Raw genomic sequence first — 72,089 nt, 5'->3', positions numbered from 1 at the left:
CCCAACTTGAAAACGACATGTTTTTTTTTTTTAAAAATCAATACTAGAGCAAAAGTTATTCCAAAAGCTAATAAAGCTCCAGAACATTGTGACATTTAGTGCCCTATAAATATTCTAAACATAGCCATCAAGATCATCTAAAAAAATTACATTGACTATAATCCTAACCGAAATCAAACACAAAGACCAAAAAGTCTTCATAAACATTGCAGCATCTAACACGATCTCTGCAAATTAAAATAACATTCACTCACTAGAACGGACAAAAAAACCCTTATATTAAGCAGTCATTACAGCAAAGTGGAATTTTTTTATTCAAAGAAAAATAACTGGTAGGCATCACAGGAGAATTTATATCGTACATTTAAACTCTGTACAAAATCCCTATTGCAAGATTAAGAATTATGGTTGTCAATCAGTTCAAATTGAGATGAAATGTGGAGTATGTCTAGGATGCCCTCGATCACCTTTATTATTTGAACGAGTAATGAAAATTCTCTCAGAAAAGATGAAGCTGTTGAAGGTATACACATATAAAAATAAAATGATTTGCAAACTAAAACTTTTTGAAGTTGATAAAAGAATATCCATAGCAAAACCTAAAGTCTCCTTAGCAAACCCGCCAGAAACATGTATATATATATATATATATATATATATATATAATCAAACCTTCAACTTAATTAGAAAGCTTTACTTACTGTATACCTAAAATTATTCACTACAATATATCAGTGGTTCCCAAACTTTCTTAAAAGTGCCCTAGAGTATTAGAATTTTGTTCGTGGTGATACTTGGCTAAAAGTTTATTATTGAGAAATTCAGAAAAAAATATTAAATTAAGTAAATTGTGCTTACATGTCATCTTTAGGCTCAGTTATATGGTGGTGTACAGCACTGCGCTTCTGTTTGTCCACAGATTTTATGATTGGCAGCCTGTAGCACTGATTTTGCCTATCACATTGACCATAAATATTTTGATTTTGACCTGGACCCACCCAAACCCATTTACCCAAGTGCAAAAAAAAATGGAAAAATAAATTAATTTTACTTTGGCTGGATAAATATATTAAAAATTTTGGGATAAATATTCCAAGAGATAAATTTTTGCTATATTGCTGTAAATTAATATTCCAAAACTGTTCTCGAAACTAAAATCTTCAATCAGATTATGGGATTTCTTAACATGTGCATATACAGTCAGGTGCATAAATATTGGGACATTGACAGAATTTTCATATTTTGGCCTCTATTCACCACCACAATGGCTTTGAAATAAAACAAACAAGATGTGCTTTAACTGCAGACTTTCAGATTTAATTTGAGGGTAATTACATCCAAATCAGGTGAACGGTGTAGGAATTACAACGGTTTCTATATGTGCCTCCAACTTTTTAAGGGGCCAAAAGTAATGGAACAAACTAAACAATCCTAAATCTAACTTTCACTTTTTAATACTTTTTTGCAAATTCTTTGCAGGCAATTACAGCCTGGAACGCATAGACATCACCAGACGCTGGGTTTCATCCCTGGTGATGCTCTGCCAGGCCTCTACTGCAAATGTCTTCAGTTCCTGCTTGTTCTTGGGGCATTTTCCCTTCAGTTTTGTCTTCATCAAGTGAAATACATGCTCAATCGGATTCAGGTCAGGGGATTGACTTGGCCATTGCATAACATTCCACTTTTAGCCTTAAAAAACTCTTTGGTTGCTTTAGGAGTATGCTGTGGGTCATTGTCCATCTGCACTGTGCAGCACCGTCCAATGAGTTCTGAAGCATTTGATTGAATATGAGCATATAATATTGCCCAAAACACTTCAGAATTCATTCTGCTGCTTTTGTCAGCAGTCACATCATCAATAAATACAAGGGATCCTGTTCCATTGGCAGCCATACATGCCCACGCCATGACACTACCACCACCATGCTTCACTGATGAGGTGTATGTTTTGGATCATGAGCATTTCCTTTTCTTCTCCATACTCTTCTCTTCCCATCACTCTGGTACAAGTTGATCTTTGTCTCATCCGTCCATAGGATGTTGTTCCAGAACTGTAATGGCTTTTTTAGATGTTGTTTGGCAAACTCTAATCTGATCTTCCTTTTTTTGTGGCTCACCAATGGTTTACATCTTGTGGTGAACCCTCTATATTCACTCTTGTAAAGTCTACTCTTGATTGTTGACTTTGACACATATACACCTACCTCCTGGAGAGTGTTCTTGATTTGGCCAACTATTGTGAAGGGGTTTTTCTTCACCAGGGAAATAATTCTTTTGTCAACCACAACAGTTGTTTTCCGTGGTCTTCCGGGTCTTTTGGTGTTGCTGAGCTCTCCGGTGCATTCTTTCTTTTTAAGAATGTTCCAAACAGTTGATTTGGGCACACCTAATGTTTTTGCTTTCTCTCTGATGGGTTTGTTTTGATTTTTCAGCCTAATGATTGCTTGCTTCACTGATAGTGACAGCTCTTTGGATCTCATATTGAGAGTCGACAGCAACTGATTCCAAATGCAAATGTCACATCTAGAATCAACTCCAGAACTTTTACCTGCTTAACTGATAATGAAATAACGAGGGAATAGCCCACACCTGTCCATGAAATAGCTTTTAAGTTGATAGTCCCATTACTTTTGGCCCCTTAAAAAGTGGGAGGCACATATAGAAACCGTTGTAATTCTTACACCATTCACCTGATTTGGATGTAATTACCCTCAAATTATATCTGAAAGTCTGCAGTTAAAGCACATCTTGTTTGTTTCAATTCAAAGCCATTGTGGTGGTGAATAGAGGCCAAAATATGAAAATTCTGTCACTATCCCAATATTTATGCACCTGACTGTATGCAGTAAAGATTTAGTTATTGGCAAAAATATTTATTTTACAATTCAGTCTTTCCTTACCTAATAGCATGACAAAGCCACAACTCCATCTATAATGTAATCTTCTGTTTTATCTAGAAAAACAATCACTCTATAATCTCAAGATTGAAAATGTAAAGTATAAGCACCGAGATTGAAGAGGACTGACTAAGGGTTCCCAAATGTATGTAAGGTTATTAGGCGGCTTGATTTAAACAAATATAATTTTACAGCAAAACAAGTAATCAGCCAATTTAGTGTAAATCCAAATAATCATTTTCAAATCTGAATTCTATATCTGGTTGGTTTTGGTTAAATAGTAACTAAATCCCCCCAAAATTCTCAATTTGTACAACTTTAAATGATTAATTAAAACTATGGGACAGAGTGCTGTAAAAGAATAATTATCTCTAAAACCATCCACAGACTTTTGAAGTCAATGTGTTTCTACCCACTCACAACTAAAGAGGTGAGAAAATCTGATTTGGGAAAAAAATAAGGTAAATATGTACAGTAGTTGTAGATTTTGTTTACATCGACAGTTGAATAAACTGAAATGAAGTAAAAGAAATACTATTATACAATCCTAAATGATTTCATTTTATTCTTATCACTTTATTAAAGCAATCCATTTTATACTCCTTTACTCCATTTGAAAGCTTTACCTTTAAATTTTTTTTACAAAAGTAAATATCATGAATCTACAAAATGTTTAATAATTATAACTATGAAATACCTTCACTAATCTCTAACATAGGACAGCCTTCTAGGCTGCAAGAAAAAGTCCACCTAGGGGAGATGACGTGCAGGGTTATCCCGCTAACCGGATTGCCAGATGCAGGTAATTAGCAGTGGATACTAAAACAAGGAAATAGGACGCGCTGGAATGAGAGCTGCTGGTAAAGGGATTGTCAGTCCCAATATAACAATGAAAGGCACAGATATGGAAATACTAGCGCTATGATGTATTATATAAATTACATATGATGAACAGTAAAAATCAGTTAAATTAATTTAATATTAAAATAAATAAACAGAAAAATTATATATAACATGTATAACACATTGCACGATATAATAGATCACAGAGTGATATATAAAAATGATGAATAAAATCCCAGTATACAACTGTAACAATCCACTTGGAAGCTCGTATAATAGTCAATGGTTGGATTAGGACTCCTTCCACATAGTCCCAGATGGAAAATAATTAGCAGCAATGCAAGTTACCAATGATGGCTGAATTAGCTGTCAAGGCGTCCCTCTGGCATCCAGTAATGGCACTATAAGGCTGGAGCACAAGTCAGGTGGGAACAACCATAGCTGCAGATGAAGAAATACCAAGGGATGGTGGGAGTCCAAATATAAGCTTCTTTTTTTGTAAATTATCTCAATATGAATATTCACAATCTTTATTTTACTTACACTTATGATAGGAATCGTGTCAACTTTTTAGATATCACCCTTGAAATTATGAATGATAAGATTATTACTTCTAATTAGGGATGTGCAGGCTCGGTTCTACTCGGTTCCGTTCGGTTTTTTTTATCGAATCTTATTGGCTATCCAAAACTCGTGACAGCTGAAACCCAATAAGATTCGGGAAAAAAAAACGAACGGAACCGAGTAGAACCGAGCCTGCACATCCCTACTTCTAATTATATGAAACCTGTGAATACGAATGCGTATTTACATTTTGATAGTGCCCATTTTGCCCTCTGGAAATTAAATATACCCAAGGGAAAATTTATGCGCCTACGACACAATTGTTCCACAATTGATATGTTTTCATCTCAGGCCAGAGATATGACTAATACATTTTTGACAAGAGGTTATCCTCAAGATCTCTTAGCAAAAGCTTATATAGAAGTACTACATATGAATAGGGATACACTGTTATGTTCTAGGAAGAAGAAATTAATAGCTAAAAATGGAGATTTAAATGTAGATTCAGACCAAGAAAAAGAACAGGAAAAGGATATGAATTTGGCCTTTATTTGTAAATATAACAACAGTTTTCGTGAGATTAAAGAAATTGTCACCCGTAATTATCGAGTATTAAAACAGGATAATATACTCTGTAAGCTACTGCCCACCAAACCTCGGGTCACTTTTCGCAAAAACAAATCACCTAAATCTATTTTGGCCCCTAGTCATTTGGAACAAATTAAATTACAAACTAAAGAGAATATAACCATGAGTCAAATGCAGATAGGTTAAATTTCATAGATGTGGTAAACCTAGATGCACCATGTGTTCTCACATGGATAGAAAAGCCACGGAAATCAATATTCCTTTTACAGGAGACAAATATATGATAAGTTCCTTTATAAATTGTGATTCAAAATTTATTATCTATGTATTATCCTGTGATTGCAATTTGTTTTATGTGGGTCGCACCACCAGATGTCTAAAAACACGCTTTATGGAACATCGGTGTAATATCCTTAACCAAAGCACTCTGCACAGTGTTCCTAGACATTTTAACATCACACATAATAGTAACCCATCTTGTCTTAGAATTGTAGGATTATAAACAATTGCACTTACATCTAGAGGTGGTAATAGATTCAACAAATTATGTAGTAGAGAAGTCTTCTGGATGCTGAATTTTAACTTGTTACACCCTGATGGTTTAAACGAGTATATAGAACTTAACTCCTTTGTTAGCTAACCTAATATCTGAATATTTTTTCATTTTTGAGATATATACATTTGTTATTACACACATCTGTATATATTTATATCTATAGATGTGTTTTTACTTTGTATATATGTATTTTTTATATTTGCATTTGTTCCTATTATTATTACTATTATTTTAATTATAACTTTATTCCTTATTATTTTTCCCCATTTAATTTTTTTCCCCATTTAATATTTTTACTCATTTAATATGGAACCTTGATTGTTCCTACGATTATTATTAATATAAATGTTTTTATTATTTTTACTTACTTAATATGGATCTCATTGTTTATGTGACCCATTCCTGTTAACACTATTGTAAGTTTCATATGATTCAGTATTATTCATGTATTGCTCTATGTGGCCAATTGTGATTACGTGGTTGATGCCTCTCAGCACTATAGCTATGCGGCTAGCGCCCGACTGCTGCAATACCACTCTATGCCTTTTTTGCCCTTCTGATTTACACGTGATCGGAGTCCATGCAGGCCAATCACGTGACCCGGCCACATCACCTGACATCAATGCCGGGATTAGGGTCTCCACGCAGCCTACAGCTGTAATCACCTTCTGCCTCTTCCGCCCTTGTGACCTACACGTGATCGGAGTTCATGCAAACAGGGATGCATTCCAGTGACGCGTCACTGTCTGCATGCCCTTCACGTGACCTGGCTGTATCACCCGATATTGATGCCAGGATCAGGGTCACCACGCAGCTGATTTAATCAGCAATTTAAGGTATGATATGCCGATTTACACGATTTACTGTGTTATATATGTTCCCCATTATAGGATTTAAATGGGATTGCCTCTCTATATAAGGTTTAAATAGGTTTTAAATGATGGACCTTTTTTTTTGTTTTTTGTTTTGTTCAATTGATCACAAGTGTTTCATATACTCTAATTACATATGGGTATATAAAGCCATTAATTTGATCTACTCCACACACTCCTGAGGAAGCTGAGCGGCTATTGCTCATTGAAACGCGTTGAGAGACATTATATCCACTTGGACCTTTGCTTGCTGAACTTATATTTGGACTCCCACCATCCCTTGGTATTTCTTCATCTGCAGCTATGGTTGTTCCCTCCTGACTTATAGTGCCATTACTGGATGCCAGAGGATGCCTTTACAGCTAATTCAGCCATCATTGGTAAAGTTGCATTGCTGCTAATTATTTTTATGTGGAAGGAGTCCTAATCCAACCATTGACTATTATACGAGCTTCCAAGTGGATTGTTACAGTTGTATACTGGGATTTTATTCATCATTTTTATATATCACTCTGTGATCTATTATATTGTGCAATGTGTTATACATGTTACCGTATATTTAATTTTTCTGTTTATTTATTTTAATATTAAATTCATTTAACTGATTTTTACCATCAATCATATGTAATTTATATAATACATCATGCTGGTATTTCCCTATCTGTGCAGGTAATTAGCCATGGGGTAAAATCCACAGCTAATTTGAATCCTCCTAAATGTAATTTCTGAGAAAATATTAGCTCCCGCGTGCTTTGGATCACCATTTTAGATTGAAGTAGACAGCGCGTGAAGTAAACGGCATATAAATGTAGGATCATAAGTGTTTTGGATGCATACAGTATATGAAGCCCTATAATCATCACTTTAGCTGCCATTTTAGAAAATACATGTATGTAGAGCTTAGTTAGGTGGTTGCTGGTCTTCTAAAGCCATCTAGTGGGTTGGAGAGGGTGCAAAAAAATCTGAGCTGTTTTCCCAGCAGCACCTTCCTACAAAGAAAAAAATATTATTATTTTTTTCTGTCAAAATCTAAGTGTTCTACTGTGAAGAATATTGTCTGTGTCAATATCTGATTAGTGGCAGAATTTGACCAAATCCAATGGCTCAATTTTCATTTCTGCTCTCCAAAAATGAAGACTAAGGGCCATATTCAATTTGAAGTGAAATGTCGGGATGATGTCATTTTCACCTGTTTTAATTATCCCTGTATTTAATTTCAAAAACTTTTCGCAGGTGCGAAAAGTCTTTGAAAAAACAAATGGGGATAACTTTTCACCACTGAAATAGGTGGCAAAAAAAAGTGCAGAATTGGGGTTTAGGGGTGCAGGCTTAAAAAAAGATAGCCTGCACCCCTAGAAATGTTATTTAAAAATTAACTGTCAAAAAAAGTTTTTAAAAAAATAGGGACACCCCAAAAAATTTACTTTAACTTCAGGGTTAAAAAAAATAAATAGGATACACACTTCGAAAATAGCCAAATTAAATTCAGAGGGGTTCCCAAGTATGCGGCAGGTATTTTCTACATTTCAGGGGTGAGCAGCAGGTGCATTTTTGCAGAATTTTTTAAAATCATTTTAGGGACTTCAAAAAATGCTTACAACCATTTTCATGTACCTCAAATTTGATAGGAATAGTTATTTTTACAAAAAAAAAAAATCTGTGTTATTCTTCAACAGTTCTTCACAGGTGCAAATATGCACCTGCCGCAGCTTTCACAAACCCCAACTTCCTTCAGCAGGTAAAATTGGGGGTACCCATAGTGATCCCCATGTCTAGACATCTTTAGGGAGGTCCCTGGAATATTTCCCGAAAATGCCCATTTTTTGGCAATACCTTTCAGCCGGCTCTCGTTTTCAAACCTGCGATGTGGAGTGAAAAGTCCAGCACTGACTTTTCACTCCCATATTGAATATGCCCCTAACAGTACTTTTTATACATTTATGGTAAGGGTAACATACAGCAGAAGCTGGTATCTAATTTGGTTTACTTTAACTGTCTGTGGGCCTGATTCACAGTTGTACACTGTTCACTTTGCTGATGCGTTTTTGGACGCAGCTGATGTGAGGCAATGCCACAGGCATCTGAAAGCAGAAAAAGCCCACTGCTGGCATCGCAGATCCGAGTGCAGTGTCCGAAGACACATCATTGGATCTTCATTGGGCAACCAATCAGAATGTCTGCCTGAACTCTTCTGCTGACGCCAGGAAATCTGCATCGTAAGACACAGACTCTTGCTCACATTTGCTGCTCCAGATCCCAAATGAATGCAGCATGTCAATAATGCTGTGCTTTAAGGGGCACAGGCAACCATTGTCACAGGCAGAGATCGGCACATGTGCAGTACAGATCCTGTGCCAATCCAAACCATTAGGTTTACGTACAACTCAATATCAAATGCTGTGCTATGTATTTATGTATGTATAATTGGGTATATATCATTTGAATGTGAGATAACTGACACATCACCTGTACAAGCATTTGCCTAGCTAATTGCACACAGAAGGGATGGTTTCAAACTACAGTGGTCCCATAATCCTCACTGTAAGAGCCAGCTCTACAGGTTTTCAAGTACCCATAATAATTGTTTTGCCACTATAAGTATCAGGATGCCATTTTGCAGCCATACAGTATCCAGCATCCCAATCATTTTTAAAAGTTAGCTCCTACGATCCTCAATTAAACATTTTTGTATTTGACTTTTTACAGACCTTTCCATAAGGATTTATTATTACAGGACTCTTAATTTGATGTGTGTTAATGTTATTTTATACTATATCAGTGGCAGAGGCATTTTTTAAAAATAAGGTGGTCAATATATATTTTGCATATTCATTTTTAACAATACACAAGTTTATGTTATGAAATCCACAGGGAGTCATTGGGTCTCAGAGCTATCAGGTCGGATTTGGCACTACTCATCCCAGATGAGCATAATGTAACACACTGCAGGTATTCCCCAATCAGCTGCCAACTGGGAACCTGGCCACGCCTGCATCCAACCCAGAACAGCTGGGGGAAGAGGTAGTGACCTGAAGGTATGGGGTAACACTGCTATTTCCATGGCAACCAGCCTCACAGTTGGAAGAACCATGACGTCAGGAACAAGGAAGCTGGTGGTCATTGCTAAGCAATGGCTGGAAGTGAGTCATCTAATACTTCCTTTATTGTTTGATAGAATAGTATGGGATAGGTATGGGATGCTGTCATTCGGGATACTGGTGGTCAGAATACAGACAGGGCTAGAATACTGACACTTTGTGAGTTGGTATGCTAACTCTCCCCCTCTCCCTACTCTAACCCTCCCTCCCCGTTGCCTAATCCTAGCCTCCCCCTTCCCGCACCTTAAACCTAGCTCTCCCCCTTAGTGGCTAACACTAACACTCCCTCTAGTGCCTAACCCTAACCCATAACCCTGGTACTTACCTTCGGGATTCCAGCAGTCAGGATGCCAGCACAAGGATTCTGACAGGTGTCAGGATTCTGGTGCCAGCATTGTGACCCCAGAATCCCCTCAGTTGGTATTTTAACCATATCCCAATACTATATATCAGAAAAACATAGTCAGTTTCTTTTGCTGGGTACACTGAAAGATATCTCTGCAGATAGACTGATCTGCGGATATATCTGCAGACGATGGTTTTTCATAACAACCATCACTGCCATCTGGCTGGGGGTCCCGCTTGCTGGTGGTCGCGTTGCACCCCCTCCCTGGCGGCCTGTGCAGCAAGTGTGCAGATGGTCATCTGATATATCTGCCATCAGCTGTGCTGCACAGACGACGTGATATGTCTTTGAACAATGTCGTTCACAGCAGGGCTTAAAGTGGTTCTAGAGAGGTGGTGGAACTCATCTCCCCGACTGCCTACTCCCCCACCAACTGTGAAAACTGTTCTTTACACGCACACACACACTGTTGTGTATAGGACACTTTAAAGTGAATGACCAGCGGCCAGAATCTTTGGGGGCTTTGACAGTGTGAACTACATTTCAGATGCTTTTTTAGCACTCCAGCCATCAGCTGATCTTACAAGGTTAGGTCAATTAAAAAGAAAAAAAATGTTCTACATCATCAGTGTAACTCCTAATTATTTTGCTGCCGTGCCTCTGAGTTTTTTTAATGGGGTCCCCACAAACAAGTCTATGTCACTTGGGTGTCCCATGTGTTTTTGCAACCACTACGTGTCACCTTCGCTTTCTCTGCAATGAGGGACCTCTGAAGAAATTGAGCCTAGGCAGACAGTGTCTTGAGCCAGTATTCTGTATGCATATAACAGAACATGTGGTATGGTAGCCACCGATTTGGGTAGGAATAATATTTAATCTTCATACAGATTACATAGTAATGTACGTTTTGTAAGGCAAAATGTGAATTTCCCTGAACAAACATCATGGAAAGACATCTTCCTACGTCTCTCCAATGTCATCCCTCTGCCTCTCTACAGATGCTACTCATCAGAAGATTCCCACTGCATATCACCAGCTTCATCCCTCTTGTGTCTAACCAGCTTCATCCCCCCTGTGTCTCACCATCTTCATCCCCCCTGCATCTCTCCAATGCCATCTCACCACTATCTCTTTAGCACCATCTTCCTGTGTTTTACAATCATCAGTCCCCCCTGCATCTAACCAGTGCCATTCTTGTGTTTTCACTCCAACACCACCCCCTTGAGTCCTTCCAGCAGCTCCCTGCCCCTGCATCCCTCACCATCAGCTCCCTGCCCCTGTGTCTCTTCTCCCACCAGCAGTATATATATCCCCCACTTAGGTCCCTCTAGCAGCAGCTCCCTGCCCCTGTGTCCCCTCTCCCACCAGCAGCTTATCCCCCCTCCATGTCCCATTAGCAGCAGCTCCCTGACCCTGTGTCTCCTCTCCCACCAGCAGCTTATCCACCCCCATACCATGTCCCTCTAGCAGCAGCTCTCCTTCATGCCTGCCCTGGCCCCTGCTCCTCTTTGTGGCTCCTCAGTGCACTATGCAGTGGCGGTGATGGAATGACGTCACATACACCATGCTGCAAAAGAAGCCACCGGGACGCATGTCCACAAATTGAGCAGGAGTGGCTGGCTGGCTGGCTGGCAGGCGGAGGAGGAACATGGAGCTGGAAACCGAGGAGGGGGAGGTGGATGCAGCCAGACAGAGTGGCTCTCTGTCTGTGGGACTTCTGTGCAGTGACATGGTGGAGGTGGAACTAGTTCCACCTACCATTAGAGGTGACGGAACCCAGTTCCACCCCATTCCTGCCCTCTTTAACCCCTGGTTCACAGACATATCATCTATACACATTGGCCGACAAGCATACAATAAATTGGCCGTTCAATTGAATGCCCAATATGTCGGCCAGTGTGTACCCAGCATAAGTGTTCACATTTTTGGAAGAGATCTGATGCTAGAGTGTGAAACTGTCATTTTAGCCTATGACCATAGTAGTAGATTTAGGAAGTTAGTGGTAAAGAGAAGACCTCACTGCACTCATCAGAGATTTTCTAGAAAGCTGAAATAAACATTTTGCAACAATCATTCTTTAACATAAAGATGAGGACTAAGCAAAAGCATTGACACAGAATAAGGACATTTGTAATTCAGTTTTTTGGATACAATATTTATGGGAAGATGTTCAAAGTTCATTTACAATTTGGATGATTAAACAACTACATATTTGTGTATCTACAGTACACTATAGCAGTGGCAGTGAAGTATTTGCCTCCGGGTGCACGGTGTGGATGGGGTCCTGAGAAGGGGAAGGGACACCGCATCCTTGTAGTTATGTTCTTTGCCATGCTGCCTCAAAAATGCTGGACATTTACACACTCCAATCCGCCCTCTTGAGACAGGGATGAATTTGCCCTCAGTGAGTCTGAAGACACAACACTGCAAGTGGTGGGCCTACTATGAGTGGGGGGCTTTGAAGCAGAACAATCTTGCTTGTGAGTGGAGGGTGGCCATAGGTGAAGTGGGGGGAAACACTGGGGGGAAATTTGGGTTTAATAATGTAAGCCAGGGGAGAGTTGGGAGGTACCTGGGCCGAACATCTGCCACTGTATATTAGTGAAGAGGTGGAGACTGAAAACGGGCTGTGCATATACCGGAAAGACAGATGCAGTAAAAAAAAAGGGTGATGAAAACTGTATTGTCAGTCACTAGTGAAGCCTAGAGCATGTCCATATGGATTGAAACAGCAACAGAAACAGTATGATTTATGGGCAGATATATCAAACCTTCAAAAGAGATAAAATAAAGAAATGCCCATACCAATTAATCAATTTTATCTGTCGCTTTACAGGTTGTGCTAAATAAATGACAGAAGCTGATTAGTTGCTATGGGAAACTTCACTTTCTCTCTTTTGAAGGTTTGATACATCTCCCCCTTGGTCTTGTTTGATGTCCTGTCTATAATCTTGCTTAGACAGATCCTAAATGGTTACAGAAGAAGTGGTGTATCTGTGTAATTCATGGCCTGGGGGCACATCAATAGGAGCCATATATGTGTACCACATATATACTGTAGCATATAATCTAATTAGCACACCTGTGATGACCAATAAGGCAATATCATTATGTGAGTGATTAAATGAGATGAAAAAAATAGAAATGAGAATTTTTGACACAGATCATGAAAGATGCAATTTTTCCTCATTCTGAGATCCGAATCTAGCGGGAAGATCCTAGCTAAAACTGAACTGCTCATCTCTAGAAAAAAGCATTGAATTTATTTAATGTAGGGAACAAATTAAGAGACCAATATACTGTGGAACTCACATAACTTTGATGATACAGTACAAATCACTTCAATAATTTTTTTTAACTGGGTAAAACAAAGTAATGTTTCTTTTCCACTACATATATGATACGGCAAGTTACAAATCTGGAATTGTGATCGCAGTTGTGTATTTCAGAAGATCATGTATCTGTACAGTATTATGGATACGTTCCCCCAACAGATAAAAAACCAATATAGAGAATATAGGAGTGCTCTAGTAGGCTAAGCATATAGTAATAAAATGTTTTTTTTATGTGTTTAATTTGAGTAAAAATATATTGTTCCACAATCTTGCTATGATTCATACTAACGGCTTATCCGCACATACAGTCAAGCTCTTATATTTTATACACTGTTCTGCATTTCCCTATCTGCATTCATAGGTACTGTAGCACCAATCCTGCAACTGTATTGCAAACAGACTCCCAGACTCACTGAAAATAAATAGTAATGTTCTTTACAAAAAGAGCAATCACACCAGGACCTATTTTTTTTCAACAAGACTTCCCTGTAGGGGTGCTCCTCTAGGGCACAATTGTAGCAAATCTAATGTAAGAAGAAAATACAGTAGTCCCATTTATTAGAGTGCTCTATGACTTGAGTATTAGCATAAAAAAATAACTTTTATTGATATACATTAATAACCACCTTAGAATTAAGCTAAATAAAACTGATCGAGTAAAGAAATTAAATTTAAAATAAAGGCTGTGTCTGGTCACACATTACGTATAATTGGATCCTTAATTCACTCTGGATAATTATTTACATACACACTTGTGTGTTATACAGTATATCCTGGAGATTAATACACTATAGTTAGTTATAAGTGAATTCATTACTCAAATGACAGTATAATCCTCTGAATGTATATTACTTGAGTTATCTTCAAAATTTAGATACATAGCAATGGTGTGTGATATTTAATTGACTATAGGTGATCAAATTAAATTCAGTCATTTTGATTGAATCATTTGGAATGCCCATGCAAAATGTTGGCTACCATGGAGAACTAGTTTATAGAACACTGGATAAATGAATCATTCTGAAACACATTCCACTCAAATAATGATTGAAGTTGGGCTCATTTCAACACCTACTCTCTTATGGGATATTGAGGACTTGACATAGGAGCCCCTTTAATAGATTAACAAGAACTGTTTTACTTTCAGCGCTACTTAAACAGCATAGATACAAGGAGAATATGCTGGACAAGTGACAAAATATTGATAGACTGTAGTTAAAGCCCTGGGGTTTGTGATAATTGAGAGAACATACTGTAGCAGAAGCATAGATTTTTTTTCTCTGTTACATTATATAGATTGCTTGATAATTACTAAAGGAAAGGATACCATTTTAAGGTGGATTTTGTACACTTTATTTTCCATGACTATATACTTTCCAATGTACGTTATTTTCCCATTCAACAATAAACAGCACCCATGTCCTTGATTTGTTTTACTATAAGTAAGTGATATATAATGTGTGTATGTGCGTGTACAAATGTGCGTGTGTTTTTTATAGAGATATGTGCAGAGCCCCATGGTTTGGTTTTGGCAACACCACCCTCATGTGTTTTGGTTTTGGATCTGGATTTCTTAAAAAAATTATAAAAACACCTAAAATCATGTTTTGTCCCTACAGTATTATTAAACTCAATAACACTAATTTACAGACATTTTCAGTCAATCTTCTTGACCACCTCAAAGCTCACAATATTGTTTTTACCTATATTGGCTAAAGGCAGCAGCGAGCTGGCTGGCTGGACATATTATGTGACTGAGCAGCGACACAGTTACATGGCAGTTTAAAAGAATGAAGCACATCTGCAGACATGATTGCAGTTTAATAAACTATATGACCCTATAGAATGTTTTCATTAGTCAAAAACTGATAACCTAAACATAACAGTTTAGTAGAAAAAATATTATATATTACCAACACACATCTCCAAACAGCAAATCACAGGCCTCAAGCTAATACTGGCGACTGCTGCTGGAGTAACATCTAGTAGAAAACTAGATCAACATCAAATGTACTCCAAACAGCAAATCAGAGGCCTCAGGCCAGTACAGGTAAATGGAGTAGGAGTAAAAGGATAGTAGTATTGATACCAATTCAACAAGGTGGGCAAAGCTCACAATGAAAAGTGGTGCATGAGGAAATTTGTCCTTGGGCGCTCCCACCTACCCCATTTTGTACATTAAAAAGAACATGCACAATTTAACAAACCAAGCACTTTAGTGACAGGGACTGATACTTTTATGGCTGAAGTGTTTGGTTTGTTTGGGCTCCTCATCATCACCTCCTCGTCTCTGTTGTTTATATCATCATTACACAATATTAACTCATCCTCACTGGAATCCACCTTTACAGTATCATTTTGTATTTGGCAGCAAAGGTATTGCTCATGGAATTTGTAGTTCACTTTAAAGAAAATCAGTTTTAGTTAAAAAAGGTCAGTTTTTTCCTGGCAGCAGCATTTGCAGGAGAAACTGAAGCAGTACATGTTATGTCATGTGCCACTTGAGTTGACAACTTGCTCACAAGGAGCTCTTTGCATCTTTTAAGATCTATGTCAGTTGTAAAGAAAGACATTAAATAGAACTGTAACCTAGGATCAAGCATGGTTGCCAAAATGCAGAGATCCATTTGTAAGATATTGCAAACTCATTTGTCCTGGTGAAGTGAATAAAGAACTCAATCTACAAGTCCAACATACTTAGCATGATTGGCTTCATTTCATCTCCTCCTTCAGCACCTCTAGCATATTTTCCTGTAGTCTACCTAACTCAGGCTGGCAGTGTCTGAACTCACTTCATCAATTACAATTTAATCTCATGGCTTGATGTGTATGTTTGAATGGCTTGATGCTGTTCCTCCAGTCACTGAAGCATATACAGGGTGGAGTTCTACCTGGTTGCTACCTCTTACTTTATTTGGTAGCAGCACAATGATACTGTTGTTGCAGTCACTGCACTCTTCTACATGCATTTGGTGAATGCAAAAAATGCCAAGAAATTTTACAGACAACAGCCAGTATCTTTTGCACATACGTTTTCATTTTTAAGAAATTCTGAACCACCAAGTTTATTGTGTAAGCAAAACATGGTACATGTTGAAAATCACTCCATTGTAATGCTTGTACAGTGTTTCTTGTGTTATTGTAAATGTTAAATTCTGAAGAGATTCTTGACAAGTTAAGCTATTTTGCTTTCACATGCCTGAGTTTTTCCAGCAAATAGACACTGTTATTGTTCTTAATGAAGCCAGTGATATAGAGAGTAGCCTGCCTGTGAAAGAGGTGGAGTTGTTACTTAGATACAGCTGCTGAAGGCATCACACCAACCCAGTGGGCTGTTACAGTCAAGTAATCTTTAATTTGACTAGTATCGCTTGTCCACATATCTGTAGTTAAGTGGATAGTTTGTACAGTGACATTTACTAGGCAAAGAATAACTTTTTGTTTAAAGTAACGGTACAGGCAAGAATTTGCTGCTCTGGTAAAACAGAATTGAAATGGAATTTGGCAGTATGGATACATGACCTCAACTAATTGGCTAAAACCAGATGCATTGATAGTGAATATTGGATGCAAATCTAATGCTAACATACTCACCAAGGCTTTAGTGATTCGTTGTGCAACAGGATGGTGGTTGTCATTCTTGGATCCTTTTGCAAATGATTGTTTCACAGTTAATTGTTGTTTGAAACTACTAGTCTTCTTGATGAAGAATCACCGCCAGCAGCAATAGCCATAGCATGCAAGAATTCTTCTTAAGAATTGGGTATTGCATTAAGGGAGTCAGTTTGCCTTTGCAAATTGGATGCAGAAGAACTACTATACCTCGGATCACTAATAAGGTGGCTGATTGGCTGAGAAAGGCATCAGAGGATTTCCATTCCAGGAAGTGCAGTCTGAGCCAGGAGACAGGAGATGCCAGCTACACACAGTACACGAGTGCACGCTGGCCTCGTGTTAGCGGCTAAGAGGGCTGACAGATGTCCGGAGCCAGTAGCCAGGAGGCGCCGGCTACACACAGCACACATATGCACGCTGGCCCCGTACTAGCAGCTCAGAGGACAGACAGACGGCCGGAGCATGGCAGCATCGCTCACTAAGCAGCAGGTCAGCTTCACTACAGACTCCACTTGGAGACGGGCTGGCATGGGAGAAGTCACACACTAAGAAGCATCACTGACACTGGCCCTGTCGGGTAATATTGCAGCATAGTAGACCGTTCATCAGGCTACCACCAGTCTATGACCCTCCCGTTTTTTGCTGGCAAATGCCTGGAGTGTTGCAGAACACTGTTAGGTATCATTTAATAAGGGATGCCAATTGTTGGCTTATAACATACATATATTTTTTCAGCTGACCGGGATGCCGGTGACAGTCTATAGACGGTTATGTTATTCCACTAAGGGATTGTGGATTATCAATTGCAATTTAAGAGGTGCTTTACTAACAAGTTGGGTGATTGACTCCAGATTACCATCAGTTCCCTCTGTTTGCTCATCTTTGATCTGCCATGCTCCATTATTAACACTCAACATTAACTGCTATGCTTTGCTGCTACATCTGCTGATATTTAACCTCATCATTGCCTACTATGGTAGTCTGCATATGATTTTAACCTGCCTTGCTTTGCTACTAATGCACTGGAACTCTGATACATTTGTATCCCACTATCAACCACTGTTTCCACTCATTGACTACTTGGTCCTATTAGATCATTATCTGTGTGCACACAAAATCATTGCTGTAGGTTTTATTTGGATTTAATAATTGTTTATGAGATCCAATATTACTTTTTGAGCTTATGTGCTTTTCCTGGTATTTATTATAATATATTTAAACTATTTTATATTGTACTTTAAACGGTTCTTTGCAATTGTTATTAAATTATTTACAAACCTTATGTGACTGCTATAGCGCTTTCCTTAGCTAGTTTTTGTTTCTCTTCTTGGGGGAATCAGCTCCCATGTATATACAGTAAGTTAGCTGCAGTAGCATTGTCACTCACTCTAAATATTTGTTTGGACTTATTCATTCTTTAGCACCTGGGTTCTTTTTCTTTTGTTTTCTAACAGGAAGAAGATGCCTGGAAGATTAACTTCCCTACCTCTATTTACTTTGGCATCACAAAGGCTACAGATGCCATAACAAATGTTGTCAGGATTTGGGTAAAAAACATTCCCACACATAGAAGTTGGCTCTTTTTTACTTTTACCCAGGTATGACAATCAACTTGTTCTTGTCCAACACATTTATATTCATAATCATCATTAGTATCAGATACACAATGATCCCCCTCACCTTGTTGCACTTCCAAAGTAGCGTACTCAATTTCTACGTCTAAACCATCATCATCAATACTTTTTCTACTACTTATCCTCACATTTGCAGAAGTTTAAGAAATGGTGAAAGGAGTTTTCTGTCGGATTACAGTAGAGCTGAGTGGGGAAGCGAACCCACCTGAACTTGCCTGATAGGAGCGGATCTAAGCCGGGACTCGGATCTCCCCTCCAGTTTCAGATTCTAAGATGGGGCAAAACATTTCTTGAATGTTTTGGATCTGCCATATAAGTTCCTCCTGCGGTATTCAGGGGCCATTTCACACAGGACCACCGTAGCAGTTGGATGTTTGTTAGGAGAAGTGAGGAGTCCCACATGTCTCTTAGTGTAATACTGTCCAAGCTAGTTTTTGATGTAGGCAGTTAGCAAAACATTGTTTTTTTATTTTTATAGTGCAGGAACATCTATAATTAATATAATATTAGTAACACTAGTGTACTACTACTTGTTGTCAGTGCCAAACTGGTGTTAGCCTGTGTAAGTAACTTACTTAATTAAGTACTGCAGCATTAAGTACTATAAACTTTTGGCACACAACTACACACTTTTTTTTCAATACCCGCAGTGCAGTATTAACCTTTTATTGGTGCTCACTGGTGCTCACCATTACAATCATTGATTTGCAGGAGTGTGTAAAAAAATCTAAAAAAAACAACTAAGAGGCCATGATACAGTGTTTAAGTCTATCATTAACGTTCAGTAGCTCAAGGGCCATCACCTTAATTAATATTATCTGCAAAGTGCCATGCAGTTGGTGGGCAGTTGTTGCTTTTATACAAAAGAATTGAACATTATACTGTATGTGTGTTTAAAAACATGTCAGGCCATGCAACAGTGTTTAAGTCTAACAATAATGGTCAGTAGGTCAAGGGACATCACCTTAGTTATTATTATCTGCAGAGTTCCTCACAGTTGGTGGGCAGTTGTTGCTTTTATAAAAAAATCAAACTTGTTTTGTGTGTGTTCAAAAAACTTCAGACAGTGATACAGTGTTTAAGAACACTAACAGTCAGTAGTTCAAGGATCAGCATGTTAATAATATCAGTACTGTGAGTCGATATGGATCTTGACAATCAATCAATAGAATAGCAGGAGCAGCAACCAAGTGCTAGCATTGCAGCTGTTGCCACAAGTCATGACGATACCAGTCCTTCAACCTCATCTACTAAAGCCAGTGCTCAATGGCATAGAGGGTTTAAGCCAGGGCATATGAAATCAAAACAATATTTTACATTGCTGAAAAACATCACCTGTAATAATGGGAATGTTTCCTGCAGAAAAACATAAAATTGACAACATGCCATACACCACACGCAGTGACAAGGACAGTTTTAGACTTGGATTTTATTTGTGAGTGGTGGATCTGAAACAGCTGGCAGTGAGGCATTTTCCTCTGCCTCACATGACAATGCAAGAACTTCTCACTCAGAGTCTAGAAGAGGTGTCAAAAAACTTTAAACAGGAAAATGAATACTGAAAAAAGCACTATGGCAGAAGAACAAACTGAGTGTTCAGAAATGTCAAAAATCCATGAGGAGAGTCTAAGGGTGTCCACGAGTGCTATGTGTGAGCCTGACCTTTCTGATATAAGACATATAGAGAAGCCTCCTTCCACCATTTCTGCAAATGTGGGGATAAGCAGCACAAGTAAAGATGCTGACATGGAAATTCAGGATGCTGCTGAGAAAGTGCAACAGAATGAGTGGAGTATTTGTGTAGCTGATACCATTAATGAGGATGTTGATGATAAGGATGTTGTTTGTGTAAGTCAGGCACCAATGGAAGCAGTTCTTGCTTTTGATAAGAAGAAGGCCATTGTCATACCTGGGCATAAGACCAAATAATCCATCTCTTATGTGTGGAATAATTTTTACCCAAATCTTCACAGCAAATGTGAAGCCATCTGTAGTGATTGTAAAGCCAAAGTAATTAGATGTAGGGATGTTAACCATCTAGGTATCTGCTCCATGTAATGTCATATGTAGCATGTTCATGAAAAGTTTTTGTCAAAATCTGAAAATTAAGCTAAAGTAATAACATCAAGCATTCCAGCATCAGTTAGCTCCCATCCCTCAGCTAGACCCTAGCACCTGCAATTTTAACCACTGACACTTTCATCATCAATCTCCTCTTTAATGAAATGGCTATTCCTGCATCCAATTTGTTCAGGCTAACTGAGTCCTCCCCTATCCAGGATTCCTCAGAAGAGTCCTTGAGTGCTAGGCCTGCTGCTGGGGTAGATCTTCATCCCAGAAGGGGATCAAGAATGCTAGTAGGAGTTTCAAAAAACAATTGACTAGTAAACAATCCTTTGCAAGAGGAAGCAAGTATGACAGCAATCACCCAGTTGCACAGCAGATCAATGAAGCCATGACAGCTATGCTAGTATTAGATCTGCATCCAATATCTGCCATTGATGCATCTAGTTTTAGACAGCTAATTGAGATCCTGTGTCCCAGCTACCAAATTCCAGCTTTCTTCCATTTTATCAGAAAAGCAATTTTTCTTCTGTATTAGGAAGTTAAAAAAAATAATTATTGTCCTACAAAACCTACTGTCCACTTAACCACAGATATGTGGACAAGCAATACTATGCAAATGGTAGATTACATGACTGTCACAACTGAAGGGGTGAGTGTATCACCTCCAGCAACAGCAACAGTAGGCAGCACAAAATGCCAACACATTCCTAGGCAGTCTACTCTCTCTATCACCGGCTTCACTGAGGCATCCGGTGTCAACCTGTTAGCAAAATTGAGTAATGTCATAGCAAATGCTTACCATGCTGTTGAATCTCCTTGATTTGCATTTCTGAGACTGCCACAAATATAGTGAGAGCATTACAGTTTGGTGAAATATAAAATATCCCATGTTTTGCTCACGCAATCACATTGGTGGTGCAGAATTTCTTAAAAACTGACATTTGAAGTAGTCATCTGTGAAGTAAGTTCAGACTGCCAGCTTGAGTCAGGTGATTCCCTTAATTAGACTTTTGGAAAAGCAGCTCAGGAAACTGAAAGAGGAGATGAAACAAAGCTATTCTGCATAGTATATTGGACAAGAACATCAAACCCCTTATTTCAATCCAAGGGTTGTCAACATCTTAAAATTGGATCACTACATTTTGGTGACCGTACTTGATCCTAGGTTTAAGTAGTATGTTATGTCTTTCTTTACAACTGACACACATCTTCAGAGATGCAAAGTGTTCCTGGTGAGCGAGTTGTCAGCTCAAGTGGCATATTACACATCCACATTTCCTCCTTCAGTTTCTCCAGCAACTGTGGCTGCAGGAAAAAGCTCAGCTTTCTCAAGAGATCCATTTTTAATGCAAATGAGTCAACATGACATTTTGACATCTGGTCAGGTTTAAAAGAGTTGACCAAAATTGGTGACACCTCTACTATATTGCAACCTGTTATGGTCAACATGAATACCTGATATGGTCAACATGCATAGAATGGTGGAGGAATATCTTAATTACAGTGTACAAATAGATATGTCAGACAGACCCTTTGACTACTGGGAGGAAAAAATGGAGGCCTTTGTACAAATTGGCTTTGCTTTGCTTAAGCTGTCCACCCTGCAGCATGTACATGGAAAGAGTTTTCAGCACTGCCAGGAACCTTGTCAGCGATTGGCATAGGTGGCTACTTCCTCAAAATGTGGAAAAGATGATGTTCATCAAAATGAACTATAAATGCCACTAGGAAGACTTTTACCACCAATGATCTCAAAGTATAAAGACTTGTGTAATGGTGGATTCCAGCAGGGATGAGTTAATATTGTGTGAGGATGATGTTAACACTGATGAAGGTGAGGAGGAGAATGATGACATCTTGCCACTGTAGAGAAGAGATCATTAACTTAGCTGCCTTAAGCCAATCATTAAACACACTGTTAGCTGCCTTAAGCCCATTGGTAGCTTGATTTGTAGGGGTCCAAACAAACCAACCACTTCGGCATATAAATGGCAGTATCTGTCACTGAAGTGATTGGTTTGTTAAACTGTGTATGTCCTTTTTAATATACAATATAAGGGTGGAAGGGAATGTCTAAGGACTATTTCATTGTGCACCTCTCTTCATTTTGGGTTTTGCCAAGTTTGTGTGTGTTTGACAGGCAGTGTTTTTAACAATGCTTTCCACTTCTCTGATTCAATTTTATATTATTAAATTATTAACACTAATCAATTAATCAATAAATTAATCAATCAATTAGTCATTGTAGTATTGTACTTAAATGTGGAGGGGTGGCAAGGGGTGGAAATGCCAGTGGGGAAAAGGGTAAGGACAACAATCCCCTTGATGGATGGATAGTTTAATTAATTAATCTCAATCAATCATTCTGGTATTCTACAGTCAGGTAAGGGTGGGCAGTATGGGCTGTATTTTTTGAGGGGGTTTGATGAAGTTTGGAATATTTGCAGCTCTGTACTGCATATATGGTGTATAGGGTTTGTATTTAGTGCTGCACCTTTTTGTAATAAAGAAAAAACAGTTCCCATGAATGTGGTTATAACAAATTTATTAAAATGGAGACACAGTGCTCCTAAAAGTAGGGTGACGGGTTAACCCTTTGTCTTGTCAATGGCATATACGTGTTTCGTCAGAGCTAAAATGGCACTTTTAGGGTGCCTCTTTCTGTGGTGTACTTTAAACCTATGTGTCCCTATTATATCTCTGGTGTGACATCTTCTTGTTTCTTAGGATGTGACAGTGCCCTTTTAGGGGTCTCTTTCTGTATGCACTCTTATGCATATGTCTCCCTTAGGCAATGTGGTGTGCCTTCGTGAAGTGTAGCACTACTGTGAGGTGGTCAAAATTGACTGAAATTGACTGGATATTAATGTTATTGAGGTTAATAATACTGTAGGAACAAAAACAGGTCCAAATGATATGATTTTAGCTACTGTATTTTATAATTTTTTTAGGGTAGTTTTACAAAACCCAAACACAACAATAAATTGGAACCTAAACCAAAACATGGGGTTGGAGCTAGGGATGTGCAGGCTCGGATTTACTCAGATTTACTCGGATCTCAAAACTGCATTTTATTGGCTATCGCCTATCATGTGTTTTGGATAGCCAACATAATAAATCCGAATTTGCGGTAAAGTGGCGATAAGAACCGAGTAAATCCGAGTAAATCCGAGCCTGTACATCCCTAGTTGGAGCACATCTCTAGATTACAGTGTCAGAATCAGAAATGTCAGATTAACACATAGCACACGTGGACACTCGTAGACTCAGCTCAGGGATCTGTGAATATTGTGAATTTGTTCTTCAGCTTTAGTTTTCTTTTTGTGCATTGATTTGCCTGTTTGAGAGGTGAAACATGTAGACTAGAGTGAGAAAGTGGTTCAAGTGAGGTTACAGAAGATGCCTTTGTTTGGCCCTGGCTTTCGCTATAGGCATTCTAGTACATGAAAAAACAGCACAACCCACTTCACAAAAAAAAGCAACGATCTGAGACTTTTGTTGCCACTGCATTTGTTGTATGGCATATTGGCATTTTTATGTTTTTCAGCAGTACTTTTCTCTTTATAGTTAGAAGTGATGTTTTCTTGAAGATTGTCAATATTGTTTAGATCTGGAGTACCCTTTTTTATACCTTCTTACCCTGTGACCTGCTTTAAATGTAATTATTGAATAAGGGCCTTATTCAGAGCCGCTGTTAAGCGGCCGCTCGTTCGTTCCGAGCGATGTTCGCACATCTGCGCATGCGTATGGGTTGTAATACGCATGAGCGAACCAGTCAGTGCGGTCGAAATTCGTGTGCTCGCAAAATAGCGAATGCCTGCTAATTTGAGTGACAGGATGAGGCGTTTGTGGGTGGTAACAGGGGAAGGTGCTTGAACGGGGAGTGGAGATCCGAACGCAGGCGTGCCAAACGGTCAAAACAGGCATTTTAAGGGTGTGATTAATTAACAAAGCAGCGTCATTGACCACGTCACTTGGTTGTCTTTTAGCCTGAACTGCTCGCATTATTGCGGTAGGAAAATGCTACCACAAGAATAGCGAGCAGTTCATACGCCGTTCGATGTACTCGATTAATCAAATAAATAGCGGAGATGACGTATGATGCGAGCGGGCAGGGGGCGTTTTTTTTCAAAATAGCGAGCGCATGTTTTGTTCGCTCATTCAGACATAGAGGCGTCAACAGACCGCAAAGAGCGAACGGTCAATTTAAATAGCCAGCCCCTTTTTATGAACGAGCGAGCGCAAATAGCGTCCGGCTCTGAATCAGACCCTAAGTTCTATAGCACCCAGCACTAGTACTGGGTTGCTTCTGCTCTTCTATAGGCTGATTTATGACTGATTTACACCAGAACACGAGTAAAACAACTGTAGTTGAACTTGTACATGCCACCACACCAATTGAACATACAATGAGAGAGGGAGATGAAGGACTGCTACTTTTACATGCAGTTTTATTAAAATACTTCAGATTTTTTTAGACCTCAAACAACTCTTTTTTTCACTCTTACTATTTTGGGGTGCAGCTGATGGGCCCACAACACCCAGCAAGAACAGTAATATACACTGCCTCTCAAAAACACACAGTCTTCCCTTTAAATATTTAAATTGAACTATAAAAGACATGAGATTTTTTATAAACCACAAAAAAATTCCACTTTTATTACTTTGGGATGCAGCTGACAGAGATACCACACCCAGTAAATACAGTAATATACACTGCCAATCAAAAACTCTCAGTCTTTATTTTAAATATCTACATTGAACTATAAAAGCTTTTTTTTTTTATTTCAACCACAGAGAAAAAACATGTTTTTTCCACTTTTATTATTTTGGGCGACAGCTGATGGGGACACACACCCAGTAAATACAGTAATATATTCTGCCTCTCAAAAACACTCTTTAAATATTTAAATTGAAATATAAAAGAATTGAGAATTCTTTTAAAATCACAAGAAAATATAATTTTTCAACTTTTAGAAATTTTGGTTGTAGCTGAAGGGCCCACAACACATAGTAAGTACATAAATATATGTTGCCTCTCAAAAACACACAATCTTCCCTTGAAATATGATTTAAATTGAATTATAAAAGATAAGTTGTTTTTAAAAACAGAAAAAAAATTCTTACTTGGTGTGCAGATATCATATTTTTTGGTCAGCTAAGCACCTGAAATCACACTGTCTCAGCCCTCATGCACAATATATGTGAAAACAATTGTAAGTAAGTGGAGCTCACTTCAGGTTCCAATAGAAACATACAAAATAGCCTATATGTAGATTGCAGTTCTATTGCTACTTGTGTTTAACAAACAAACACAGGTGAGGTTATGTTATAGGGTTGTGGGTTGGTGCTGCTGCAGGAATTCATGCGAGTGTTCCTGTATTTTTAAAGCAGCAATCATTTTAGAGTGAAAAACCAAACTGGTTTTGCCTTTAAAATGATTGGCGCTTTAAAAATTTGGGAACACTTGCTTGAATTCCTGCAGTGGCGCCAGCTCGCACCCTATTTCTTAAGCCCCACAGTGTCAGTAGCCTGTTTGTTGTTAGCTAGTGTGCGTCTAACCCCGACACACAGATTAAAGATACCTGCAGTCTTTTACACCCTCCCCACCTACTCCAGCTACCTATAACTTTCTCTAATGGTGATAAGCATAATAGTATTACAGCACAACTACAGCACACATCCTGTCCATGCACTGTCATGTATGAAATAGTGTCTGATCATGAGTGAGGGACTTACATGCAATCCAAAACAAGTGAAATCTGACATTTCATGGAAAATCACGTTTTGCCTTGTTTTGAGTACTGAACTTGGTGGGAAGACCCAAGCCGGAAATCGGTTCTACTTGGAAACCCCAATTTTGGCTGTTTTTTGGATTTCACTGACGCCAAACCGGTCATCTCTACTTATGAGTTCAATGCTCGACAAAGGCCGTATCTGTGTAGATGTAGCCAATGTCGGGGTATTTAGTCTAAAAGGGCTGGGTAGTAGCAACACTACCCCTATAGTAGGGACCTGCACCAGTCATTGGTAACAAGAATAACCCTTTTGAATACAGAGAATATTTTATATTTATGTTAATGTATATATAGATAACAGGATGTTATAGGAAATGTGTATATTTTGTACAGGGTGGTAAAAGTCATTGTTGGAGCACAAACACTCAGGGTAGAGGTTAGTGCCATAGGAAAGGAGCTGGTCATGTGATGACCAGAGTGATACAGGAAGTACAGCGGCGGTTGGGTCAGTTGGTGGTTCCCTGCTCCAGAGCTGTACAACAGACTTACCAGCGCTGCGTTGAGAGCAAAACCTAGCGGCAGCCAGTAGTCGGACAGTGACAGGCCAGTGTGGGGCTTTCTGGTATTTCTGGTACCTTCAGTGGCAGCTGCCGAACTGCAGTCACTGGACTGTGTGGCGGAGGAGAAGAGACTCCCAGCAGGTGCTTGATGGTGGAGGCCTGCAGTTGTTAAGGTAGCCTGAGATCTCCAGGGGGCGTGGTTTCCAGGGCAGGCAGCCACGTCAGAGAAGACTCGAGACCGGGGGAGTTAATGAAGTAGACGGACGGCTGGCCAGACAGTTAAGTAAGCCAGTGAAGTGCAAGCCGCAGCAGTCAGTTTAATGTAGGAGCCATAAAGGCTGCATGGGACCTGGATAGGTATAGCAACCTTGCTTTACCAATTGAGGGTACCAACATATATAAACCACTTTGCTTATACAGAAGCCCAGTAAGCTTCGCTAATACAGAACAGAGGGATCAGCCAAAGGCTAGGACCATTAAAGAGGAGCAAGTTAACAACCCACAATATATAGAGATATAGGGGAAGTCCTCATTTGTCTCAGCTAGGATAGTGATAGTGACTTATACTTCAAACAGTATTGTTGCCCACTCTCTTTGAGCGCTTATATACCACCTATTGCCAACATATGTAAACTGATACAGTGTATGTATATATATATATATGTATTTAGCTATCACTGAGGAGCAATAATAGTGAAAGAGAAAGTGGAGCAGAAGTACACCAGTGGAAAGTAGGGTGAGTTAAGGCTCCTAATGAAATAAGACTATCTGATGCAGCTGAATATAATTTGTTACAGAGTCACTTATTCAGTCTACAGAGGATTCAACGCTGCAACATTGTAACAATTGCATCTTTCATGGACATCAGACCCAGATAGAGAGGAACACCTAGTAAGGAATTAGTTTTAAAGAAATCTGGGGATATTGTAAATATTTCACCTATAAACTCTCACTTTGACTTTTGCCCCTCTATCGGAGCCTGTATATTTATGCTGTTTAATAAGAGTGTAAATGGATACCGTAAGCTGAGAACAGGGTTCACCTTTAAGCAGAGATATTATTTGGTCCGTAAAAGAGGACCAACGGAAACTATCTATGCTGCCAGGAGGCTGTAGTCAAGACTTTGACTTATAGTAAGTGACTATAACAAAAAGAAACCAGAACTGTGGGAAGGACATTTTAAGTTATAGGGAATCCCGAGAGTTTATCCAATCCATTGTATATTTATATGTGTATTGTTATATTGTCAAAATACTTCTTGATGTTATAATAGTATAATGATATTGGTAGGAGTGTTATATTTGAAACTTAATAGCATAGGTTACTTTTGCAACTATATGTGATTTTCTTTTATAAAAGAATAACTAAAATATATATATATATATATATATATATATATATATTGCATGATTTACTTACCTGAAGGAGTGTAGAGAAACTGTTGAGGAGCCAGAACCTGAAAGAAAAGATAAGTGATTGGGTATGTAATGTATTGAAATTGTATCCTAATAGAAAATACACTAACACTATACACCCCAAGTATAATACTGTCATTACATAGTATGGGCTTTCCCAGGTTAGCCTAGATAATTTATATCAAATACAAATCTGGGCGGAGGCACTATTTAGTTACTGTTAACGAAGGGTTACATTTGGAGGCACTGCTGAGATGAGAGTAATACTCAGTGTAGTCATGGAGGTTGTCAATGGGAAGGATATCTTATTGTGGTGTAGGAGAAGAGATGTAGATCCCAAATGTAGCATGGGAATTTGTGGAAATGTAACCGACTCGACTGATGAAGAAGTACTGGAACAAGTACAAAAGTTGTATGGTGTACATCAGCCAAGAGTAATAGATAGATGGAAAGGGAAATATGGAGGGACCTGTGCTCTTTTAGTTTATAACAAAAATTATTTAGAGTCCGAACTTATCCCAGCTATAATAGCTGTAGATCGCATACCCGGTAGAAGGTGGCAAATAGTGTGGCCCGATGATGGTATTGAAAATGGAGAAGAGGCCACAGAAGATAATACTGGAGGAACAGATGAGTTACAGGTTGAGGGAGGGGATAACACTGTACAATCAAATAATGAACCTTCCTCTTCAGGAGAAGAAAATTTAGGGTCACAAGTAGAAGCTGTTGTAGATAAAGTTGTGAGCCATTTTGAAAGGTGGCATTACGAAGGTGGATATCGCAGGCTACAGATTTTTTCAGGAATAGTTCCGATACCAGCTGGGGAAGAGAAATATGACGTATGGAGAGAGGCCGCCATTCAACACTCCGAGGAATGGCAGTGCCCTGAACATATCAAAAAACAAAGAATAGTTGAAAGTTTAAGGGGTCCAGCTATGCAAATAATCCAGGCTACACGTAGATGTAATTATAATGCTACCTTGATTGATTATTTTGAGGCATTGGATTATTCCTATGGTACCTTTGAAGATGTAGGAGATTTGTTAGCTAGATTAAATTGCACATATCACGAACCTGGAGAAACGCTAACCAACTATATTTATAGAATTGATAGATTAATTTATAAAATAGTTAAAAAAGAGGTGATGTGGATGAGCGTCGTATGAAACAACTCTTACGTGGAGCTTTGACTACGGACCCTGTGGCCCAGCAGCTAAGATGTAGTATTGATAGGGCCTCCCCTCCTACCTTACATGATCTAATTAAAGATGTCAAATTGGATCAGGTTCAAATTGAAAATAGAGAGAAATCTTTAAAGAAAGTCAAAATGGTATTACCTTCCACTGATACCACCAGCCTAGATAATCATATAGTCAAATTGATTGAGGAGCAAAATAAGAAACTTGATCAATTAATTGCTCTGCAAACTAATAGTAACAACACTACTAATCTGCCATCTGGGCTAGGTAGGGGAGTAAATCGAAGAGTGGAGTCTAGGCCTCCCTTCACATGCTATCAATGTGGACAATTAGGACACCGGTCTTTTGAATGTCCCCAGAATGAAGATTCCTGTAGAAAGTCTAATTACTTTGGAAGTAGGAATAATTCACAATCGGGAAACTCAGAAGGGAGGTCTGTGAGCCCCTTACAGACTCCCAGACAATAAATATAGAAGTAATGGGGAGTGTTACGTGGATGGGTACTATACCTGAAGGCATTATGGGACCTGCTCCACTTATGAAAGCTCTACTTAATGGGTATGACTGTAATGTTCTATTAGATAGTGGGTCTCAAGTATCCATAATCTTTGAAGATTGCTATCATTCCCATCTATCTGATGTACCACTTCTACCATTAAGTGGACTTACCATTTGGGGGCTGAGTGAGCAGAAGTATCCCTATCTGGGTTATGTAATCACCCATATCAGTTTTCCCAATTTAGAATTAAAGTCCCCAGAAACAGTCCCCATGATTGCGTTAGTATGTCCTAACGCACCAGGGGATAGAGGAGATGTGTCTGTAATAGTAGGAACTAACACTTATTTATTCAAAGCACTGACCCGATGGTGTAATGAGAAAGGTAGTTCTTACTTACTTGCAAATAATGATCATTCTACAAGGGAGAGTGGAGTTTGTAAAAAAATCTCTGGGCAAAATCAAAACAAGGAGCAGGAGGAAAGAGAGTATCGCAAGGACACCGGGTTCAAAGAGTTAATTAGACCATGTTTCCAAGGTAGTGATATAGAGGATAGTCAACAGGAATGGTTGGCTAATGAAATTCAACAAAGACAACAAGCTTTTTCATTAGGGAATTGGGATTTAGGCACGGCAACCGACGTAGAACATCACATAAATTAATGGATAACACCCCTTTCCGAGGACATTCACGCAGATTGGCCCCAGCTGACTTTGATGACGTACGGCATCATTTGCATATGTTACTGGAAAATCAGGTGATAGCTAATTCAGAGAGTCCCTATGCATCACCTATTGTTGTGGCCAGAAAGAAAATGGGTGAAATAAGATTGTGTATTGATTACCGAACTTTAAACAATCGTACTGTCCCCGATCAATATATAGTGCCTAAAGTGGATGAGGCATTGGATTGTCTACAGGGAAGCAAATGGTTTTCCGTATTAGACCTGCGAAGTGGATATTACCAAATACCAATGAGTGCAGAGGACCGCCAAAAGACTGCTTTTATATGTCCCATTGGATTTTTTGAGTTTTTGAAAATGCCTCAGGGCATAAAAGGTGCCCCTGCTACCTTTCAACATACCATGGAAAAAACCATAGGAGACATGTGCTACCAAGAAGTGTTGGTCTATTTAGATGACATTATTGTTTTCGGGAAGACTTTAGAGGATCACAATGCTCGGCTTCTTAAAGTATTAGATCGGTTGAAAACACAAGGACTGAAACTCTCCATTGACAAATGTAAGTTCTGTCAACCCTCGGTGAAGTATCTGGGACATGTAGTAAGTAGAGAGGGGATTGTTACTGACCCTGAGAAGGTAAAGGCTGTGAAGCAATGGCCATGTCCTAAAAATCTCAAAGAATTAAGATCCTTTTTGGGGTTTTGCGGTTATTACAGAAAGTTTGTCTCTCATTACTCAACCATTGCAAAACCATTAACGGACCTCACCAAAGGATATCCTCCCAATAATAAAAAAAACAACAACAATCTCTACTGGCTCTACCCATAATAGCACCATTGGTTATTTCAAAACGCAGGAAACTTTTGGAGAAAGGTGGAGTGAATCATGTGAACGATCTTTCCAACTGTTGAAACAACTTTTAACAGAATCACCCATTTTGGCTTATGCCAATCCTGAACTCCCTTATGAAGTACATGTAGATGCTTCATTCGACAGATTAGGTGGAGTGTTATACCAAAAATATGATGATCATTTGAAACCCATCTACTATGTGAGTAGGGGGCTCTCCTGCAGTGAAAAACGCTATCCAGTGCATAAAATAGAATTCTTGGCATTAAAATGGGCCATAGTAGAAAAATTTTATGATTACCTATATGGAGTTACTTTCACGATACATACTGACAATAACCCTCTTACCTATGTGAGTACCACAGCTAAATTGGATGCCACAGGAAATAGATGGTTAGCGGCTTTGTCGAACTATCATTTCACCATCAAGTATAAACCAGGGGTAAATAATGTAGAGGCTGATGCCCTTTCTCGCCGACCCAATTCGGAACCCTTGTCTGGTAATGATGAATGGGTTGAAGTCCCTGCTTCTACTGTCCAGGGATTATGTCATCAACTTTCTTGTATGGTTTCGGCAGAATGAGAACTCATTAGTGCACTTGGAGCTGCAGATACTGCATTACCTGTACTGTATTGTAGATTGACTGCCACTGAATTGAGAGGGTTAGAAGTTGTATCCAGAGGAGAGATGGCGAGGGAGCAATGTAAAGATCCTGACATTATGCATGTAATAAACTTACTAGAAGGAAATCCTGGGCAAGCTATTCCCAGTGATAGGACAGGAATGGTAAAAGTTTTGGTTAGGCAGAAATCCAAATTAATATTCCAAAGTAATGTATTATACAGAAAGACTCAGAGGCCCAATGGGAAATATAGATATCAACTAGTTTTACCATATAAATATCGAAAAACTGTTCTAACTGAATTGCATGATCATCATGGTCATTTAGGGTATGACAAAACTCAAGGATTAATAGCAGAAAGGTTTTATTGGCCTTATATGAATTATGATGTAGAAACTCACTGCAAAACTTGTGGTAATTGTCTACTCCGAAAGACTTTGCCTATGCATTCTGCATCCCTTGTGAACATAAATAGTAATGGACCCATGGATATCATTTGCATTGATTTTTTATCTCTAGAAGGTCCCGACCGGAAAGAAAACCAAATTTTGGTCATTACTGATCATTTTACTTGGTATGCTCAGGCCTACCTCACTCGTGATCAAAAGGCCATTACCGTTGCCAAAACACTTTAGGAAAAGTTTTTTATCCATTATGAATTACCTGCATGCATTCATTCTGACCAGGGACGAGATTTTGAGAGTCGAATTGTAAAAGAACTGTGCCTATGCTGTGGTATAAAGAAATCTCGTACCACGCCATACCACCCTCAGGGAGACCCACAGCCTGAACGATTCAATAGAACTCTATTAAATATGCTTGGTACACTAGAGTTGAAGAAAAAATATCAATGGAGCCGTCATATCTCGCATCTGGTGCATGCATATAACTGTACCACCAACGAAGCCACTGGATACTCACCATATGCTCTAATGTTTGGGCGAGAGGCTAAATTGCCTATAGATGTAAGTCTGGGAACTTTATCATCTTCTCCAAAGTCATCATCCTACACTAAATATATCTCTCAGTTCCGGCAAGATTTAAAAACAGCTTATGATACTGCGCAGAGAACAGCCCGGAAGTTAGAAAGAAAGAATAAGAGACATTACGATTCCAAGGTTAAGGAACATCTGTTACTTCCTGGAGATCGAGTATTAATAAGACAGTTAGGCATTCCCAGAAGACAAAAGTTAGCCAATCGTTGGCAAGATATTCCCTATGTAGTTGTTAAACAATTACCTAATTTGCCTGTATATTAATTAATTTCGGAAACCCAGAGAGGACCTGTACTGACATATCATAGACAACATCTATTACCTATACGTCAAGATGTTCGGTTCACTGAGAAAGACCCTTCTACTTCCCAAATGAGTGTTGGGTCGGGGGTTACCCGAATGAAGAAATCAAATAACATTTCCAACTATTATGAATATCAGTCGGAGGACCATGATATTATAGATCCTAATAACAAAAATGTGGATACTGGGGGATATTTCTACTCCAAAGCATTGACAGCGGAACATCAGGATAGTGGTACGATTGATCATAGTACTGATGCTAAGGAGGGTGAAAATGTTCTAGAGGGTAGAAGTGAATGTGAATCTCCTGAGAGTAGTATCGCTGAGAATGATTCTGCATATACCCCAGAGTCATTACCAAGCTGTAGGGAAGAAGAAAGGGAGTGTATTCCCCAGCATCGAGAGAAAAGACAATGTGGACCCCCACAGATACTCACTTATGATCAATTGGGAATACCCAGTAACACTACTAGAATTATCCATCCAAACATTATATTTACCTGGCCTTATTTTGGATATGTGGGGGATAGGCTATAAGATAAAAGAGAGTCAGTCAGACTGAGTAACTGAAAGGGAAACAGGGATTAGTATGGTGATTCATCATCAATTAGTAACAGAAAGTATGTAATTGATTTGATCACCAGGGGGAGAGTGTAGCCAGTGTCGGGGTATTTAGTCTAAAAGGGCTGGGTGGTAGCAACACTACCCCTATAGTAGGGACCCGCACCAGTCATTGGTAACCAGAATAACCCTTTTGAATACAGAGAATATTTTATATTTATGTTAATGTATATATAGATAACAGGATGTTATAGGAAATGTGTATATTTTGTACAGGGTGGTAAAAGTCATTGTTGGAGCACAAACACTCAGGGTAGAGGTTAGTGCCATAGGAAAGGAGCTGGTCATGTGATGACCAGAGTGATACAGGAAGTACAGCGGCGGTTGGATCAGTTGGTGGTTCCCCCCTCCAGAACTGTACAACAGACTTACCAGAGCTGCGATGAGAGCAAAACCTAGCGGCAGCCAGTAGTCAGATAGTGACAGGCCAGTGTGGGGCTTTCTGGTATTTCTGGAACCTTCAGCGGCAGCTGCCGAACTGCAGTCGCTGGACTGTGTGGCGGAGGAGAAGTAAGAGGCTCCCAGCAGGCGCTTGATGGTGGAGGCCTGCAGTTGTTAAGGTAGCCTGAGATCTCCAGGGGGCGTGGTTTCCAGGGCAGGCAGCCCTGTCAGAGAAGACTACAGGCCAGGGGAGTGAATGAAGTATACGGACGGCTGGCCAGACAGTTAAGTAAGCCGGTGAAATGCAAGCCGCAGCAGTTAGTTTAATGTAGGAGCCATAAAGGCTGCATGGGACCTGGTAAGGTATAGCAACCTTGCTTTACCAATTGAGGGTACCAACATATATAAACCACTTTGCTTATACAGAAGCCCAGTAACTTCGCTAATACAGAACAGAGGAATCAGCCAAAGGCTAGGACCATTAAAGAGGAGCAAGTTAACAACCCACAATATATAGAGATATAGGGGAAGTCCTCATTTGTCTCAGCTAGGATAGTGATAGTGACTTATACTTCAAACAGTATTGTTGCCCACTCTCTTTGAGCGCTTATATACCACCTATTGCCAACATATGTAAACTGATACAGTATGTATATATATATATATATATATATATATATGTATTTAGCTATCACTGAGGAGCAATAATAGTGTAAGAGAAAGTGGAGCAGAAGTACACCAGCGGAAAGTAGGGTGAGTTAAGGCTCCTAATGAAATAAGACTATCTGATGCAGCTGAATATAATTTGTTACAGAGTCACTTATTCAGTCTACAGAGGATTCAAGGCTGCAACATTGTAACAATTGCATCTTTCATGGACATCAGACCCAGATAGAGAGGAACACCTAGTAAGGAATTAGTTTTAAAGAAATCTGGGGATATTGCAAATATTTCACCTATAAACTCTCACTTTGACTTTTGTCCCTCTATCGGAGCCTGTATATTTATGCTGTTTAATAAGAGTGTAAACGGATACCGTAAGCTGAGAACAGGGTTCACCTTTAAGCGGAGATATTATTTGGTCCGTAAAAGAGGACCGATGGAAACTATCTATGCTGCCAGGAGGCTGTATTCAAGACTTTGACTTATAGTAAGTGACTATAACAAAAAGAAACCAGAACTGTGGGAAGGACATTTTAAGCTATAGGGAATCCCGAGAGTTTATCCAATCCATTGTATATTTATATGTGTATTGTTATATTGTCAAAATACTTCTTGATGTTTCTAATAGTATAATTATATTGGTGGGAGTGTTATATTTGAAACTTAATAGCATAGGTTACTTTTGCAACTATATGTGATTTTCTTTGATAAAAGAATAACTAAAATATATATATATATATTGCATGATTTACTTACCTGAAGGAGTGTAGAGAAGCTGTTGAGGAGCCAGAACCTGAAAGAAAAGATAAGTGATTGGGTATGTAATGTATTGAAATTGTATCCTAATACAAAATACACTAACACTATACACCCCAAGTATAATACTGTCATTACATAGTATGGGCTTTCCCAGGTTAGCCTAGATAATTTATATCAAATACAAATCTGGGCGGAGGCACTATTTAGTTACTGGTAACGAAGGGTTACATAGAGTTTGTGGGTCTGAATCTGAATCAGACGAAACTGACATATCCTGTGATTTTCAGCTGACTGTGCATGCATCAACAACTGAAAATTAGTTTTATGCATACATCCCATGATGCATCTGCACTAGCAAGTAGCTCCATGTGAGCTGCATCTTGATCTCAATCTGTCTACCATAAAATGTACATTTCTGGACAGAAACCATGCCAACCGAACCATCTCATTGGAGTGTCATGGGCATGTAGGCTGAATTCCGTGTGGATGAAGATGGGGTGCCTATTTTATATGGATCTTTTGCACCAAGCATGGTGCTGGTGTAAGTCCCGATACTAATGATGACAGTGACAACGGCGCATAAGAAAGTAGTTGGCGAGCCGGACAGCTGCATGAAGACGGGTGGACAATTGGCATACACCAGCTGGTACTCTAATTAGCATAGGTTAGTGAGCAGGCTGCCACGGCCATACAAAATAAAGAAGCAGAATCAGTAACTGCATGTTCTACTCGTGTTTGCATGAATTTGTTCTGGGTGATCCAGTTTCCTCCCATACTCCAAATGCTAACTGGTAGATTGGATTCTGACAAAAATTAACCCTACTTTGTGTGTTTGTGTGTCAGTGTGTATGTGTGCGTGTGTATACATGTGTATCAGTGCGTGTGTGTGTGTTTTTCTGGATGTGTGTGTATGCTTGCTTTTGGAAATTTAATCTGTAAGCTTCACTGGGGCAGAGAATTATATAAAAGACAAGTATTCTCTGTATAGCACCGTATAAAATAGTTGAGAAAAATAAATGATGATAATTAAAACATGATAATAATTAATTATTGATAAATATCACTGATCTGTTTTTATAATTTACAAATTGCGATAGTCTTAGTAAACGAAGGCAGGGTTGCCCAATCCGTCCATGGGTGCTAATATATTAATCCCCATTCACTTCACCCATTTCTAGATACAAACCCAGTATCCCAGCACAACGAGGCAGCATTGCCAATAGCTGCATTACCATGCTGCCCTTTAAATAATGTTGATGTGCTTCCAAAAGTGAAAAATTAAAGTGCATTGTGCATCACCTGCTTCAGCAATAGATCGTTACAGTACATACTGTACGTCTTCACAGAGTTCTGCGTCATCATCATAACCAAACTGTTAGCATTTCAATTAGAGCCATTTGTTAAAGCTAATGCAATGTGTATGGAGAGATACAATGTAGCTTTGAAGTTAATTTTCAGCTTCAAAACAAGTTAGCTCAGAGTCACCTGCTGACCTTATCCTCTCATGGGCATTTCCAAAGGAAAAATATATCCGTGACAGTTCCCTGTTTATTTTCAGATTGGCGCACTGTTCGCCACCACTGACCTTGCGAGCAGAATTGAGCCTTCCAAAGTGCATGACCTTGCAGTCATTAAAATCTAATCACACAGTGGGCACACTTCCATATTCATTAGGATAAGAAGAAGATGGATTTAAACACGCTTTTGAAGTGACCAATACATTCATCAGCCAATTTCTTTCCTTCTCAACAATCCTAGCCTATTTAGGAATATTAATTGATTAATTGATACTGAAAGTATTTTGTGCAAAACATTAGCATAACAATATTAAGTAGATGCAATATGTATCGCATGCAAATAGGAAAAATGTGTAATCTGTAAGTCACAGGTTGGATGCAAACAAAAATGTATTCAATGGTGATAGAGTCAATTATCATTATTATCTTTTATTTATGTAGCATCACTATATTAAACAGCTTTGTATAGAGAATATTTAAATCATTAATATAATATTCTGCCACATTGGATCTTACAGTCTAAGGGGTCTATTGATGAAGCCAAAATAATGCAGAAATTACTCTTTCTGTATGATTAAGACACTTTGGAGGAGCTGTGTCAAAGCTTGGAGAGAGATAAAGTGGAGAGAGATAAAGTGCCAACCAGTCAGCTCCTAACTGTCACTTGACAGGCTGTGTTTGAAAAATGACAGGAGCTGATCGATTAGTACTGTACTTTATTTCTCTATACTTTATCTTTCTCCAAACTTTGATAAATCTCCCCTTAATACTTATTGGGGATATTTACCAAAAACTGAACACAGGAGTTGTCAGAGACATGGGTGTCTGAAGTGAGGAGGGAGCCCGTGTGTAGTCTCCGGGGGGGTCCACCCTCTGAGCAGGGAACATGCACAGTGTCACAAGGGCCATAACTAGGGTGGTACGGCCAGTGCCACAGCAAAGAGTGCAAGTGCCCTGTGGGTGGAAGTGCCCACCACCACCATGATATGTAAGTGTCCCCACTGCCTAGCACCAGCTGCAATGCATATTAGTAGTGGTGCTCTCATGCCTTCACTGTCGGGGTGCATCACTATTTATATACATTGGAGTGGCAAGTGTCTGTATTCTGTGCTCCATCCCATGCATTGTCTTGTCTACAAGTAGAGACAGAGAGATTTCATGACGTCATGTCTCTCCAGGAGAGGAGCCATGGACCGGCAGGCGGGAAGTCAGAGGAAGGTAAGTGTTGGGGGCTGGAAGAGACACCGATACTGGACTTGGGCTGATGTTGGGCTTGAATTGCCACTGGGGACTAGGGCTAGAAGTGGCATTGGGTGCTGGGACTGGAAGTAACACTGGGGACTGGGGCTGGAATGAGTGAAATCATGATTTACATAGGAAGGGGATTGGGGGTGATAATTTGTGGAATATTGTGTAATGGGCATCACTGTGTGGCATAATGTGTAAATCACATTACTGTGGCATCATGTGTATAAGTGCATTGCTAATGTGTGCAATAATTTGTAAATGAATAATGTGTGAGGGGCATTACTGTGTGGCATAATGTGTATAAGGGCACTACTAATGGGTGGAAAAATGTGTAAGGGGCATTACTGTGTGCCATAATGTGTAAGGGACATTACTGTGTGGTATAATGTGTAAGAAGCACTTCTGTGTTACATAAATAGTAAGGGGCACTACTGTGTGGTATAATATATAAGAAGCACAACTGTGTGGCATAATGTGTAAGGGACATTATGCATGTGGTATAATGTGTAAGAGGCACTACTGTGTGGCATAATTTGTAAGGGGCACTACTGTTTTGCATAATGTGTAAGGGACATTATGCATGTGGCATAATGTGTAAGGGACAACAAACAAAAGAAGGGCTCCGGCGCTTGTTGTTTAGGAATAAATATATAAATAAATAGCTATCTAGTGAAATTAGTATAGATCTGAGCTGCAGACAATTGAATGAGCTTGTGACAACTCACCCTAAATTTAGACACTACAAAAGAAAAACATATATATCTCTGCGCTAATAGAAATACAACGCAACATGTGAGATGGCAGAAATAACACCACAACCAATAGTTGTATAGAATTGATCAGGACTCGATCAAATTTGTATAATACACATTTTAATCAAATGATTACGTATCCTAATAACTGTTAAAATAACACATGATACATATAAAACATTAATCTATCTGGAATGACCTGAATTAATCAATTGAGAATGAACTAAAATATTATGGAACACATCATCTGGTGTAATAATTAAATTGAATGTCTTTCAATTTATTTGATGACAATGTCACTCCGATTAGAGTGTCCTGGTATAATCCAAAAATATCAAAGATGACAATCAAGCATATAGTATATAATATGATGTTGAATGAATCCTGCTAATCAGCCAGCTAATTTCCCTCCTCACAAGAAAAGTTTGTTTGACACAAGGTTGAAGTCCCGTTAGGGTGATAGTCAATAACGGCCAGATGGGCGCCAGCTAGTCAGAATATGCTCACCCCGCTGATGTGCTCAATCTCCAAAGGGCGTCCTGTCTTGCTCCGGTTGCGGGAGCCTTGGAAATAATATCGGCACCGGCCTGTACTGCTGGGACAGCGCCCTACAATGTAGCAGCAGCCGCACTGTAACAATAACAGAGTATTAGCGGTCGGCACACCAGCGTCCTGGGTGGTCGAATTAGTGGCAGCTGGACGTCCTGCCTGGAATAAAGTGGCTGGGGTTTCCTTTGATGTGTTTCACCCCTAGAAGCAATGGGGGCTTTCTCAAAGAGCACAGGAAGGGTTTGAAACTCTGCTGTCTTGTTGCTCATTATTCTGATGCTGTCTAGCAGCCAGGTAAGGACTAAGTATCTCTAGTGCCAGGGTCCAAGGGCTATGCTGGGAGAGCATGGTCAATTGCAAGCCACAAGGAGTGCTGGGACATTTACTTAATTTGTTTATTTGTTTTATGTATGCTTTACCGAATACATTCTCATTTCTATACCCCGTGTTACAATATATACTGTATATATAATGAATATTAAACCATTTTGTAAGATTAAGGGGTATATTTTGCCAATACCCTGAAAAAAGCCCAGATAATTATAATCTCTTTTAGCCACATATCAAGGTTAAAAATCAATAAATTATCGGGGCAATATATCAAAAAACACATGCTGGCACACATGCCAAGGGGTGCTTTAACACCCTAGGGGGCACGTATGCAGCGGGTCACCATGCCCTGCATTTTATCTTGCTCCAGCACATCACCATCTTTCCAATGATATTTGGGAAGATGGGTCATGCACAAAAGCAAAGACTTTGGCACTGTGACATCTTCCTGTGCCTAAAGATGTCACTGGGAAGGTGGAGGAGGGACCCGCTTTCTGAAGAAAGGTAAGTATACTTTGGGAGCAGGTTGTGCATTTTGGTACACAGCTGAACCCAGGGGTCTGTGTGCACCGTACACCCTGCAACCATTATAAATACGCAGATGACACAAATAGAAGATCCATCCATGATAAAGTGTAAAATGTAAAGCAATTGCTTATGAGCTCACTATACTTGTGGATACGGAATCGGTATGATATACTGGTTGCTGGTGCATGAGATGCCAGTGGTTCAAATACTGACACCGGTATCCTGATTGTGAAGAATTCCATCAGGGACTGGTAAGTACCCTAACCCTCCGCCTCTCCCCCCCTAACCCTCCTTTGGTGGTGCCTAACCCTAACCTCCCCTGGTGGTACCTAACCCTAACCCCCCTTCCCACACCTTAAACCTAATCCTCCCCTGGTGGTGCCTAACCTCCCCCCGATGGTGCCTAACACCACCTTCCCGCACTTTAAACCTAACTATCCCCGGTTGATGCCTAACCTCCTCGGGAGGTCCCTAAGCCTAACCCCCCTCCCTCCGGGCAGGGCTGGCAACAGAAATCTCAGGCCCGGCACAATCATGTTTTTGGGGCCCCCGTCACCTTCCACTAGGTACAGTACATGCAGGTTGGCCACCCTACCTCACAATCCCAGCTCATGTCTTGCAACCCCAGCCCCAGTGTCTCACAGCCCCAGCTCCTCTGTCTCACAGCCCCAGCCCCTCTCTCACAGCCCCAGCCCCTCTGCCTCACAGCCCCAGCCCCTCTCTCACAGCCTCAGCCCCTCTGTCTCAGCCCCAGTCCCTCTGTCTCACAGGCCCAGGCCCTGTGCCTCACAGCCTCAGCGCCTTTGGGCAGGGGCGTTTTAAGAGAGGAGGGGGCCCCCTCCTTTCTGACGGCGGCTCAGCGGCACTGAGCGCTGTAGATTCTGGCTTCATGCCAGAATCCACAGCGCATGTGCGAGTCTTCGGGAAAATTACGCCCATGCCTACTTTCTCGGGGACCTCTTTTCTGCGCATGCGCAGAACACTGGGAAAGTGGCCGCTGCCATTTTCCCAGTGAGTGCTGCTCTACAGCATCAGTCCGGCACTGCGGAGCAGCTCTTCGAGAATCGGCGAAAGGTAAGTGTAATTACCTATGGGTGCAGGATGTGCGGTGTGGGGCCCCGCTGGACACAGGGGCCCATGTGCACCGCACACCTTGCACCCATTATAAAGACGCCTATGGGTTTGGTTGATTGCGCAGTGAGGGAAGGGGAGGGGGCAGTACAGGAAGGTGCTGTGTTCCGAGACACCTAGCACCAGCCCTGCTTACGGCACATGCATGGTCATTGGACCACAGATGTGCATATGGTAGGTAATAAGAGGGATCATACTAATTCCTCACCCATAAAAATGTTCAAAATGTAGCCCATAAAGATGATGGAGCTTTGTATGTTTCTGACAGGTATCTGCCGTTGTTCTGTATTTGGACTGCAGTACCTCTTTGTTACTGTGACTACAGGACAGTCTTGCCTCTCAGGTACGGGTTCTGGTTTCCCTTGCAATCACCTGCACCTGTTCCACTGCTACTTAACCCTGTCTCTCACCAGACACCTTGCTGGTCATTAATGTTTCCTGGTCCTGTGTGCTGTTCATGTTTTCTGCTGCAACAAGAGAGTGTGCTTCAAGTCAGTTCTGATCACAGGGCCTGATTCAGAGCCGGACGCTATTTGCGCTCGCTCGTTCAGAAAAAGGGGCCGGATATTTAAATAGAGCGCTCACTCATTGCGGTCTGTTGATGCCTCTATGTCTGAACAAGCGAACGAAACATGCGCTCGCTATTTTTTTTAAAAACGCCCCCTGGCCGCTCGCATCCTACGTCATCTCCGCTATTTATTAGATTAATCGAGTACATCGAAAGGCGTATGAACTGCTCGCAGTGCTTGTGGTACCGCAATCATGCGAGCAGTTCAGGCTAAAAGACAACCAAGTGACGTGGTCGATGACGCTGCTTTGTTAATTATGCACACCCTTAAAACACCCGTTTGGACCGCTTGGCACGCCTGCGTTCAGATCTCCACTCCCCGTTTTCAAGCACCTTCCCCTGTTACCACCCACAAACGCCTTATTCTGTCACTCAAATTAGCAGGCATTCACTATTTTGCGAGCACACAATTTCCGACCGCAATGACTGGTTCGCGCATGCGTATTACAACCCAAACGCATGCGCAGTTGTGCGAACATCGCTCGGAGCGAACGAGCGGCCGCTTACGAGCGGCTCTGAATCAGGCCCACAGTTCATAGAACTTCCCATTATCAGCAACTCTGATTTCTGAATCCCTGCTTCCGCAAGTTTCTCTGCTGTGGACTTTGTTTTACCACAGTGTGCCCCAGTGTCTGCATAGTCTTAAAGAACTCTACAGCTCACCAATCTACCATCTATTGTATTGTATATTTTCTGGTAAATTTTTTGTAATTATATCTTTTCTGGTACATCTTGGTAAGCTCCATTCCAGTCTCCTCAGTTTGTCTGCTATATATTCAGTTTCTGCATATCAGTATGGGCCTGATTCAGAGCCAGACGCAATTAGCGTTCTCTCGTCCTGAAAATAGGGGTGGCTATTCAAATGAACCGTTCGCTGTTTGCGGTCTGTTCACGCCTCTAGGTCTGAACGAGTGAACAGAACTTGCGGTCGTTTTTTGGGAAACTACGCCCCCTGGCCGCTCGCATCCTACGTCATGTCCGCTATTTATTAGATTAATCGAATACATCGAACAGGGTATGAGCTGCTCGCTATTCTTGTGGTTGGTTTTTGCTACCACAATTTTGCGAGCAGTTCTGGCTTAAAAAAACCCCAGTGACGTGGTCAATGACGCTGCTGTTTTAAATATGCACACCCATAAAACACCCGTTTAGACCTTTAAGCATGCCTGCGATCGGATCTCCACTCCCCGTTTTCAAGCACCTTCCCCTGTTACCACCCACATACGCCTCATCCTGTCACTCAAATTAGCAGGCATTCGCTATTTTGCGAGCACATGAATTTCGGCCGCACTGACTGGTTCGCGCATGCGTATAACGATCCGTACGCATGCGCAGTTGGGCAAACATCGCTCGGAGCGAGCGAGCTGCCGCTTACGAGTGGCTCTGATTCAGGCCCTATGTCTGTACCTGTGAATGCCTTGTCAAGTGCATCATTGTATCTCTGTATTGTTGCATATCCAGCCACACCCGATGTTTGTTTACATTTGCTGTTCCAGTGTTTCCTCCAGTAAACACATTTAATTTGTATGCTACATTTTGTGATATTGCGATTCTGGTGCACCCCAGGGGTTTTCATAACCGTTTAATTGTTTAGCAATCCCCAAGGGGGGTGGGGAGCTGCTTTGCAATAATAAAAGGAGGGACCTTTATACATTCTGGGGATACCTAATGTTGGTGGTATTAATTTGAAAACAGCTGTTTTTGGAACATTTCCTGCAATATACAGTTAATATTAAATAAATCCCTTAGTCAAATAAACCCCCTGACCCAGATAGAATCCACCTATGCGGGCTAACATAACTAGGTCAGGAGTTGACAGACCACTCTTTGTCATACTTACCTACTTTGCAGGGCAACATTTCAGGAGACATTCGAAAGGACCTGATGCTCTCATCTTCGGGGGATGGGACCAGACTATAGCTGTCATTAGGCCCCACCCATTTTACAGGAAAGCCCCGCGAGTCGTGGGTCAGTGAGGGGGCGGGGCTAAATTATGTGAATTGCGTCGTTTAGCCCAGCCCCCTCCCTACAGACCCGCAAATTTCTTGGAAAATCTCCCCATCCTGCCCACTTCTCTAGGAAATATGGATGGGATGCAGGAGATTTGCCTACCCTTTCAGAGAGCCTCCTGCAATTTCTGGGAGAGTAGGCAAGTATGCTTTATGGTAAGTTCGAGGACTAACTCATTACCACATGATATTGTAGGCAGCCTAGAAAGTAGGGTGTTCATTTCTGCCAATGACACAAAGCTACTGGTACTGTATATGTAAAAAATTGATGGATCTCTTCACCTGTATGTATTCTGCATGTGGCAGAAATGTAGAGCGAATGGCTGACTGAGGGGTCTATTTACTAAGCAATGTTAGGAGACAGAGTGAAAAGTGATAAGAAAGTGATAAGATGCCAGCCAATCAGCTCCCAACTGTCATCTCACAGGCTGTGTTTGAAAAATTACAGTTGGAAGATGATTGGCTGGCACCTTATCACTGCTTAGTAAATAGACTCATGAGTACTACAGCACCCCTGCAGTTACATAATTAGCCGCACTCGATAGGACAACCAATGTAAGTGTCTGGCAGGTCACTGTGGGTGTCTCTTTACTGATCGGACTGCTGCCAATTTTATTGGCATGGACCCCACAAGTTAGTTACACTGGTGTCCATATAATCATTGTTTCCGCTTTTACATTTTCACATTTCCATTTCTCAACTTGTTTTTATCTAATAAATATTCCCTGTCAAAAATCTGCACTTAAAGGACCATAGTACATGCATGTACATACATAACATGAAAGCTGACAAATCAAGTACAGAAAAAATAAATCTCAAATAGTAATTTTATTCGATTGCAAATTATATTTCCCTGTAATCCATAAAAAATCTCAGTAAGTGGAAACCCTATTCCTGATTATGATCAGGTTTCCCTGTAAATGGGAAAGGAAAGGGCGATTCAATTCAGCGCAACGTAATTAACACTGGGAAGGAGTTCCTGGAGCTATTCAATTGTCCCCATTGCTCCCTGCACTTAGTCAGGAGATGCCTGTTATCATACCTTAAGCCGGGTGTCAAGTCACGGTAACCTGCATTCGCCAATTTAAGTGCTGGCCGCAATGCTCTTAGCGCTGCGCTAAGCCAGAAAACAGCATTTCGGCCGGCACTTACTATAAGTCAAACTTCTCAGGAGGGTGCGAGCAGAAATCCTCTAGTTGGACTTAACAGCGCGGTCAATTGAATATCTCCAGGAACTCCTTCTTGGTGCTATTCACATCACGCTAAATTGAATTGTCCACCTAGTTTGCTTGGTTGGTTGTTTGATTTTTTTTCAAAAATATAGGATCCCTGCTTTTGGTTGTCTACTAAGATTTTTCTTTACATGCTGATGTCTGTCTTCAGCTACAGTAGGTACACACTGTCCAATATTTTAATCGGGACAACAAACAGGGTGATATTTCAGCAAATAGAAAGCCCCAAAATCTGTGTTACACATTATGCAATTTTTTTATTAGAAACTACCGATTTTCCGCCATACCACACTGATTTTGCATATGTCCACTCACAAGGAGGATGACATAGTGGCAAGAAAACATAGGGAACATGAGCAGATTATTTAGAATGCCCACACACACTGCTTGATATTGGGAAATTGGGGTCGAGATTTTCAGTCTTGACCGACAGATCAGAGAATCGTAGGAATGCGTTTGTAGATGTTTACTAACCTTTTTATTGGTGAAATGCAGATGCGATCGTTCAAACACACTATACAATAAATGAGACAGATACCCGATTATTGGCAAGTTGGCCCTATAATTGTATAGTGTGTACCTAGCTTTATTCTCTAACATTCTCTAACATTGAGTCAATTGAGTCAATTCTCTAACATTGAGTCAATAGAATAGCGAGTTAATCAGACCCCATTTTTGAAATTTACTTAAGGAAGCAAAGTTATCTATTTTTTTTCCACAAAAAACTTAGAAAATATTTTGTGATTTGTGTTCAGTCTACATAATATAACATGACATTATCATCATCATAGCAACAAACAAGGACATTTACATTAGAAATTAGGGATGTGCAGGCTCGGATAGGTTCGAGTTTGCATGGACAAACATCATCATTCCTGGACAAAAGTCCAGGAATGATGATGTTTGTCCATGCAAGATGACGTTTTGCCTCTTTCTGAGTCCCATATTTTGGAGGGAAAAATCCAAACTCGGCGTGCAAACTCGAACCTATCCGAGCCTGCACATCCCTATTAGAAATACATTTTCAATATTCTTATACAGAGTTACAAGTGGAGCAATGGTTGTTAGTCAGGGCCGGAATGAGACTATAAGGCAGCCCTGGCACACAGAGCCCAGCTTCCTGACACTACTGAGGTCCCACACTGGGCATCTCACTGTTGATGCTGCTAACTAAAGATACTGAAATTGAATCCAATTCATTTCAAATGTCAGATTGGGGGCCTCAAACTTATTTTTGGAATGATTGTGATTTCTCAGTCGTATGGTTTGGGTTTGACTACTTCTGCCATTGTCTTTATATTAGGGGACATTTGTACTTTGTATTTTATATTATTTTCTTTCCTTTTATTCTTTGCTCTTAAATAATTAAGTTGTAAAATACTATTAGTGTAATAATTTGTGGGGAATATATATTTTGTATTAATAACATTAATTAATTATTGCTAGGCTAATATTCCCACAATATTACTGCCTCTCAGCACTGAGGTCTGTGTAGAGTTTATATGTTCTCCAGGTGTCGGTGTGGGTTTCCTTTGGGTGCTCCAGTTTCCTCCTGCAATCTAAAAACATACTGGTAGGTTAATTGGCTTCTAACCAAACTTAACCCTAGTGCATATGTGTGTATACTTGCAGTAGGGAATAAAGATTGTAATCTCCATTAGGACAGGCACTGATGTGCATTGGCAAAATCCTCTCTGTAAAGTGCTGTGGAATATGCGTGCTCTATATAATACCTTTTAACAAAGAAATACATAAAACAGGAATATGCAGGGTAGACATTGAAAACAAAGCATAAGGGAGAGCCCTGCTTATGAGAGAGCATACAATCTAATTGGAAGAGTGCACAGCTCGAAAAAAGAGGAGCGAGAACAAATATAAAAGCCGGCAAATGCAACATCGCATATTTGTCTGTCTAACCTCTGGATATAATGCAGCAATGATTTCAAAGGCAAAAGCAGGTTGGTTTTGCCTTTTAAATGATTGCCAGTTTAAACCTAGCATCTAACTCATTGAAATTGTGCTGTGTCCGAAACTCGCAGGCTATTCCATTTGGGACAGATTGCATATTGGGACAGTAGTGAGAGTGCATCCCTTTAGATTGTAAGCTCCTATGAGTAGGGACCTCCTCCCTGTTCTTACTACCTACTGCTATTGTACACTAGCTACACACCACACCTCCTTGGGCTCACTGCCCCCAGGAACCACTGCCTCGCGTCCTACAAGTGGCGGCTCCAGATGTGGGGCTGCAGCACAGTCCAAAATTCAAATAACGGAGCCACAACAACTGCCAGTAAGTCCCGGTTGGTGATGTTTGGCAGCGATTGGGGTGACAGTTGGTGTGGCTTCCTATTTGAATTTTTGAATGCACTGCAGCCCCACCTCTAGAGCCTCCACTGCTCTTTACCCACTTTTAGTGGCTCTAAACCTGTTAGTTGTTGTATTGGGATAGCAAAATGGCTACTGACAGCCATTTCTTTTCATGGTTCTTATGTGTGTATCAGACATGAAGTGGTGTATCAGGCATGAATTGGTAGTGGAATGTGGAAAGCAGACAGGCCATAAATCTTTTAGGCATTGTCTACTGCGATGTACGCTTGCGTTAAGTTTTAGAAAGTCCTTATCAGTAGTTAACCAATAAAGTAGTTTGAAGTAGGGTTAAGCCCATATTAGTAGAGTTAGATGGGTATGGCAAGTAGGATACTATATAAACAGGGAACAAAGAAGCTGTCAGTGGCCTGCCCTATGCCTGGACCAGAGACTGCAGCTGGTGGCCAGGATATTGTTCGTTCCAGCTCTATTCTGAGAGGAGGCTCCTGGATCGTCTAAACATCTTATATTCCAAAGCTAAGTAACTATTATTCTTCCATATATTGCTATCTGTTGTAATAAATTATATCTTTTTTCAAGATACTGGTTTATGTGGCTTAATTAACCTTCTGTATCCAAGAACCTTATCTCGTTCCACCGGGAACATTAAAGTGGTGTCAGAAGTGGGATACAGAGAGTTAATAGTCATAAATCTGCTTGGAATGTGTAGTCGATTGTTTTAGCATTGCTGTGCAAACGTAGTGTTGTGCAAATGCAGGGTTGTGCAAACCCATGTAAAAAACCCTCTGTCTCATAAGTGAGGGAGGTGTGACCTGATCAGTCACAGAGTGTATACTGTACATCACAGTATATCTGTATGTTGTCTGTTTACTGTCTTTGTGTTTGTGTTGTTGAATCAAACAAGAATAATGCATTTTAAGATTTTTAAGAAATATGCAAATATGTTGAAAAATGAATTAGGATTTCAGCTGGCTGATTTCCTGAAAAAGCATAATGTTGGTTTTTCACTGCCTGGTATTGATAAAAGTAAAAATAGTGACATTTTGCGTGGACCAATATATGTTGAAAGAAGTGTAAAATCTGTTGAGAAGAATACAGTGATAAGACAGCCTGTCTCACAGACAGAGAGTGTAAGCCTGAATTCACATTGTCCCAGAAATTCCATAGGGAGGGGGAGTGAATCTTCACAAGCAAGAGATGAGATGTCAGCTAGCGCAGAAATAAGTGCTGATTTATTACACACAGAAAGTGTAGAAATTAGTGATTTTGAGATACACAGAGAAGTGTGTCAGAAAGAACTTGAAACAGAAAATGTGATTGATCAGAGGAGTTGTGTGATGGAAATGTCTGCTGATTTGACAACATGTGAACAAAATGTTGAAACCCATGAATGCAAACAATATGTCCAGAAATCAGAGTCAAAATTGAATGCAAATGAGGTTTCTGATAACATGCCATTGATTTCTGGTACTCATGAGCTGAATGATGATATGTCTGAATTGTCCAGGACTGTCCAGCTTGCTAACCATTGTGATATGAATGCAGAACAGGATGTATGTTCATGGCCATTCAAAGGGGTGTTGCTAAGTGAAGGGGTGGTGATGATGCCTTTTGCCATGCCCAATGAGACATGGGAGTTGCCCAAAGTCAGGAGGTGGAAATTAGGTAGGATTTCAGTAAATAACCATGCCCCTGAGACTGAATACTCCCCTTGTGATAACATTACTTTTACATGGCATGATCAATGAGTCATTGTTGAATTTAGAGATGCAAAAAGTGAACAAGATGTGTTTTATGATGAAACATCCATTGCAAATGATGTTCATGGTTTACTTGCTCATTGTGAAGGAGGGGTTGGTGGGTACACACTGACTAACCACAAGGGGCATACATGCAGTACAGACACACTGACTGTAGGTTTGTTTTGTGACAAAGGTGCAGATTTTGTGTTTGGTAATGAAATTCACATCCCAGTGTATTTCCTTACAAAGCCTTACCAGCCAAAGGTTTTGAAGCAGCTGAAAGACACGCAGTTGCTAACGACAACGGCAGAAACTCTCATGCTAATTGAGGAGTTCAAAGCACTACTTGCTGGCCGAGTGAAATTTAAACCAATGTTTGAAGTGTCCATACTGGATTTCTTTATGATCACAGCTCCACAGTGGTCGGAAGATTTCCAAGACAGGGAGCATTATTGATTCATGGACTATGGTGCTGCCTGCACCCACACAGGATTGTTGTGGATTTGTGCTGAACCAAAGCAGCTAACTTTACAAGCTGACAGCCGAAAGACAGAAGAAGGGGCTAGTGAACTTGTTGCATCTATCACTGTTTTCCAAGTCACTGACAAGACTGGATGCCCTGAAAGTCTTCACACTGAGAAATGGACATATGATACAAAGTCTATATGCGCTGCTGTCCAAAGCTGGAAGATCGATGTGGGACATGCTGATACACACACCTACAGCTTCACTGGTGTGTGCACAAGTGAACTGAGCACAGAACATGGTGTGCAATTCACCGCAAAGACAGCACTGATGGTGCTAGGAGAACTGTTAAGCCATGATGGAGCTGACGCTGCATTCGAAAAAGCTCAAATCAATGGGATTCCTTATATCCAAACCATGGTCAGAGACTTTGCAAAAACCCGTTGTCTTTGCCAACAGCTGGAAATATGGCCTACCTTACTTGTTACTGATAAAGGCCTCATATACTGTGAAATGACTGCACAAGTCTGGCAGTTTGAATTCATCATTTGCCACCAAGAAGATGGAGAACGAGTGTTGTACTGAACAGCTACAAAACACTGTCATTCAGGAGTGAAGTTGTCTCAAGCAGAGTGATACAAGATAAGAGAATTTCCTGAACATGTGACATAGACTGACTTTGTTGATATTATGGGATGTCTGAGAAGATTCAAGCAGACAAAGACACTCATTTTACAGACACAACATGGAGTATATTGGGTTTTCTATGCTTTATACCATTCACAAAACTGACATCAGTATGACTGAATGAATGGAGGTGTTGTTTAGGAAACAGGAATGTTCATATATATATATATATATATATATATATATATATACAATGTTGGGTGTTTAGAGCAGGCTGTATACAGTACATATATATTTTGATAACCGGAGGGTGGTAAAGGTTGAACTTTTAAAGTAAGATATCTGGTGCACAGACACAAACATTTATGACAAGGTTGTTATGAAGAAATGTTTAGTAGGAAGAGAATAGAGACAGGTGTAATAGATAATTGCAGCAGGATAAGTAAATGCTTATTTTGTTTTGTTGTTATGGTTTATCTCACACTGTTTCTTTGTCTAAGCCAACAGGTTGCTTGTTGGAGCAGGAGATGAGAGAACGTCGCTGGAGATGTGCCTGAGATGACGATGGCCAGAGAGTTATTTCTTATACAGGAGAGAGTCCAGGAAGACAACGGAGTTATAATATACTGTATGATGGCACAACCATTACATACATCTATGTGTATTGTGCAAGACTGAACTTGTGCCTATATTGGTTGGATCCATACTCAGCAATATTCTCAAGACTTTCTAAAGATTTCACTGAACTGAACTGAACTTTACTGATAATAATTATCTTATAAGTAACTGATATATTTGATATAATCATATGTATTATTCAATGTTTTATTAGAGTATTCACATATAAAAGGGGATTGTTTATGTTTGAGTATATGGTGGGTAGGACGATATTTCAAATATGGGATGTAGGAGCTCAATTAGTTAATACTGCTAGGGAATGGTGGGCTCTGTTAAACATTACACGTAATTGTAGTGATACCCCAGACATTATGCAATTAACACCTGATCCTGATAAGAGCAGCGATCTTTTGGCCAATGTATACACTGTGGTGGCTAATATTCCATATATTCTTCCAGATGATGTGTATTACCTTTGTGGGAGAAAGGCCTACAAATGGTTGCCCTATGGGGGATTTGGTAATTGTACATTGGGACGTTTGATACCCACCACATTCTTTACAGATGGGAATCAAGTTTATATCAAACAGATTCTGCATCATTTGTTAACCAAGAGAGCAGTGCAGCCTTTAAAACAGTATTATGAGGAAAGTTGGTTACAGTGGTTCAACCCTGTTCAGAAATAGGGGGTTGGTTCACTGGTTTACTGCATATGCTTATTTATGGAATTATGATCATAATATGTATGTATCATGGGATCAAAGTATTTCTTTGTGCAGGGAAATGTTTTAACATGCTGGATTTTGCTTCATTGATGCCAATTAGGAGGAAAGATTCCTATGAGAACATGATATACATGTCTTCCACACCATAAGCCCAAGGGTGGACTGTATTGGGATAGCAAAATGGCTACTGACAGCCATTTCTTTTCATGGTTCTTATCTGTGTATCAGACATGAAGTGGTGTACCAGGCATGAATTGGTAGTGGAATGTGGAAAGCAGACAGGCCATAAATCTTTTAGGCGTTGTCTACTGCGATGTACGCTTGCATTAAGTTTTAGAAAGTACTTATCAGTAGTTAACCAATAAAGTAGTTTGAAGTAGGGTTAAGCCCATATTAGTAGAGTTAGATGGGTATGGCAAGTAGGATACTATATAAACAGGGAACAAAGAAGCTGCCAGTGGCCTGTCCTATGCCTGGACCAGAGACTGCAGCTGGTGGCCAGGATATTGTTCGTTCCAGCTCTATTCTGAGAGGAGGCTCCTGGATTGTCTAAACATCTTATATTCCAATGCTAAGTAACTATTATTCTTCCATATATTGCTATGTGTTGTAATAAATTATATCTTTTTTCAAGATACTGGTTTGTGTGGCTTAATTAACCTTCTGTATCCAAGAACCTTATCTCATTCGACCGGGAACAGTTGTGCCCAAAATAATGGGTACAGGTGTGCATTCTCCTGTACCCCTTGTTTCCATAGCTATGTTGTGAGTGTAGTGGTTTTTGGTATTTGTTGTTACTGTAATGTACTGTTTACAGTTGTGTACTGTCTTTTTTTGCATTGTTTGCCCTCTGTACCATGCTGCGGAGAGCATGTGGCACCCTATAAATAAGGTTTATTAATAATAATAATAATAATAATAATTGTAATAAAAAATGGTGTCATTGGGAGTCTCTAAAGTTTCAAACACTGCGTTTGTTTCTGAACTTAAAACAACTAAGTATAACTCTATACGCAGGTTTTTCGCTGTGTGGTTATTTATTGCTGTGCAAGTCGTACATCAACAATAATATCAGCAACATTAACAAAAAGGACATTTCCCCAAAGGAATACTTAGTATAACAAATAACAAGAAAAATGTAACAGCCAGACACTATAAATGTACCATGACTGCCCGGCTCTAATTGCATTGTCAGTATATAAAAGCAACAGTGTTTCATTAGTCCTAAGTCTTGCACTATACATATTTCTAATACAAATTATTTTGCAGCCCTGTGTGGGTTATAGGACAAATGGAAATGAAAACATAAATTCACAAAATATATCTGATAGTGCCTTTTCATGTACAGAATAATAAGCGTAGGGAACAGCCTTTAGGCAAAGTTGTTGAGGCAAAAAGTAGTGGTGTCATTGAAGAAACAATTAGAGTCCTTCCTTGGGGAAATGAAGTACGGAGAGGATGTGTCTTGATAGACCAAATGACCTTTACTTACTCTCTGAAAAAGCTCTCGTGTTCTTTATTATTCTGTGGAATAATGTTTTTGCAGATTGTCCTCAAGCAATATAGAGTTGCACCTGAATTTATTCTCATCACTCTCTTCCTACCAAGGCTGATTACATAATTTAATGCTTGATACACAAATCTCCTGTTCTAAACACTCAATTTACAGGTATAGTAACATTATTATTATCTTTTTGCATTTTGTGTTTTTCTTTGGCAAATAAATTGAGAACAAACACAGCTAAAATGATAAAAATAAAAGAGGAAAACATTTTGTTTTGGCTCTTTGAATCTTACATTTCTGTCACTGGTATTAGCATCTTCATATCCCAAGGTGTTACGGTTTGTGTATATGTCATTTGTTTGTTTCTTTGTGAATGTTGACATCATTGTAAAAGATTCAGTAGAGCAGTATATAGTATCATTATCTGGGACTATTCATCCTCACCTCAGATAAACCTATAAGGATGGATGAGACAAGGAAAAGGTTTAACATTCACAATGTGCAGGGGAAGATTTACCCCTCAGACACTGTACATCCCTACATCCAGACATCAAGTTTCAAGCGGTGTCAGACCCTGGTACTATAGGGGTGGTGGCTCCCATAAAAATATAAACTATGGTGCCACACAGCGGTGCAGTATGCCACAAAGCTAGGGACAGATCACAGGGGTTGCTGTGATCAATGTGATCCCTCCCCACACATTTCAGGTGCAGGCAGAGGAGACTGGTGCTGTGCTCAGTGACAGCAGCCTCCCTGAACCCACTGCAGTCCAGCACACAAGCAGCATGTGCTGGGCTGGGGAGAGAGCCTGTTGCTGTTACAGGTAAGAAAGGATGAGGGTGAGACCCGGGCCCTTCCAACAAGCCCCTATTGCCATTTAAAAAGGTACAGTACAAGGATGAGCAAGCTTTCTAAGGTATTGCTGTGGCTGGTATAACAAAGTTTAGCTTCTTCTCAAGTGATTACTAGACTGCACTGTCTTGCATTAAGATTGCAGTGTAATCTAATTAATGTGTATTATTATTTAGTATGATTCTGTTTTATTTATATGGCACCACAAGTGTTACATAGTTACATAAATACAAGCCCCAAGCTACATAATTACATAGAGGAGTCAATAGGAGAGAGGGCCCATCTCACAAGAGTTTACAGTCTAGAGGGGATGCGGGTGGCCACAAGGCCATCGAGACATTATGTGGGCCCTGGTACTGTGGGGCTTGATACATTAGAAGGTGCAGTTGAGCCCTGTCGTGGTGTACTTTACTATGTCTGCTCATTGAGGTGTGTGCTTGTAGCATCACAAAGTAGACATAGCTGGTTTTCCAGTTTCTCAAAAATGTATGAAGCAGTCAAACTCCCTCTTTACACAGCTGACATTACACCACTGATAGCACTACAGTACCAAGAGTAGAGCAAATGAGAAAGGGGAAGTGCAAAAAGGAATGCTTATTTATATAGAAGCATATTTTCATTCGTGCAAATAAGTGATCGTGTACTTACTAATGTCAAAAAATAATTTAAATAAATTATTATTCACTGGCGCTGAGCAGGCCACGCTCCCTCCATGTGATGTCAGACCAGGGCGGAGCCACAATCACTGTGATTATAGCAATGCCCGAAGCATCCCTGGTCTAGACATATAAAGTGCATACTTACTGCAGTGTAGGTGATTCAGGGGTCTATGTACTAAGCAGTGATAAGTGACAGGGAGCAAAGTGATAAGTCTGTGATAAGGTGTCAGCCACTCAGCTCCCAACTGTCATTTTTCAAACACAGCCTGTGAGATGACAGTTGGAAGCTAATTGGCTGGCACCTTATCACAGACTTATCACTTTGCTCCCTGTCACTTATCACTGCTTAGTACATAGACCCCTCAGTAACACTGACTATTCACTGGAAATGGATTGAAGCACAACCTTTGTGTACTGCTTCCAGTGCGGTAGCAGGCACTTATGTCATACTTGCCAACTCTCCCCCATTGTCAGGGAGACTCCCTAAAATAGTAGCAATCTCCCTGTCTCCCTGAAAAGTCTGGCAATCTCTCTCATTTCATAAAAAAAAACAGAGATATATACATTCAAATGGGATCATTAGTATCATTTCATTGCATTGGGTATGAGGCACAATGATCCCTATGGCTACATGCATTTTCTGAAACATATTAGTGTATTTTCATCAACAAATAGATCTTAGCAACTGCTTTTGGGCTCATTTACATTTGGATGTAAGTCAGTTTTAGGACACGCCTCGCAGATGTAACAGTACAGGGCCACTGTAACGCACGCTCATAGGTGGTACTTTCACAATCTCCCTGAAATGCTTTTTCAAAGGTAGGGAAGTATGGCTTATGTATCATGGAGTCACAGAACAAGCCTGGGAGCAAGAAGATGGGTGTTGGGCACATCTTAAAGACATGCCCTGCACGTTTCTTTATAGTGGACGACCTCTCCAGAGGCACCACAAGCTGGAAAAGAGTGCAGCTCTTGGCTACGGCCCTAGTCGCACACTCTTACAGCCCTGTCTGCTTAATTGGTAATAACCATAATTAGTGCTCTGGGAAACAACCAAAGGTGTGGTGATCTTAAATATATGTGTGTTCAAAAAAATTGGGCAACACAAAATAATTCTTAAGTGCTTTATTTATACCCATTATACCATTAAGGCACTTCCTGATGGAACCTGGATGTCATCCCTTGGTGGGTGACACCCGGGTGCAACCTGAGACAAAACAGCCTACATCTCTACAGCCAATGCTTCTGTCTGCAATTCAAATTCATTTTTAAGTATAGGTGGTATATTTGCTAAAGTGCAGGTTTTTAGAAGTGAAGATGTTGCCCATAGCAACCTATCACATTCTACTTAATATTTATCTAGCACTTTCTAGAAGATTATAGCTAGAATCTGATTGGTTGCTATGGGCAACATCTTCACTTCTAAATATCAGCATTTTAGTAATATACCCCTAGGTGTCATCAAAACTGGTTGGTGCACAATGCTACAGCACCTTCAACAACTGAAAAACATTTTCTACCTCAAAATTCCACTTAATCATAACTGACTGGTTACCCTTTGTAAGGTCAGTCAAAAGGACAGCAATGGTGGCAAAATTGGGTATAAACCTTATTTCACACCCTTGATGTCTAGGAAAGCTCTCACCTGTTTATTATTTAGGGGTCATGGCCAATTATTGTTAGCCTTATATTTTTTAAATTGGGGCTTTTTTAAACATCTGACTATGGTGTACTCAAGGTACTTTAGCTCTTCCATTCCTAAGCAACACTTTCTTGGGTTGGCTGTCAATCCTGCCTCACAGATGGAGTCCAACACTGCTTGTACCCTGGGTATGTGAGGGCCATAGATGAATGAGATAATAATCAAGATAAGCAGCAGCATATTTTCTATAAGGCCTTAGTATTGTATACATCATTCTCTGAAAGGAGGCCGGGTGCCTCATGTAACCCTAATGGCAACATCTTGCATTGGTATGTATACAGATTTTCTTAGCCAAGGGGTCATAGAAAAAGAGAGCAAGAGACTCTTTTGTGGGGAACACTATTATTACTATTGCATATCATTGTTTAAAATATAACTTTTATTATAATACCTTAATAAAAAAATCGGTAAATCAGTGACATTTGGTCTGTGTTTGTACATAAGATACATTTATTTTCTTATATGTGGTGGTGCTCTGATATATATATATATATATATATATATATATTCACCATTTTAAGCATTTATCTCAAGGATAAGGGAAAGCACTAAAATAATTATTTTGTGCAAATGTACATTCTCTATCCTTTTATGCTTAACATATTGTGATTACATCGGATAATAATTAATGTTTTTTAGAACCATTTTCTGTTCCTTGTATCATAAATTGTCAAAATAAAACAATAAATTAATAATAATTAAAACTACTATAATAATGATAGACCAGGCATGATGTTTTATTAAGGTATTATAATAAAATATATTTTAAACAATAATATACAATAGCAATAAAAGTGTGCCCCGCTTATATCTTATTTTCTATTCCCCCTTGGCTAATAAAATTTGTATACATACTACATTTAAACTAAACTATGGACTCGTGGGAGCACCACGATTGTTTATAGAGGACATTCCCTTAACATGATAATTTAAGCATGATTTACTTGAGATTGTTGGTACTGTACATAAATTCTTACTTTACTAAAAAAATTATAGTCCTGTGCAAGATCCATCAATATCCTTTGTGCAACATCTTGTATTGGAACAGACTCTTAGGTGCAGAAGAAGCTGCCTTTTACTTTGCACTGTCTGTCAATGGCACTTGCCAGTGCCCTTTAGTTAAGTCTAGAGTGGTTAAGTACCATGCTGGTCTTAGCATCTCAATTATCTCATATACACGAGGCATTGGGTAGGCATCAAAGCTAGACACATTATCAATTTACAGAACTCATTGCAGAAGCATTAGCTCCCACCGGATTTTGGAATGAGTATAATGGGACTTGACCACTCACTATGTGACTCTTCAATTATATCTAATTCTAACATTTTACATGTCTTTAGACACTGTCCCCATAGGGCTTCTGGTATCCCATAGGGCTTTAGGTTAACCTTAACCGTAACCCCTGGTGCAGTGATTATGTCAAGTTTAATGACTGTTCTATTACCAGGTATAATACTGTGCCAAAGTTTTATGCAGGTGTGGAAAAAAATGCTGCAAAGAAAGAATGCTTTCAAAAATAGAAGTAATAATAGTTATTTTTAACAATTAACAAAATGCAAAGTGAATGAACAGAAGAGAAATCTAAATCAAATCAATATTTGGTGTGACCACCATTTGCCTTCAAAAGAGCATCAATTCTTCTAGAAACACTTGCACAAAGTCAGGGATTTTATAGGATTATAGTCAGGTGTATGATTAACCAATCATACCAAACAGGTGATAATGATCATCATTATCATATGTAGGTTGAAACACAGTCATTAACTGAAACAGAAACAGCTGTGTAGTTAAAACTGGGTGAGGAACAGCCAAACTCTGCTACAAAAGTGAGGTTGTGGAAGACAGTTTTATGTCACAGGTCCTACACCATGGAAAGACTGAGAACAGCAAGAAGACACAAGGAAGTTATTCTACATCAGCAAGGTCTCTCCCAGGAAAAGATTTCAAAGGAGGATGTGCTGTTCAAGCTCTATTGAAGAAGCACAAAGAAATGGGCAACGTTGAAGACTGTAGATGGAAAGGTTGGCCAAGAAAACATAGTGCATCAGATGAAAGACACATCATGCTTACTTCCCTTCAAAATTGGAAGATGTCCAGCAGTGCCAGCAGTTCAGAACTGGCAGAAACCAGAGGGACCTTGGTACACCCATCCACTGTTCACAGAACTCTGTCCAGAAGTGGTCTTCATGGAACAAATGCGGCCAAGAAGTCATACCTTTGACGCAAAAACAAGGAACACATAGGAACTGGGGTGCAGACAAATGGCAGCAGGTGCTCTGAACTGATGAGTCAAAATTTTTAATATTTGGCTATAATAGAGGCAGTTAGTTCACCAAAGGGCTGGAGAGCGGTACAATAATGAGTATCTGCAGCATGGTAGGTGAAACGTTCATCTGGCAGCTGGAGGTAATGTAGGCACCACCGGTACCCTCCACAGCATATCACCCAGCACTCTTGGAGCAGACAGGTATCTTTTCCTTCTCAGCCGGGGCTCTGTTCATTTACTCTTCCCAGCCTTAGCCTGCGCTGCAATATCGCAACAGGCACCCTGGGGATACAGAGTATTTGCAGTACACCCCATCTATTTTTCCTACATTATGGAAGTTGGAAAACCACTTGTGGCCACTCACACTGAAGGCCTGATTCAACCCGCTCACTAGGTGCATTCGCACGCAGCCGTCAACTGCCAAAGTATGCAAATCCGGCGATAGCACGGCAAGGCAATAGCACGCCCACTATGTCTTGGCGTGCGATCGCAGTGTGTATGAAGATGCCCACCAGCCTGTCTTAAGATGCCCACTTATACACGTCATCTCCAGGAAGAGTATGCAACCATCGATACATCGGGTACCATAGGGAGCAAACGCAGCACTTGTGGCTGACCATACTCTACAGCAAGCACTGCGAGTGCTTCAGTGTGTTAATCAACCATGTGACATGTACTATGACATTGCGTCTTAATTATGTATGCCTCTGATATGGCATTAAGATGCTCAGACACGCCTGCGTTCACACCACAACTTCCCCGTTTTCATCGACCAACCCCTGTCATCACCCACAAATGGCTCGTCCTGTCACTCAAGCTAGCGAGGCATCTATTTGTTAGGGGCGATCACTTTGCAATTGCATGGACTGTTTCGTGCAAGCGCACTGTGATACGTACACATGCGCACATTGCAAACATTAGCAGGCTGTGTGCGAACGCTTCCTAGCAAGCGGGTCTGAATCGGGCCCTGAGTTCACTGTGCAATTGCACACACTCAGTGCAGCAGCACCCCATTTTGGACACTCCTTCCCCACCACTTCTCCCCCTCATTTTTTCTGGCACTCTCATTGAGCATTGATTTTGACACAACAACGTCTGCAATATTTGTATCAGACAGGTTTGCTTCACTATTGTTCCAAAAGCAGATGTCATTAATCTTCTTTCTTTATCCTGATACAGTTAAGCAGGTCCACTCATGTGTCATCACTGCATTTGACATCAGTGATCCCTGTATATGAAGGGTATCTTTCTGAAATTTTTAGAATCTTTATTTGATCAAACTGATCTCTACTTGGAATCATGTACATCTGATTTGTTATTCCCCATGTTTGAAGGGTGATACACTTTTTATTACAGATACCTGCACTAAATCTTTATATTTATATGCAGCATTCATATTTTTTTCTATATTTGCATTATCTCACTGTGGATGCTCCGAGTGTCTAAGGATGATATCTGCTCCACACATCCATATATTTACAAATGCCAGAGCGCGGCGATGCCGCGCACTAGCAAATAAGGGCACGTGGCCTTGCGGGTGTGGACGTAGCCTCGCGTCTCGAACTCCCGTTTTTTGTCATGCTGGAGGTGCAGTCTGTCCCCGGGGACCAGCCTGTGTGAAGTGCCCACTCCCTCACTTTGCTAGGAGCACATAATGCAGCATCCGGCTCCTTTCACTGAGGGGGAGCCAGCACTTTAGCGTCACCCCTCGGCTGGTGACACCTGGGTGCGGCCCGCACCCCCCACACCCTCCTTGTGACGCCAGTGACAAATGCTGAATTGTTTATGGTGCTGTTGCTGTTGAAATTGATTCAGGTTTTTCCTGTGTACATTTATTATTTTACAATTATATTATTTTCACAAGGGGATAGCCTATTTTGAACTATTCCTAATGGGTGGACGTTTATACCATAAGTCCATATGAATTGTACAGTTGCCTATTGTTCCTAAAAATTGTTATCAACATGAATTTATGTAAAATGGGACAGTTAATTTATTGAAATTGTTCTTATCCCACAATATGGTATATGCGCTCGCCAGTTCCTATCTACAGCAGTGCACTAACACTATATAACGTTTAGTGATCTGCAATTCTTTCACTTACATGACTCATATTAAGGGCGTATTACCTATCTCCATTTGTTATTTTTGTCATGACTGTTTTTTGCATCACATGTGAATTTATATGATGCTTCCTATTAAAAGTTAAGTTTTATAACCATTTATTTATTATTTTGGTGGATTAGTGCCCCAACCAAGAGAGTACTGTCTCTTTTTTCATTATGCTGTATTCACTTCGAAATCGAAAGATGTCCAGCAGTGCCATCAGCTCAGAACTGGCAGAAACCAGTGGGACCTTGGTACACACATCTACTGTTCAGAGAAGTCTGTCCAGAAGTGGTCTTCATGGAAAAATTGCTGCCAAAAATCCATACCTTCAATGTAGAAACAAGGCCAAGCGACTCAATTATGCACGAACATATAGGAACTGGGGTGTAGAAAAATGGTACAATAATGAGTATCTGCTGGCAACAGTGAAGCATGGCGGAGGTTTATTGCAAGTTTGGGGCTGCTTTTCAGCAAATGGAGTTGGGGATTTGGTCAGGATTAATGGTGAGAAATACATGCAGGTACTTATCCATCATGCAAAACCATCAGGGAGGCATATGATTGGCTCCAAATTTATTCTGCAGCAGGACAATGACCCCAAACATACAGCCAATGTCATTAAGAACTATCTTCAGCCTAAAGAAGAACAAGGATGTCAGGTTGTGGCCTTGGATCGGCCGTTACTCACCTTTGCGCCGGCTTCCCCTGGTCTTCCGTGAGGTCAGCGTCAGGTGCAGTGGAGGCAGGGGCGTCTTAAGAGAAGAGGGGGCCCGTGTGCACTCCCCCTGTGGGGCCCCCTCCTCTCTCCCCGGTGGCTGGCAGCTGACTGATGCGGCTGGCCAGCCACCGGAACATTAGTAGACTCCGGGCACTAGAGTGTGCCCGGAGTCCACTGCACATGTGCAGAATGCTGGAAAAATTGCCGCGGTAGGCCATTTTCCGTCATTCTGTGTATGCACAGTAGACTCCGGGCACACTCTAGTGCCTGGAGTCTACTGAGCATGCGCAGAACACCAGAAAATGGCTGTGGTGGCCATTTTTCCGGTGTTCTGAGCAGCGCTGACACCCGACGTGGGACCATGGACAGGTAAGTTTAAAAAAATATGGGTGCAGTGTGTGCGATGCGGGGCCCCCCTGGACCCATTATACATTTTTCCTTTCGCTCCACGGGAGGTTTCTGTCCTCCCTGAGCTTGCCTTAGGACACCTGCGTTACGGTTTGACAAGTGTAATGCCCCAGTCAAAAAAAATAAATATGGTGAGGGGTCCAGCATATTTTTTTATGCTAATGGGTCCAGGGGGGTTAATATGCTGAGTATTCAACCTAGTGCCATGTGAACTGCCTGGGACTGCTCCATGCCTGGTTTCTGTGGTTGCCGTCATGGAGTTGGCCATGACAGTTTGCATTACCTGACGACTCCATACCCAATGGTAGCATGACGGTGGTCAGCTGACACTGTCCACCAATGATCTGCTACTGCAGGGGATAAAGCCAGACTGCGGACCACAGGAAGTTGCCTGAGCAATGTTGTCATTTTCCAGTGTCTACTGAGGTTATCTTGTTCCAGGTCCTTGTGTTACGCTCGTGCTTACCAGTACTGACTATTGTGTGCAACAGTGCGTCCTGAACTTCCCGCCTGTGTGTGAAGCCATTGCCACCTCATAGTGCAAACAGTGCGTCCTGAACATCCCGCCTGTGTGCAAAGCCATTGCCATCTTGTTGTGCAAAAGTGCATCTGCACGTCACTCTCAGTGTATATCTCTTGTGCCATCCCGTGGTGCAAAAGTGCGTCCACATGCCACTCTCAGTGTACATCTCCAGTGCCATCCCGTGGTACAAAAATGTGTCTTCACGCCACTATCAGTGTACATCTCCAGTGCCATCCTGTGGTGCAAAAGTGCGTCTTCACGCCACTATCAGTGTACATCTCCAGTGCCATCCCATGGTACAAAAGCATGTCAGCACGCCACTCCCAGTATATTACTCTAGTTCCATCTTGTGGTGCAAAAGTATGTCAGCACATCATCCCCAGTGTATTTCTCAAGTGCCCATCCTCAGCGCCATTGAGCCTTATTGATCTTCTGGTGTATACATTGGAAGTTATACAGAGGTATAGCATATTTCTGGAAGAAACATCCACTAGGGCAACCGTAGCAGGATTCTCTATTCCCGTGAGTACCAGTTACCTGACCAAGGGACCGCGACCTGCCAGCTGGGTGCAGCGAAACCCATATCCCACTTGGAAGGGTCCCTGGAGAACACCTCCTGGCTGGTTAGACTCAGCACCTTTGGTCAGGTCTCGCCAATTACTGGTGCTCGTGGATGAGAAGATCTTGTGTACAGGCCCCACGTCTCAGATTTCCTTCTCAGCTCTGAACCCTGGCCTGCACCCCTCAGTAGGGGATTCCATACAGCCGGTCGTGACAAAGGAGTCCTTAAAGTAATGATATGATCCCCACAGAGCCCTGATCTCAACATCATCAAGTCTGTCTGGGATTACATGAAGAGACAGAAGGATTTGAGCAAGCCTAGATCACACTGATCTGTGCAATGCTTTAATTCTACCGCAGATTAATGGCGGATTCTAACTCCTATTTGACAGCGGAGTCTATAGTAAAAGGGGAATCCGACAAGGTTTTAGACAGAAAAATTTGATGGTTAGTAAATATTATCTTTTTAGACAGTAATCGGCTATGAAGTTTAGAAAAATAGCCTTCAGTTACGAAGAGGGTGCTACTGGGTAAGATGGGCTACTAGGAGCTCAATGCATTACAGTAAGCCCAGGGCCACTGTACAGTATTGATTTTTTTTTCAAGATGAGAGTTTACACTGTGAGCATGGAATGTACTATTGTAACTCTAGTAATGGTTGCACATTGCAGGCACAACATTGCTCTTTTTACCTTGCACCCACAAAGGGAGCAATGTTGCTCTAATGCAGAGGTTTTCGACATGCGTCCCTGCAGCTGCTGTGAAACTACATTTGCCAGCATGCCCTGACATAGTTTTGCCATTAGGGCTTGTTAAAACTGTGGCAGGGCATGCTGGGATACCCCTGCTCTACTGTAAATCTCTATGAAGTACGCAGGTGTAACACATAATGGATAATTGAGATGCCTTGCATTAGGGCAGATTCAATTAAGCACAAGGTCCCATTGTAGCCTTGAGCAAAGTATTCAGATACTGGACGGGATGCACCAAGCATCATCCCGCCAGTCATCACCTACATGCTAACGTTAATAACACCAGTATACTGTACATGAAGATTTGCGAGTAAAATCGAAAAGGACAGCTCTCCCGATAGAAGGACTTTCAGTTTATGACCCAGAAGTCTCTCTGCGAATTCACGTGCCACCTGGTTCTGTGAGTGATCCAACTGGATCCCTCTAAGAGCACTTTGCGAAAGAAGCCCATAGACTTCTATTAGGCAACAACATCTAAAGATGGCATTGCCCACTGGGTCCAAGCTGTGGAAAAGCTTTGCTTTTCGTAGCTTGGTACATATTAAAAAGTAAATATTAAATGTATACTTCCTTCACTCTCTTGTTACAGTTTTTAAAAAGAATATCAAAGGTAGATTTCCTAGCTAAAATTCTTCATTGGTATTCCAACAGCATCCCATAGCATAATCCCCAGCTGAAGTAATTCAAATTTAACAATAATAAAATCTTCTATTTGCCCCCTTTTTGGCCTCTTGCTAAAATGTGAAAATAATTAATTAATAACTAAAGGAAATGTTGCATTTATTCCAATTCAATTTCAATTCATGAATCAAAGTTTATTTAACCAAGGGCAGATACATTTTATAAACACCCAGAAGAATACAAAGCTATTTACTGTTTTCAATATAAATGAGATGTTGGAACTGTGTTATAATTCTGTGCACACACATAGTGTTCTGCTGTAAGAGTTTACAACTGATTAAATGGCAAGTACTGTATATCAATATTTAATGACACAACATGGATACAGGTAAGTTGCTTTCATTTAACCTTGGGATGAGGATACATACTTTACTGTCTGAACCTAATAATCTTAAACAAATATATTTTTATTTTAGGAAAGCTGCATTTTGCACAGAGCCGTAACTAGACTTTTTGGTGCCCTGTGCCAGAAAGAGCATTGGCGCCCCCTTATTTTTCAAATAGGAACATAATGCACCTGAAAAAGGGCCATGGCCTCATGGGGAAGGGCCAGGGAAGAGATAGGGGAGGCCAGGAGATGCTGGGGATAAAAGAGGAGGAAGCTACAAGTGAGAATAATAATAAACAGAAAATTGACCGGCCCAAACAGCGCCCTTAGCCCTGTGGTGCCCTGTGACATGGCACAGGTAGTACTACCCTAGTTACTGCCCTGATTTTGTATCTTTAAATGGTGCCCTCCCAATGCTATTTTCCCAGAGGCATGAAAATATGCAGTAGCAGGTGGGAGGGTTGTCATTAGACAACTCAAGAAGGGTTAATTATACCCCTTTCACACCGCAAATGAGGGTCACACCCAAGATTTTGTACACGGGTCCCTGGGTGTGACCCGGCTGAGACCACTTTCAGACTGGCGGCACAAGCCGGCTTATTGCCAGGTTGATGATGTCACCACCAACATGTGATGAGCCAGCGCTTGGAGATGAGATCAACTCTTCCTATGCTGTGAACGGGTCTCGGGTCGCAATGATCCAGGTGATCCGTTCACTCTGCACCACGAGTCAGGTTGAACACGTGTACAATAACCCTGGTTGCTGTGCGTTCACCCAAAATAACCTGGCTTATTGCTGGTGGTGCGAAAGGCGTATTACAAAGAGGCTAAAGGGACTGTCTTTATTTCCTATTTCACATTTGACCAGATTTATCATGAGTGATATTCTTGTTATCACTCGTTACTAATCTTAAATGTTGCTCCAACCAATCAGCTCCTAACTGTCATTTTTTAAACACATGACAATTAGGATCTCATTGGTTGGAGCAACATTCAAAATTAGTAACGAGTTATAGCAAGAATATCACTCGTTGATAAATCTGGGCCTTAAAGTTTTTTGCGTGTATATTAATGCGATTTGCAATAAAAGGTGTAATGACATCATACCATAAGGCTAAAAAGGACACCAAAATGTACTTTCTCTAAACCTTGTGTACTATATTATTAAAGTGCTAACAGTACAACCATATAAACAGCCTACCTTGAAGGGAAGAATTGATAGTTTGCTGTTCAGTGCAACCCTGCACTCTACTATGTTAGGCTTATAACACTATCATTCCCAGAAGGCACGCCTCAGAGAGAAGACTGGTGGTAAGGCTAGCTATTTCCAGTCATCTGGAAAACACACTAATGAAGACAGTTTATTGCAAAAATATAGCTCTTGACAAATGTCAGCTGTTTATTTCAGTAGTACACTAATTGGAACATAATACATGCAATAGCTTGCCTATTAGGGAGAGCTATGAAAGGCTACATTATAAGAAGAGAGATAAAAATGGGAAATGCTGCATGACCTTGAGACAATTCTGTAACATCATACAGTAAACATTTCTCTGTCTCAACATATAAACCACTGCATAAAATAATCATATCGTCAGACAGAGCCGAAACAGGACACAATACAAGAAAAACATTCATAAGATTTATTACCGAAGAATATATTTGTTTCTATCTAGATTTCAATACCGACACTGGGAAAAAAAAACCCAGTAAAATGCTTCTACCTGGATAACAGATTGAATTTGCAATTTTCCTGTCTAGAGAATAGTTTTTTTAGCACCTAAGGCCATTTGTAACAGATCATCATCTTCCTGCTTTTCATTGCAGAATTTAAACTCGAGAATTGATGTGTTTGCAGTAAGTCATTTGTGTAAAATGTATTTTATGCATTTCTGCAAGTAAAAAAATAAATAAATAAAGTAGATACCACAAAAACAGCCACAACAGACGCCAAGCTATTTTTGTAAGTTTCAACTTTTCGGGAACAGTCTTCAATAACTGTCAACGTTGTACTAGCTAAGTTTCCAGTTTTTTTCTTGATCAATGCTCCCCGCATCATCACTGGCAATATGGCAGGAGCCATCAAATATTTAAGTGTTTTTTCGTTCATCGTCTACATAGTAGCCAAAAACTCTATGACAAAAGATGTTGGCAAGTGTTTCGATACCCCGCTGTCTAGACAGAGCATTCATCCATAGTATTCATTAATGTTATTGTAATTATTAGTCATTCATTGGTAAGCACAGCCAGGTCAATTGCCAAGTCCTTGTCGGGGAACAGACTGCACACTAACAATTAATGTACTTTGGTTCATATAGAAGCGTGTTACACAGTAGGGACAGTTTTTAATTTGCAGATAAAAAATAAATGGAAGTCAATGGCTTATGATAAGTGGTGGGGGTGAATTAAAAAGTACATACGTTTAGGCACAATTTCAGCCCAGAGTAGGGTTTGTTCGCTGTAAAAAAAGTGAAAAAATACTTTTACGGCAAACTGAAGCACAAATAGTATACCGAAGACATGGACAACAAATGTTAACCTAAAATTGGATCCAAGGTCCGTGTCATGATTTAATAGTAATTGTACCACGGAGATGTTCAGGGTATTTGAACCTATGAAATTTAGTCAAATTGTGAACAGGTCAAAACCACAGTAGCTGCAAAATGTGCACTAAAGTATATTAACCAATCACATACGGAACTTTCTTCTGTTTTCTAACTTGGATTTGACAGAGAGAAACTATTGTGTAACTGCTTGCTGTGGTTTAGTGTTAAGTTTGCACCTAAGAAAAGGAACTATGTGCAAGAAAACTGGTAGTATCAACAAAAACTTGAATAAGTTTACAGAGATGGAAATCGTGCATATACTCCTTAATTAACGATGACCAGGACCAACGTGATCCTGTAACTTATATAAAGAAAATGATTGAGGCACCATGTTTGTAATGTGCTGGTACAGTATTTTGGAATTAGAAACTGTATCAGTGCCCATTATTCCCAAAAATCTGCTATTGAAACCATGCCCACCACCAAGTGCATCATTGGCATTTGTATTTAGCGTTTAAAACGGAAAGACAGTCAATTATCACATCACAGAGAAATTTTGCAAGTTGGCCCTGATAGTGTTGAATGTTGGCTTCCAGCACGATGCTGTTGAATATCATGTTTTTTAAGTTGTTTTTCTCCTTCACATCATTTAATTACATTTTCTTATAGCATTAAAAAAAGACTGTACTATAACAAAATTTACTTTCTAATGATTAAGTAGAAGCTGCAATCAAGTGAAAAATACAACATAAACTAGGCAGCAAAACTACCACAGATGTGCTCACAGCCAGGAGCACTCTTAATGCACCCAAGCTCAGAGTTATATATATGAGGTCTAGCATTTGTGTATGAGTTTGCCATTCGCATTCATGATTTGACATTCGCTTTAATATTATGTATTTTTTGTTTTATTTTTAGCTTTTTAGAAAACATTTTTTTAAATAATATTTGTAATAAGTAAAAAGTTTTTTAAATGTAAAAAAAAATGACTACTCTGTGTAGAAGTTCACCACACAAGGTTCTACAATCACAATAAAGGAAACCAAAATATTTCAAATTTAACTCGGTGTGCAACACTGTTGAGCAAGCTTGAACATAATCAAACCAGTATGAAAATAGTTGGACCTATTCAAAGTTCTACAGAGTTTTAGTGGTTCCAACACTTGTTTACCAGCAAAAATGTAAACCAGTTAAAGAATAAAAATTTTACTAGTTCCAATGTCTCAAATTATGATTAATGCCAATGAGTCTCCAATCCAGTCTCCTCATTCTTTTAAGTCTAAAACAAGATTATAAAAAAACAATTAACTACATTCTGTAAAAGTTCATGCCAAGGGCCCGGAGGTCAAATAGAGGTTGGTGCCCCCCTCACATCCCTGGTGGCTCCATCTTGCACATTTACTGATGTCTGGCGATAAATGCGCAGTAGCACAGCTGAGGGGGCAAAGGAGGAAGTGATATGATCTCACTGCAATCACTTTACTTTTCAGTGATCACCAGGATGCCTTTCCCGTCAACTCAGTGCTACATTTGGGTGAATAAAAATTCCTTATTGCGGCTATAAGGAATATTTATTTTTGGGGGCTGGCACAAATGATAATAAATAGAGCCATACAAGTTTTATTTTAACAATTAGTGCACCATTTAACAAATAGTGCATGATTCATCACAGTGATGATGTCTAGTACTCAGAGTCTTGCACAGCAGGAAAAGTATCAGGTGCCCAGGACTGGAGCTGAACTCTGTTGATGCAAAAGGCAGCCAGCAACTACCAGGGGACCACCAAGGGGCTGCTGAGCAATGACAGCAGTGACTGCAGAAAATCACTTATAAAAAGTGAGAGGTCAGTCACTGCTGTTATTGCTCAGCAGCACTATTGTGGTCCTTCACTGCTCCTTTCTCCCTCCTCAGTGCCTCCTAATACTGTAGCTGGCTCCCAGAAGCCAATGCTTCCATTGCCTCTGGAAGTTGTGCCACTGGGTTGCTTTTGAATATATAGTCGACAAATGCTAGACAGTTTGTTTTTTACACTGCAATTTAGATTTGAACTTGGACACACCCCTCCCAAATATGAATCTCTCTGCACATTTTTAATCTTCCCCCACCTGCAAAGCAACTTGATTTTGCTAGGTTGTAAAGTTGTTATTTTTTGCATTTGCTCCCAACTCTGAATAAGCCCTCGTCACTGGGATTTTGTAGAATCATATCGGGACCCTTTGGGTTTAGCTGTATTAGCAGGATAGTAGACATAGCTCAGGACCTTTATTAAGCCACTTCTTATAAGGGCCTATGTTAATAGTTAGTATTTGGGAAAAAAGGATACAGGATATATATGAGTGTGTAGATATCCTGAGATAGCGATAGAGTACACTGGAACAGTCTGTGGATACACTGTAGTGAGTGCTGGTAACAGGATAGAGTCAGACTGTTTGAAATGCTGGACTGAGGCTGTAGTACAGCAGAGGCAGGCAGGGCCGGATTATAGTAGGGGCGAATGGGGCGGTCATCCAGGGGCCCCCACACCTTGGGGGCTCCCACACTGACGAAAATAATGGCTGGAACCTGGCCACTCACCCTGGCCGGCTTCTGGTCCTGGGCCCGGCAGCATCACATCAGTCTCACTGCCTCTGATTCACCCGACAGTGGCTGTCTATGGAAGCCCCACCCCCTTGTTGAAAATGCCATGATTCGTGGGTGTACTGGTAGGAGGCGGTGCTTAATGCAGTGAAGTTCCTGCCCCATCAGAAGGTGGATGATCGGGATGGGTTGCCTGCTGCAGCTGCAAGAGGTTAGTGTGTGAGCTCCCTTCCTTCCTCCATCTCTCTCTTTCCTTCTGCCCCCTCCTCCCTCTCTCTCCCTTCCTCTCTCTCTGCCTCTCCCTTTCTCTTCTTCTATTGTCCTCTTTGTCTCCCTCCCCATCCCTCTGTCTCACTTCCTCCCCCTCTCCCTTTCTCGTACCCTCCAACTCTTTTCCCTAATTCTCTCCCCTTACTACCTCTCTGTCCTTACTCCCTCTCTGTCTCTCTCCTCCCTCTCCTTTCCTGCCTTTCTCTATCCCTCTCTCTCTCTTCCTTCTCTCTCCCCCTCCCCCCTCCCCCTCTCCCCCTCTCTGTCCCTTACTCCCCCTCCCCCCACTCTCTATCTATACTGTGTGTATATATATATATATACCTATCTATAAGTATATATATATATATATATATACACACCTATCTATAAGTATATATATATATATATCTCAATCAATCAAATATATATATATATATATATATATATATAATCTCCCCAGTCTAAATCCTGTGTTTTACCATGGCAGTGGCAATTTTTTTTATGGGGTCCCAACAACTTGCCCCGGGGCCCCCACTTAATCCTGCCCTGGAGGCTGGCATCTGCATGTTGTGCATAACAAAAACAATACTGGAGTAGTTTTTCTGGATAGCACTTCACAGGATGCTGAGAAGCAATTACTGAAGCAGGTGTTCTGGGACACACCGAGGCAGAATGCTTATCAAGCAAATAATAGAGACTGGAGTCAGATGCAGAATGCTGACAGTAATGCTGGAGAATGATAATTGAAACAGATGCAAGGTGCAAACTGCACCAGGAGCCAGGGTACTGATCTCTATGCAGAGAAGTTGTTCTGGCAATGTACGATCAGCAGTTTCTGGTTTAAATAGGGTGCAGTAAGTGCTGATAGGCTGGGCCACACGTGACTGTGGTTGCTGGAAGCTGGTTGGCAGAGCGGATCATGTGATACTGTCTAAGGTGTCAGCACCCATGATGCAGAAAGGCAGGAACTACATGTTACACATGAATGACCACAATTCTCAGGGATGCTGCAGACAGCCTGTGGGGACACAGATGGCAGTAAGGTTACACCGCCGGACCCGATAACTGGGACTTGGACCCCAATGTGTGACACCCCTGCTATGTGATTATGCTAAATATTGAAAACTTCCATTTTACTTACATTAGGAAAAAATAGTAAATTTTCAACATTGAGGTTTATCAAGGTGTTAACTTAATTAATCACACTCTAATTAAATACTAGCAAGTCTCTATTTGTGTAGGGGGAAAGTAATGTTGCTTATATTGTCTGACTCTGGGGACATGAAAAGACAAAAATAAATATACAGGATTATTTGTCTTTCATCTGACAACTCCAAAATGGTGTTCAAATGTTATGCTATTCTATAACTAGCCTGTTTCTGCCCATTTATTTTAATGGAACTACCACTGCACCTGTGGAAACAATACTGAAGTAAGTGACCTGATTTATTTCAATGCATGAACATGAATAAAATAGGGATGTGCAGGCTCGGTTCTACTCGGTTCCGTTCGTTTTTTTTTCCCGAATCACGAGTTTTGGATAGCCAATAAGATTCGGTAAAAAAAACCGAACGGAACCGA

General features: G+C 40.4%; 1 protein-coding gene across 1 annotated transcript; it reads left to right on the top strand.

The window, feature by feature from the left end:
- Window positions 1-28,406: 28,406 nt before the first annotated feature.
- LOC148510557 (paraneoplastic antigen Ma1 homolog) lies at window positions 28,407-29,294 on the top strand. Its single transcript, XM_088442763.1, has one exon. The coding sequence runs from the start codon at window positions 28,407-28,409 to the stop codon at window positions 29,292-29,294; it is 888 nt and encodes a 295-aa protein (XP_088298889.1).
- Window positions 29,295-72,089: the final 42,795 nt, after the last annotated feature.

This window comes from Taudactylus pleione, unplaced genomic scaffold (assembly GCF_031769625.1).
Source record: "Taudactylus pleione unplaced genomic scaffold, aTauple2 ptg000316l, whole genome shotgun sequence".
NCBI classification, from domain to species: domain Eukaryota; kingdom Metazoa; phylum Chordata; class Amphibia; order Anura; family Myobatrachidae; genus Taudactylus; species Taudactylus pleione.
This window is presented reverse-complemented; position numbering and strand designations above follow the sequence as displayed.

Bases quoted from the DNA above. Each gene is read 5' to 3' on its own strand.
- LOC148510557 (XM_088442763.1), top strand. From the start codon at position 28,407: ATGGAGGTTGTCAATGGGAAGGATATCTTATTGTGGTGTAGGAGAAGA.